The 72,089-nt window shown below is 37.8% G+C and overlaps 2 protein-coding genes across 2 annotated transcripts in view; both read left to right on the top strand.

The window, feature by feature from the left end:
• Positions 1-33,817: 33,817 nt before the first annotated feature.
• TYRP1 (tyrosinase related protein 1) lies at positions 33,818-44,812 on the top strand. The gene is made up of 8 exons (XM_059836541.1): positions 33,818-34,027; positions 34,485-34,956; positions 37,802-38,124; positions 39,400-39,604; positions 40,296-40,463; positions 42,242-42,421; positions 43,787-43,933; positions 44,503-44,812. The coding sequence occupies exons 2-8, from the start codon at positions 34,575-34,577 to the stop codon at positions 44,706-44,708; spliced, it is 1,611 nt and encodes a 536-aa protein (XP_059692524.1). The 5' UTR covers positions 33,818-34,027; positions 34,485-34,574; the 3' UTR covers positions 44,709-44,812.
• Positions 44,813-69,760: 24,948 nt separating this feature from the next.
• Positions 69,761-72,089, top strand: part of LURAP1L (leucine rich adaptor protein 1 like) — a 20,077-nt gene continuing 17,748 nt past the window's right edge. The window contains exon 1 of the mRNA XM_059874195.1: positions 69,761-69,958. Within this exon, the coding sequence (XP_059730178.1) occupies positions 69,761-69,958 (198 nt within the window). The remainder of the gene's footprint in view (positions 69,959-72,089) is intronic.

Here is a 72,089-nt window from a genome sequence, read left to right as displayed (position 1 = left end):
TTTTTCAAAAGCCCACAACACCTAAGAAAGCATGTGTTTCTCCTTCATTAGTTAGTGATGACAAAGCTGTTATTTTATTGGTCACATCCTCTGGGATATCATAATGTCTACCTTGGTATTTTATTCCTAAAAACTGAATCTCTTGCGCACGTCCTTTGACCTTACTTTGCTTTCTAGCAAAACCAGCTTTCATAAGAATCTAGATTACTTTTCTCTCCTTCTCACACACTTTTTCTGCTGTGCTGTCTCCCACACTGATGCCATCAATATACTGCAAGTGCTCAGGAACTTCACCTTGTTCCACGTAGCCTGTACCAATCCATGATAAAGAGCAGGACTGTCGTTCCACCTGAGAGCTGGTCAGTTTCAGGTGTACTCCAGGATACTCCTCCACGCGGGATCAAGCTGTCACCTGCACTCTGCTGCCAAAGGGATAGAGTTACCTACAACAATAGTTGTATAGCATTTGGCAGCCTTTGGCTCAGCTTCCCACTTGCGCTCTAGCATGTTGAGTTTTTCTGGTACAGCAGCACCCTGTGTGGTGTGACTATACTTCACTGTAAGTCTGCAACAGCTGGATTTTTTCAGTGGCCATATGGAATTAAAGAAAAGATAGCTCTCCAGTCACCAGAATAGATTTTGGATGATAGCCAAGAAATCTTAGCTGATGTGATATTGTTACCTGTGCAGTGTCAGGGTAGCAATTAGAAACTTGTTCTTTGGACTACATCAAGGCCACAACAGAAGGATATTCTGAGAGACCAAGCAACCTAGACAGCTGTTAATCCATTCTCAATGCAACTACACCATCCCAAAGCACACCTTGGTTCCCTTAAGTAACTCTCTCCTGAGTTAGTGTCTGCCAAGGATACATGGAGACCAGTCACAATAGGATGCTTTTACCACTCATTCCCAGTTAGGCATACCTCAGTCTCCAACGTACACAATTGCTGGGATCCTCCATCACTCTAGAAATACCGATAGGTTCTTCCCTAATGCCCATATTATCCTGTCACAGTACACTATACAGCAGTTTTCCCCAGAGCTTTATACTAGTATGGGGCCGCCATGTCAGGTCACTGTGACAGATCCAGGTCTGTGTAAAATAGATGGGCTTTGACAGAGGCTTTTCTGGATGCTGCAAATCATTTATGCTGCTTTGCCAGTCAGAGTGAGGGGGCACGGTGTTTTATGTAGTTCAGTGCTTAGCTTTTCAGAGTCACGATGGACTCCAGGTTTGCAGCTGTGACAGCTCTACAAGGAATGCCCTACAGGTCTTGCAGGGGTTTGCAGTTTAGTTGTGCTGGCTTACGTTACAAAGGAAGAGGTCTCTGACTGTAGAGTCTCCTGCCATCATGTCAGTTTGGGTGGCAAGTTAACTGTATAGTCAGACTTTTGTACACTGGGATGCCCTCTTTCCCCTGAGTGTTGCAGCCCCTCTCTGGTGATGTGTAAGGTCTCAGGCTGAGTAGCTTCAGGCCCAGCTGACACATCAGGGAAGAGACCTTTAACTTAAATGCCTATCACTGTGCTCCCTTGTGAATCCCCTAAATTTTGTAGATCGTGTTGTATGTCTTTTAAGTTGAAGTGAGAATTTTTTTCCTTGCCATGAAGTGTTTTCTGCTGGTCTGTGCAGCACTGTGAAAGGGCCTAATTTCTTAAGGGCTTTAGTTTTTCTGCTAGTTTTCTGGAGTTTGTTAAGGACTGGCCTATGGATAGTAGGTGTCCAGGGTCCTCTTCCTTTCCTCTTCCTTGCTGCTTCTAATCTTGCTGCTGAAGTTTTAACATCCTCTCACCACTTAAATTCCTTTGCTTGATAGCAAATAGATCAGGCACAGTCAAAGGGCAGTAACTGATGAAAATGAGTTGCTTGAGTAAATTGACAGATTGTTGCTGGCATTCTCTTTAGGAGGTGTGGTGTACTCTTTCATTTCAGATGCCCTGTTCCATTTCGGTGCTGATGTTACAACATCAATTTTTATTCTAGTCTGAGACTTTTTTTTTTTTTGAGGAGAAGAGGAGCATAGAATTAGAAATATTCATATACAAATAGTTTGAAAGATTTTCTGTATTTTGGAGAAGGATTTTAGATGTGATATTCAGTGGTGAAGTTTGCACAGAATTATTTTAAGAATACCTGTATAGTTTTCTTTTCATTAGGTAATTTTTTTGTTTAATCTTTATTTTTTCTAAGATGTCTTATCTTTCAAATGTCCCCCGAGCAGAAATTGGGATTTCAGAGCACACTGAAACTAAAGCGAAAAAACCCTGGTTAAAAGGAGGGAAAGCATATATATGCACGAAATTTTGGTAGGTGCTAGAAATTCATTGGATGGAATAGATAAGTATAAAAAAAATCATCAAAGTAAAATCATGCAAAGTTTAAATCTTTCATTTGAAACAAAATTTTGCTTACTCTTTATTTTATTTCTTTCTTCACTATCTGTTAGTGGTTGCTTTAGAAGTAGAGTTTCATTGAAAACAAAGGTTTTCTCTTTGGAATTATAATTCATTCTTTGTGATGAGGAAAATGTGGTTAGAATTTGTCACCTCTGAAATGCTAGCTCACTGTAAATGAAGCATATGCAATTTATTTAACCTCTGTAAGGTGTGAAACTCCAGAAAACTCCATTTGACAAGAAATGGACATTAACAGCTTTCTTTAGAGTTTTTTATTAAAAAGTTTAAAACAAATTTGAAGCTAAGTTAAGCATTTGTACATTTCATGTTCTGACCTTAAATGATCTCAGCAAACCTGTACTAAGTATTAAATTTGTTCTTTTTATACCCTTTATGTTGGAGCAATTTGTAAGTGCTTCTGCACAATTTTAATCTAAATATTGAAAATGAATATTTTAACTCTAGGAAACAGCTGAAGCTCTACAGTGATATATAACCAAAGGTGTATTATTTTCTTATTGGTGATCAGAACTTAAGTCCTGAGTATTATAAAGCAATATTATCTTAAACTGTCCAATAAAAAAATCTGCAGTAAAAGAACATCTTGTTTCTTTTTTTTTTATGCTAGAGCTCTCTTCATTGAAAGCCAAAAAATCAAAGAAAGTACTATATTATGAAATCAAATGTAATTCAGTGTAACACTGAATACAACATATATTTATTTAATTACTGTGATGTAGATGGGCTTGTTGATTGTAAAATACATGCTGGTTTCACAGCAATAAGAAATCATACAGATAATAAAAATTCTACAGAGTAAACTTCCATGGTACACAAAATTCTAACTCATTTTAAAATAGTACTTTTTTATTTCTATTGTATCTTCTTGCTACAAGTCTTTAATAAAATTTATAGGCAGTAAATAGTAAAACATTTCAACATCCCCATGAACATTTTATCTTACCAACCCACAGAGTGCTAAAATAATTCTATATAACTTATTCTGTGTTGCACAGCTTTCAAGATGGGTGATGTACCACAGCGTCAAGATCTGACTTTCTACTTTGTGTGTTTTTCATCTTTTATTACACATTTTTTTAAAGAGCAAATATGTTTCAATCTAAACTGCTATTCTAGGCCCTTCAGTTATCTGTCAGACATTTTGTTCTTAGTATCAATGACACTAATTTTCATACCCTATTTTGCTTACTTGCATGGCACATGAATATTTTTGACATTTAGGTTCCTAAGGAGAGTTATACTTGTCATCCTATATTTGGCGTATTGCAATTCATGTTCTTATTAAGACCTCTTCATTCCACTTATCTATCCATCTTATACTCTTATACTTGGCCTTATAGATTGTGGGTCTGGGACATAAATTCCATGTGTACATTTAAAATTTATTTCTTAATTAAGTGTAGTTGCCTATACCTGTGACTTCATTTCTCTCTTTTACACTTCCAGTTATTCCTCTTATCCTGCTGGGGAGGGGAGGAGTGGGTGAGCAGCTCTGTGGTACTTAGCTGTCGGCCAGGATTAAACTGCACTTATTTTGGTGCCCAGTATAGGTTTGTGATAATAACAGATTTTCCTAGAGTGAGCGAGAGGGGATTTATATCTGTAAATAGTTCTTTGCAATGATATTAATTCATCTGTTCTTGATATTAGCCCGCCTGGTTTGTTGTACTTTTTTTTTTTTTGGTCTGTAAAAAAGACCTGTCTTTTGCAGTTTCCTGGGCTCTATGGAGCTTAGTGATCTCCCAGACAGGGGGATTTATTACTAAAACTCTGGTTTTAGGTTTACTAGGTATTTTGACTCTATACTGTATTTCAATGATCATCTGATGGATACAATTAACAACTAGATAATTATCATTCTTTCTCTGAGAGGTGGTTTCTGTTGTTTTTTTTGAGGAAATTGAGAATGGCACCTTTGCCACATTTTGTGATGTTTCCTCCCTCACTGCAATAAATTCTCAGCATCCAGACAATCGTTGGATAGTCAAAATACTTTTTTTTTGCATTTCTTAGGAATAGTGGTTTGGATTTTTAAAGGTTAACATGCTACTTAGGAATATGACCCACACCCCTTGGCAGTGTGGGTATGGGTGGGAGGACATCTCAGAGAATATGGGCAGATATCTGGAAAGCTCTCCCGCACAGTTATTTGGATCTTCATTCCTGAACAAGTGCAGAATCCTGACATAATATGTTTGAAAAGAGATGCCCTAGCTGTTTCCAAGAAGCACATTTTACTGCACTGTGCTGAGGCCTGACCAGTGCCTACCAAACATTGATCAATACTATTCAGCACCTTAAAGAATCAAGGTCTCTGAATCTGAAAAATTTCAACAGACACTATGGCTAAAACAGAGACCCAGCCCTCCACTCTATCAGTTATACCTATAATTAAAAAGAAACAACACAAATGAGGTCAGCTTGTTTAATAAGGGATGAAGAGTCTTCTTTGAAGAGAGAGCAGATTTAACCAGAAGACACAGTTCTGCAGCAGAGAAGTCACAAGAGGAGGAAGTAACTGAAATATTGAGGAATCACCCAATCCCTGTTCTTAGGTGAGCTTTGAAACATGAGAATATATTTAAGCTGTGAACTAGGCAAGCAAATTCTGAGCTTACTATTCCAAAGCTGTGATATTGGGCTCAATAGTCAAGAATTAAAGGGTAAAAAACCCTGGGAGTTGTAATCCCTTGCTAGGGATAAAGCCATTGACAAAGAGATTGGGAAAAGAGAATGAGTTCTCAGCTATTTGTCAAGTGTGAAGGGCAGGTATCCCTTCAAGGAAGATCCTGCAAATTCCTAAAGTAAATGAACTAATATTGAGGAAGGTATCCAGTACTTGAGGGAATTACTCGAGGTGGAGGTGCTCCATAATACTCCTAAAGACCACCAGGTACCCAAAAGCCTGAACAAAGTCTGGGCCATGTGGCAAAAGTTTATAAGAACTTTAGTGGGGTCATATGCCAACAGACTGCTAAGAATGAGCTGGATAGACACAGAATGTGTGGACAGATTAGTCAAAAAACTCCAAGAATATGAGGAGAATCTCCCTTCCTTACAATGACCTTGCACCTTGACTGTAGAGAAACTGTTCCAAATACTGTCTGAGCAGTTCAAAGAGGGCTGTTCTTCATAACACTAGCCAAGGTCTCAACTATAGAGTCAGCTTTCTCTACTCAAGGGAGAGGCTACTGAGACACCCACTGTCTGTAATCCCCTGATTCTTCCTGTGTGACTGAGTGATGACATGAAGAAGTGGGTAGTCAACCTAGCTGGACACTGGAACCTTGGATACAGGAACTGCAATTTAGAAAAGCATCTAGGAGGCATGCTCCAGTATCAGTTGAGCAGGAGGAAAGGGAGAACTGGATTTACTGGAAAAAGCAAACACCATGTAAACTCTTAGCGAAGATGTGAAATGCCTCATGCAAAACCAATTGTAGAGCATGCTCTGCCTAGGCTAGACCATGTTGCAAGCTTTTCATCCTCACATTCTGCATGATAAAACCACACAAGCAGGGACTTGTAGAGCCTCATCAAGGGGCCAAATTATTTCCTACACATTTTAAAAGATGATGTGCCCCCACCAACAAAGCAAGCCATCCCCAGTCTCCCTCTGATGACAAGGTAGAGCCATCAAGACAATAAAAGACACAAACATAGGAGTAAGGCTGAGAACCTGGAATACAGGAAAACCATGATGGTCACGGAACAAAAAAGGAGGAAAAAAAGGCTGTATTGCATGAAGGACATGTACTAAAGTGATAGTCTTCCAAGTTTCTTATATTCCATTATTGACGGATCATCTTCCTTCTCCAGTATATCTCTCTAAATCAGAGAGATAAGTATTTGATGGGTGGACTGCTCAGTGGATGAGGGTTTTTTTGGGGTGGTTGCATACAGAGCTCAATGGCTCAATGTACAGATGTGGATCAGTGACAAGTGATGTCCCTTTCCCTATTGAAACCTGTATTATTTAATATCTTCATCAGTGATATATACAAAGGGATTGAATGCACCCACAGCAAGATTGCAGTGGACGCCAAGCTGAGTGGTGCAGTTGAGAAGCCTCAAGGATAGGATGCCATGCAAAAGGACCTTGACAAACTCCAGAAGCAGGCCCATGGGAGCTTTATGAGGCTCCAATCCAAGACAATTGCAAGCTGCTGACCTGCATCAGGGCAATCCCCAGTATCAACACAGGCTGCAAGATTAATGCATTAAGAGCAGTCCTGCCCAGAAGGGCTTTGGGGTGCTGGTGGATGAGAGGGTGGACATGACCCAGCCATGGGCATTCCCAGCCCAGAAAGCCAAAGGTGTCCTGGGCTGCATCCAGAGCAGCATGAGCAGCAGGGCCAGGGAGGAGATTCTGCCCCTCTGCTCTGCTCTGCTGAGACCCCACCTGCAGTGCTGCATCAGCTCTGGGGTCACAGCACAGGAAGTACCTGTACTGAAGCTCTGTGAAGATGATCAGAGGGCTGGAGCCCCTCTCCTATGAAGACAGGCTGATGGAGCTGGAGAGGTAGAGCCTAGCGAAGAGAAAGCTCCTAGAAGTTTGTGGATAACCCAGAAAGCAAGGGGGTATCCCTTTCCTGAATTATTATATTACACCTGGGAATTTTACAACTTTGGCAATTTTCAGTATTTTCAGTGTTAAATTCCTGCTCCTTGACCATGAAAGCCTTTATTTATTTTATTGTTTTTTGTCTACACTGAACCCATTCTTTTGCATTGTCTTAAATGCATTTTCCAAGATGATAATGTCCTTTGCAAAGGATTTATTTTCAGGAACACCTCTCCTGAATGATATGTTGATCTGTTTCTCCCCTAAATAAAACAGCTATTCAATATCCAGTATTTCTGTTTCCTGGGAAACTGCACTCAGTAATTAGATGCTATCAGGGTGGAGAAAGTTTGTCTGTTTTTCATTTAGATATGGTAAATTAGTTGAACACTTCAGTTTTTATCCTGTTAGGTATTTTACTATTACCAAAATAACTTTTATCTCTTGTAGAACTGAATTGGAGTACAGCTCAACACATAAACTTGTTTCCCTAACAGGACTGATGGAAATGAGTTTTGTATGTGTAGTACCACACAGAGCCTGGTGAAAGAATTCAAGCAGAAAAACATTAATTATGACACAAAATTATCGTGTGTGCATTTCAGTGTTAACATTAATTACATCTATTTTTTTCCTTTGTTTAAATATCATGACACAAAAATATGTGTTGTGTTTCTGTATTAGTGTAAACAAAGGGACATGCTAAATACAGTGACAAAATAAAGCAGATCCTTAAATATTTAGGCAATATGCAGTCTTGTTTTAGCTGTCTTTAGTCTGTCTTGTCAAGTAAAGTTGTCATGAGGATGGAAAAGCACTCTGTGGCACACACATAAGATGCTGGTTTGTTTCCAAAATTCTGCACACTCGACAGAAAAAATATGGCTATATCTAAAGATAAAGTAGCTAATTCTTTAATAAAAGGCAGTGATAAATGTGAAAAATTTTATGAGACACAGATAGAAGAAGGATTTCTTTGTGAAAGGGTTAACAGGACTCTCCTCCTTTGTGACTATGCAATCCTTAAGAATACCCCTTCTCTTCCTATTCTCTATCACTTGGCTCAGGAAGTTGTTATCAGTTCTCTCCAGAAGCCTCCCGGCTTGCTTTCAGTCTGCTTCACTGTCCATCCGACAGATACTCATCTGGTTCAATCCCCAGAGAGGATCAGGGCCTGTGAATGTGAAACTGCTTCCAGCTGTCTGAAGAAGGTCTCATCTATTTTAGTTCCTGACCAAGCAGTCTGTGGCAGACACCCCCATGTATAATGTACTCTTCAACTCGTTTGTCCTCACCCAAAAGCTCTCATTTACTCATCATCCATCCCCAGACAGTGCTCCTTGCTCTCCAGCTGCTCTCTCACATAAAGGAAAATTGCCTATCCTTGTGTTTCAAGAAAGTTCTTTCTAAAATCCCAGTATGCACACATTTTAGTACTCCAGTAATGGTTGTAATCCCATTCCATTTCTGTGACCCCAACAAAGTAACATAGCCCTGCAACTCCACACAGATCTCTAACACCTCATGTTTACTCTCAATATTTCAACCATGTACAGGACCTTCAGAAAGGCATCTCATGCTGATTTACAGAGAGGCTCTGTGGGTTTCCCTGGTAATGATGCCATGAGTCACTTGCTTCCATGTAAATATTTGAGATTACTCTGCTTAAGCCCTTCTTTGCTGACTGTGTGTTCCCTTTTTTTCACACAAGCCCAGGACCTTTGCTTGCTGACCTTGTTCATCACTCCCTCACATGGCAGCTGCTCCTTTCCGTCCTGGTGTTTTGAACTCCTTCCTATCTAGGCAGACAATTTGACTGCATTCAGGAGCAGAGCAGGAGGATTCTGCCAGAGGTGACTCCTCCAGCAGAGGTCACCCTCTTTCTGCACTGCCTGAAACTTGCTGTCACCAGCATCCTGTCCCTGCAGCTGCTGGAGACCAGATGACACACCCTCAATAGATGAGTTTCCAATAATGAAGAGAGCAAAGAGAGAGAAACAATCATAAGGCACCAGGTTTTAGCACATATTCAGAATCTTCATCTTCATCCTCCTCTTTCCACCAGGGGCAGGAGGAGGGGGGAATGTTTGCTTTGCTTTAATTTCCATGTTTGGTCATCTTATGATGGAAGAAAAGAGGCTCAGCATTCCGAATACCACACACAGGAGATTCTGTGCTTTAGCTCAGTGGAATCCAAATATTTTTATGTAATGAAAATGAAGAGCTTTAGAGATATGCATAGGGAAAGGAAGAAGATGGGAAGATGGATAAATAATTTATTATGTTTGCTGCATTATTATCTGCTTCTCTTTCAAGAAGGCTGTAGAAGCCATGGTAGTCACTGCTTCTGTGTCCAGGGACAATCCATAACTTCCTGAGACCATTTCCTACTGTACAACTTCAAAGCCACTGGAGTGAATAATCTATAAAAGGCTTTTGCATGCAGTAGCCATTTTCTGAATGCTATGGTTTACTATCAGGTAACCCACAGAGGGTCACAGCCTTGACCATGCAAGTTGCAGTCATATTGGTGCTGCACAAACTAAAAAAATCACCCATGTTCAGAGCTGAGTATAAGATCAGTGCCCAGTCCTTATTATTCTGTTAATAAAATGAAAAGAAGCTACCAACAGAGAAAACTTATTGGTCATATTTGAAGATTACTTCTTTTACATTCTTTCACTCTATAGATGCCATAAAACAAAGTACCAATTCAAACTGTAAATCTCTTGTAAACTTGCAAAGCCATAAGGAGCTTAGTCTCTCTTGTAGACTTCTTTGCATACAATGTGTTATTGCTTAGAATACAGGAACCTTGTAAGCAATTAAAAAAAAAGAAAAATGCAATACCCATACTAAAAATATTTTTTTAAAAGACAACATAAAATGACCACAAGAGTGACACTGAAAAAGAGCAAACCCATCATTACACTCCGTAGCACTAACCCATACACAAGAATCTCTTAACAGGAAGCAAAACTTCAAGAAAAAATTGGTGGAATAATATTTCACATGATTTCCCAATACGTACTGGCAAGTTTGCCTGTCCCCTTGCACTTAAGGATGCATAGGTATACATATAATCCAAGATTTTGCTTATTTTTAAATTTAGTTGTCAATAATTGACCTAAACAATCCAAATACTTCCAGACTGTATTTTATTTTTTACAACCTATTTTTACAAATTAACAACCTTCCATTTGTTTGGCTTTTTTCTTATAAATTTCTATTAAAATAACAATAATTTAAATAAATTATGTTTATATCAAGGTCAGAATTTATTAAACAATAGGGTAAATTATTTTCATTATTAAAAAATTCATATAAAAATTTATAAAATACTTTATGCATAAGCAAAATTCATAAAATTTTAAGCTTTGTTATGCTATAGTAGACCTAGTAAAGGCTATTTGGCTCTAATTTTTAATTTTCTCAAATAATTGCTTTTATTTTCTGTTACAGAATATCTTTATTGTATGAAGTTGTATCTTTTATTCACTTACGCTTGTAGAACTCTATTTTCTTAAACTGATGATCTCCTTATGATTTGAGATAAGAACAGTATGCTCTTTATTCACATACTAACTCATGATATAGTTTCACAGTGTGGTTCTGGATTACTTCGTGTCACTTGATCAGTCACTCAGCAAACTGCTCTGCTGATGTCATCATCAGAGACCTTTCACTGCTGTTTACCAGCTTCAGCTTACGTATCTCCTTTCATGGTTCTGTCTTTCCTTCTTCCATGGTTCTTTCTTTTCTTCTTTTTTCTCTCTTTTCTCTCTTTTCTTTCTTTCTTTCTTTCTTTCTTTCTTTCTTTCTTTCTTTCTTTCTTTCTTTCTTTCTTTCTTTCTTTTTCTTTCTCTTACTCTTCTTTCTCTTTATGTCTTTTTTCTCTTTTTTCTTTTTTCTCTTTTCCCTTTCCCCTTCCCTTTCCCTTTTTATTTTCCATTCCCTTCTTCCTAAAACCCAAAAATTGATTGAATTTCTCTAAGGTGGTGAGAATCATGTTTAAAGACAACAGATTTTCAGTACCATGGCCTTTTGCAAGACATTTTTAATTTGACATATGTCAGTTAAGATTAATCTCTCCTATTTGTCTTCAATCCCTGTTTCACCACAGGAGCCTTTGGTCCTGTTATCCAGAGATGGGTGTCTATGATTATATCTACTTTGGAATACTTTTATAGTAGACTTTTTAAATTGGAAAGTTCGTGTTATGTGGAGGTGGAAATCCTTCATACAAGACGCTTCAACTTTGATTGAGGTTTTTGACAGGATGCTTTCCTGACCAGTCAGAAAGAGACAAAGGGAGACCTGAATGGAGAAGTTGACTGCTTGATATGATAAGAAACTTTAAAATTTTTCAAATTCTCAAAAGCAGCAAATAACTCTTGTACCTCACAGAATCTTACCTGTAACAATCTCAGAATAAGTTGTGAATTTGAATGGGTGTCTTCTATCATCAGTTGCAGGCTGAGTTGGAGAATTTATTTTACTTGCTGGGAGCCAATGCAAACCTCCACTCACTGACTCGGTAACTGTGGAAAGTAAACCGTGATCAGAAACATTTATATGAACACTTTTCTCTTCCCCATTTTTAAAACTTTCTGCAATTTGCCTGCAAGTTATGCCTGCAGTTTAGGTGGCAGGCTGCACAGGCAGTGAGGCTGTGTGTCTAAAGGCTTCTTTTACCCTTGGCCAGGGTCTCATGTCCCTTTGGTCCCTCAGGGGTGTCCTTCCCCTAGCTTGCCCTCACATGGACGTGGTACCTCAGAGAGGATGTGTTGGAGGCTTGATATTGGTGTTGCCTAAACTTTTTTCCGAATAAAACCTTATCTTCAAATTTCAGCCATAGAACCATGATATGTATTCATGTTCTAAATTAAGGAGGCTTTGTACCTAATTTTACATGGAGACACCTTCCAATTAAACAGTCCTGTGAAAAAAATTGTTGTTTAATTTACAATTACAAGACATTCTTGCTTTGACAGTACGGTTTTACAGGTTTTCGTGCTTCTTTTCTTCACAAAATCTGGCAATACCAAGGAAAATCTGGTTAAAAAGGAAAATGGTTTGTGGTTTTTTAATATACTGCTTTCAGCTCATATTATACACTCCCTAAATTCCTTTTGTTTCTTCTGTGATTCACCAACAGGGTTTTTTAACACAAAGATGTACTCCCAGAACATTACATAGCTAAGATATCCTTAATGCCACCTTCATCCATGACATAATCTGGATGATAACAACTTCATTAAAATGCAATTTTTCCTAGCTTCATAATCAACCCTATATCACTGATCTGCTTCTATTGAAGATAATTTCCTTAAACTTTAGATCATCCCTGTTGTCATGGAGTAACTAATTTCTTCCAGATATGTAGGTTTATCATCTTGGAAGATGTACTCAAGTAACAGACTTGGAGGTGAAGATCAAAAGCTAGAATATGTAAAAATTTGGTCAATTTTTTAGGAAAGGTATTTCACCTTCCACTTTTATCCTCGGACCTTATATTTTTAAATAAGACTATGATACAAAGATTCTTTCCTTTGTGGTAATGCTTTATATAGTCTACATCATCACTGGGTGAAAATTGTCAAGCTAGTAGATTATTCGACATATTTTTTTTCAAACAAATACATTTTTAAATCCTGGTAGACAAGCTGGGTAGAGATTTTAGGAATGTTTGTGTCACTTTGCTGACCTTTGCTGTCTGCTTAAACTCCAGCTGTAAATGACTCTGCCAACATGTGAGGTGCAGCAGAACAGAAAGCTCACCTCCTTTTCATTCACAATTTAAACAGGTTTTCATTTCAGCTCATTTTAGTTTTGTGTTGAAAGGGGAATTTTCTATAGGAAAAAAAAAAGGAAAACCTTATCAGAAATACCATTTCAGGCAATTAAAAAATAATTGTAAGAATACCCTGCACTAGTAGACCTTATTCTCATCTACAAGTATGTTCAACCCATTTTGAGTTTCTGCTTCTTTTTAAGGAAAATACATATTAAAAATTAATGCCATTCCCTATAAAGCCAGCCTGGCAAATCATCCACAGAATCACAAATGTCCCAGATCCAAGTCCTCAGGAAGTGATATAACTCACTAGTGAATAATTCAGATCAGAAAACCAAGTACTTTTACCCCAGCTAAATGAAGGCTCTCAGTACCATCACACAGCCCCTCTTAAAGGTGCTACTGAAGGGTTTAGTCTTAGCTACATCTGATGTGCTTCCAGGTAAGCCTTCTGTCACTCAGATCCTACTAGGTTCAGTGTCCTGACAGCAGCTGAAGGAAAAGCATGATTCTTATCAGTGTATGATTGTAATGAACTGGTGTTGTCATCCAAGCTGTGTGCAAACATCAAGGTTTTGTCTTTTATGATCACATCACCTCTGGGAATCATGCATTGTCACAGAGAGATGTAATGGTTCTGGCAAAGTGGGGTAAAAGAACTTTTTCCAAAAGGCAGGCCAGCCTGGTTTGGAAGGGTTTTACACTAGGAAAATGGAGGAATGAGACTGTAAACCACAGCCAAGTAAAGAAGTAAACAGTAGAAAGGGGTGGAAAACAGGTGGTGAAGAGCAATGGTAACAAGAAAGACCCCAAGGAATGATGAAACAGGGTGGAAGGGAACCCATTGCAAATACATGCCCACAAATATGTGCAACCTGGGGAAAAAACAGACGTGACTAGAACTCCAGCCACAAAACCATGATATTTGAAAATCTGAGGTATGGTAAAACAGCTAACACAACTGCACTGAGTTAAGTACAGGTACAAGTTCTTCAAGAGTAACCAAATAAGGAAAGAAACTGCCTCAGTATTAAGGAGCATCTTGAATGCCTGGCTCTTCTCTCTGACCTCCACAAAAGAGAGTGAGAGCTCATATGGCCAGGTCAGTAAGGACGGCACCATGGTAGGATGGTGTCCACTCAACCAGGGTGTGGAGGTGGACAAGCTTCTTCAAACCATGGCAGGAATCATCTGTGCCACAAATCTGCATGCCCCTGACATCTGCAGGCGGTGTAGTGCAGTGAGCTTCAAGCACTCAAGATTTGCAGCAGCTGTTGAGGTTCTGGAATTCACATTCATCATGATGTGGAGTGACATGCAGTTGAATCTACTGCTCAGTAAACGAGGACAAAAACAGGGTGGTGGATGTTGATAATCAGTAGCTGGTTTCTCTGTAGTAAGTATGATATAGCAGAACAGTTATGAAACACAATCCAAACTAATTTAACGTTCCAGAAAACCATGACAATGCCAGAACAAATAGCGCAAAGGTATGTGTTAGGCAGCTGACTTTTTTACTGTGAAAAATTGCCAAATGATCACATAATTGGAATGATGTGCTCAGATCATGGTTTTCAAGATGTCCTAGAATTCACATAGGATTTTTAAAAGTGAAACAATTAAGAAAATATACAAATAAAATAAAATTTCATCTTGTAAGAAGGATTTCTTTCATGTACTAAATAAATCAGAATTCTGACATCCATAAGGTACTGAAATAGCAGGCCTCCTTTTTTGCTCTGCATGTGCACACAGTGTGTGTTGTATTTTTTAATAACTGTTATTTTAATAGCAAGGATTATTCCCTTGAGATCACATCAGAATCACATGATACGGATTTTCATTTTCTTTTAGTGCATTTAAACCTTTTTCTATGTGAAATGAACTGTGTTGACTACTTTGTGTGAGATGTAAACTTTCCATCTTGCTTTTTTGCAACAGAAATAGGATATTTCATTTTGAGCCAGAGACTGTGGAAGGGGAAGAGGTATAACATAGAGGATGAAATTTTAAAAAACCCTAAAAAAAAAAAAAAAAAAAAAAAAAAAAATATATATATATATATATATATATATATATATATATAAAACTCATACAATATTAATTCATTCATTATTGATCCCTCATTTGACACAGCAAGCTGCTTGCCAAAAGAGTACTATCTGCTGTTACTAAATAAGGAAGACTACATATAAGTACAGTGATTTTGAAGGAAATATTAAAATACCAATTCAAAAAACATACAAAAGAGTAAAAAAACTTGGAAATGAAATTATTTATGTTTACATATCAATACATTATACCCCTGTATTAAATGTTTAACTGTTTGTGGTAAATCCCAAAAGTGCTAAACATCTAAAGAACTGTAGAATGCTTTGGTTTGGAAGGGATCTTTAATGATCGTACAGTCCAAACCCTCTGACATAGCAACACATCTTTTTCTAAAACAAGTTGCCAAAATCCCTGTTTAATGTGACTTTGAACACCTCCAATGATGGGACATCCACTTTTGTGAGTAAGGTGTTCCAGTGTATCAACACCTTCATCATAAAAATTCTCTTCCTTTTATCCAAACTAAATCCATTCTCAGAATAAAACCATTACCCTTGTCTTTTCAGTACAAGTCCTAGTAATAATTCTCTCTCAATATGTCTTATAAACCTCTCTTTAAATGTTAGAATGGGGGCTCTTAGACCTTTTTCACTGCAGAGGAGTAATTAATAATTTTTGTGGTCCTCCTCTAGACCTTCTCTAAAAGGTCCATGCCATTCTTGCATTGAGCTGGATGGAGCACTCCAAGTGGGGTCTCACAAGAGCAAAGCAGAGACAGGGAATCACCTCCCTCAGTCTGCTGGCCACACTGCTTTTGATGAAGCCCCAAATACAGCTGGCCCTCTGAGCTGCAGGCATTGCCATCTCATGTCCAATTTTTCATCCATCTGTATCTCCTCTGCAGAGCTGCTTGGAAGCAATGCATCCCCCTGTCTGAAATGATAAAGGGAATTGACTCATTCAGGAGCAGGATCTTGCACTTTGCCTTGCTGGACCTTATAAAGTCCTTGTGGGCCCACTTCCCAAGACTGTCAAAGTCCCTCTGCACAGCATCTCCTCCCCTAAGCACATCAATGGCACCACTCAGCTTGGTGAGATCTGCATAATCGTTGAGGGTGCAATTCCACTATCTGTGTTGGGTCCCATGGACTCGTGTATATTCATGTTCCTCACATGGCCTGGAACCTGATCTTCTCTTCCAATCTTCTTTCCCCCAGTCCCTGGACTGAGATTTGTGGCCTTGAAAAACAGGTGATTGCCAATGAAAACAGAAGAAGAAAAGCTGTGGAATACCTCAGTTTTCTTAATGCCATTTTCACTTGTTCTCCTGGGAACAGGAAGAAAATTTTCATTAGTAAAGTCTAAATATTTACCCATGTTGACATCCAAATACAATTTTAGGATAAAATTTAAACTGTTGGACACAATGTTATTCTCCATATTGTCTCTGAGATTACATTTACTTTCATTGGGTTGACACAGCTTCAAGTGCAGGGAAAGTTTGAATAGGAAGCTGCTGCAACATAAGTACAAAATAGGGTTTGTACATTAATGACACAACAACAGCAATTTCAGCAAATTCCCTCCTCTAAAATGAATTCAACTAGATGAGACTCAAGAATGCAAAAATATGGGTTTGATTTTTTAAGCATCCCTGTTGAAAAAAGAATAATATCCACTCAGTATTTCACAATATGTATAAATTTTAGCTGCAATTATATTATAACTTGAAAAAAAATTTCCATCTGATATGGAATATATATTTCAGTTAAGTTTATTTCTGTTAAAAAAACCACTAAGAGTCTTTTTGTTCTGACCTACCATGATTACAGACTATATATAGTATTATATACATATTAATATACATAATACTGTATATATTAGGTAATATTTTTTGATACAAGAAATATATAGTCATTTATCATGCAGGAATTGTTGATTTGCATAAACATTTTAGTTTTGGTCTCCTCTGATGTCTTTTTTCAGGCCATTATCAAAACCCTTTTTTCTTTCTTTGTCATAGTAAGCCCCAAAAGAAATTAAATGCACTTTTTTGTTTTGGTATTCTTGACAAGAAATCCATTTGCTTGTGTTTATGAGAGATGATGTCCTTGAGTGGAATGAGCACAGTTCATCATTCTGCTCCCCACTGAACTCATGATCTTGAAGTATTCTTGGGCACAATGACAAATCCCGCGTGGTAAGGTTAGAAGATAATGTATTGATAGTAATTCATTGTACATATTCAGTCTTGGTGAAGACCAATCTAATTACACCTCCACTGAAAAACAACATGGTTTTTGGAATTTTTTTAGGTTTTTTTCCTTGTTGTGTTATTATTAGAATTATTATAATATTCCAGGTATTTTTCCAATATGATTACTACGCTTGAAACCTCAATGGAATTATTTTTGTCTTCATTTTTCCTACTTTTTTGAGCAGAGAGTTCTTGAAATCTCTTTATGCATTCATATATTTGATATCTTCTAAGGCTAACATATGCGATCTTGATACATTATAAAAAAAGCCCCAAGTACCTCCATTTCACAAGGAAGCAGAACCTGAGCATTTTTGCTTAATGCTTAGCTTAATATATTACTTTAATTCTTGTCTAAAACATACACAGCTCCTTTGTCTGTCTGTATATTTTATTATACATAATTTAAGACATTATACATAGCTTAAAATGCTGCTTTGGAATGACAATGAAAAATCAAGCTGCTAACTGAAAAAAATAGTTTGAGGTTTGAACACTCCATATCTCTAAAAATCAGACCTTCAGTGTTTTTCAGGGAAAAGAGTAGAACAATTTATGGAATGAAATTAAAGCAGACTTAGATAAAAAGCAATTGTGGTTTAGCCAGGCTCAGCTGTATCACTCAGGAAACAGTGCTCATCTTCCACCCTGGAGATGACCTCAGTGTAGATAATCATTACTGCAGAGACCTCTTTTTTGGAAAATAAGTCAGATATTATCACAGGCATAAAACAAGGATCTTAGTTACAAATGCCCTTTCAAAAAAAAAAAAAAAAATTACAATGGCTAACTTGCTTTTCAATGAAAAACTATTTCACATGTTTTCTTTCAGTATTCTGCAATAAACCTTTTCCATGAGATAAACTCATGACTGGTGTCAATGCCTGCCCATATCTGTCTTAATACCTGCAAGAATTCCAATCTCCTACTCCAGCCATCACATGACCCCAAAAAAACTCTTAATGTTTAATATCTGCAGTGAACGTGTATAATTTCTGCCAGTGTTCAGGAGTTTTAGACCTGATGTGACATTTACACAAAATGCTGCAATAAAAAAAGCAGCTGGGCAATCAGAAGTTTTAATTACCAGTTTTAATTTTAAGACTCTTTCAAATATTTTGTGATGGAAAATGAGACAGAGCTTAAACAAGCTCCAATATCTTTTCTCCAAATCAGATACAATCTAAAAGCTTTAAACCAAGATGATATGTATTTACCAGAAATTTTATCTGGCATTGGATTCTGACTCTCCTTAGCTTAGCATGAATCACTTATAAAAAAATCTCAAAATGTTAAAGAAATAAACCTCTTTTTTCCTTAGTTTGCATCAGGGAATATTTCTTCTTAGTTTCAAACTTTATTCTTCACAATTTGTTTTAATCTTTATATTCTTATCATTTGCAATTTAATAGTTGGGTATTTCAATGTTTATAAATTCTGCTCGTTTGCCTAAATTAGTTCCCTGTTTTTGAGGTCTCATCTCTGGGAGAGGGAAGTGTCTAAGAGAAGACATCACATGCAAAGTGGATGGGACAACTGAAGGCAGGGAAGACTGTGCTGATGACAGGCGCTAAACTGACATCCTTTTAATTAGTAACATCCCTGAGTTTTTGCTTACACTTGGATTTGAAAATAAATAGGGCTTCACTGTCTCCTTTTTTGGTTTCCTGATAATTTCTATTGTAAGCAGTTTGTGAAAGAGGGTTTGAACACATCAATTTGTTATTGAGATTTGGGCTCCGGCTACACAGGCCCTGAGCAACATGCCTTCCGGAGAAAAAAAACAGAACTTTATAGGGAAGACTGAACAGAAACAGCTATTTTTTTCTTCTTTCTCATGTTTGGATCTACAGAGGACCAATTTGGTCTCTCGCTCAAATTAGATTTGCCTAAAGTATCTCGGATCGCACCACTCCTAACCTCTCAGTGCTGACTTCATCATCATGCTTTGATAAAATACCTATTACCCCATGACATTCTTTCTGCTTGTTTTAATAGTCATGTTAGACTATGGTACCTTAACAGCACTTTTTTTTTCATTGGCACATGTAGCTTGACATCAATCATAATTTATATTTTTATAGGATATATATATTCAGACTACTTCTTGAGCTTATATTCTTCTTAATTTTAAGCTTTCTACTTCTACAACATAGTTTAGGTGAAAATGAGATAGTTGTCATAATTTCTTCACTGAATTTTAAAAAATAATAATAAGTTACATTTGGTAAAGAAAATCCTTTCTGGAACCATTTGTTAAATTACAAATAATCTGATCAGAAACATTAACCTAATCTTACTGGAATAAAACAGAAATAACTTTCTTATAATTTTACTGCTGTGTAAACTATGAATTTGTAATATCATTGCTGCCCAAAGGAACTCAGACATGCTGAAAGGAACAGTCTGAGAAATTCTTTTATGATTTAAGTCCAATGAATGACACTGCTTTTTTCCTAGTCATTACTTTTGCATTATGAATAGAATATAAATGTTGTTTATATCAAAAAAGTGTGGGAAAAAGACACAGTCTTTTTCCTTTTCCTTTTAACTCAAAAATTCCTAAACTTTCAATATGTTTCATGTGACTTAAAAAAAAAAGATAAATCAAAGGATTCAAAGGATTTCCTTAAGACTAGAAGTATGTATACGGTCTTAAGTAAAGCAAATTTACCTTTATTAAAATTTCTAAGTCAATACAGAAATTCATTATAAAAAATTGTGTCTCTTCCCCAGCAAGGAAGCCTCTTTCAGAGTGCCTGTTCCCAGATAAAAAGTTGTCCCATTGCTTGCTGAGAGACAGATACAGAAGAGAGCAGTCCTTGCTGGTCTAGCTGAGCAATTGGAACAATGAGGACTCCTACAAGCCTGACACTTGTCTGTTTTTCGAAAACTGTAGTACCACACACACAGCTTGGGCTGAGAAGTGTTTGAGAAAAATCCTGCAGAGAAGGACTGGGGTTTGAGGATTGAAAAAATGCTCAACATGAGTAGGCAACGACCACTCACAACAGCACAGAAAGCCAAATGTGTCCTTGGCTGCATCCAAAGCAGTGTGGGCAGCAGGGCCAACGGGGGAATTCGGCCCCTCTGCTCTGCTCTGCTGAGACCCCACCTGCAGTGCTGCATCCAGGTCTGAAGCTCCCATCATCAGAAGGACAGGGAACTATCAGAGCAGATTGAGAGGAGTCCACAAGGCTGAACCTCCCCTATGAAGACAGGCTTGAAAAATTTGGGGCTGTTCTGACTGGAGAAGAGAAGGTTGCACAGCAACCTTCCACTATCTGACAGGAGCCTACAGGGATGCTGGAGAGGGACTCTTCATCAGAAACTGTAGTGATTGGACAAGTTGGAATGGCTTTAAACTGAAAGGGATTAGGTTTAGATTAGCTATAATAAAGAAATTTTTTTCAGTGAAGGTGGTGAGTGACAGAACAGCTTGTCAAGAGAAGTCGTGGATGCCCCATCCCTGGCAGTATTCAAAGCCAGGCTAGATGGGGTCTTGAGTAACTTGGTTTAGTGAGAAGTGTCTCTGCCCATGGCAAGGAGGATTGAGTCTGGATGATCTTTAAGGTCACTTCCAATCCAAAAAATAAAGGGCAGTTATCCTCTAGCATCCCAGACAGAGAAACTTACTGTGACCTAAGACTCATAGTTTTTGCTATTCAGTAACAGTTGGGAAGGTTAGAAAAAAACTGTATAGTTATTAATCTAGTTTGGAATTCATTAATTGAAATAACAGTGTCTTTTCTAGCTGAAGACTGTTTCATGTGTCAAAAATAAGGCAGTGCAGACCTCAGGATCATTTCCTTCCATGTATTTGATGTTTCAAAGCTTGACTTTTTAATTTAAATTGTGGTACTTAATTTAAGTTGTGGTGTTACCAGGCATTATCATTGCAATTAATAAGCCAAAGTAATAAAATTAAATTGTTGTCATCTATTGATATTATTGTTTAAGAAATAGTATTTCAAGACCTTTTAAAATACATTTCACAGAATATCAGAAAGACTATTCTGAGAAGGGATTTTGCGGTTTTCTGATCCAACCCTCTGCTCAAGCAGAGTTACTTGGAGCCAATTCCCAAGACCATGTTCAGATGGCTTTTGAATATCCCCAAAGACTGAGAGTCACCAATGTGTCTGGGCAATCTAATCTAGGGCTCTGTCACCCTCACTGTGGCAAAATGATGCTTAGAGGAAACCTCCTGTGTTGATGCTTGTGCCCATTGCCACTTGCTCTGAGACTGACCACAATGCCTCAGGTTTTAGCTTATGTATTTTTCAGATTCTGTGCTGCTTTAATGTGTGGGTCTGGGCTTCATGTAAGACCATAGTAAGCTCTCTTCACAGAATAGGTAGACAAAACAATTCTTTCTCTACCCAGGGACCCAAGGACAGCTGATCCAGATGTCAGACTTAAGAGTATAAACAACAGTGGACTGAAGAGAGAAAAACAAGAAGGATGGCACTTCAGGGGCTAGAGCTGTAATTGGACAATTAGCTCCAAAATGCTAATGGACCAAAACTTATAAAAGTGTGAGACCTCGTGACCAGTTGTCTATTTTTTAAGACCATTTTGGGTTCATCTGGCATGTAACCCTGGTTGGGCTCTTGTGGTACCCAAGGTGGATCTATTGATGCCTCCTGACAAATACCTATTTTATTCTTTAACTCCATCCAGCCTCTGTTCTAGGTCAGCCTTCACAAGGCATCAACCACACTGAAAACAGCCTGACTTTCTCTTTAGTCACTCGCTCTTCTTCCTAGGCTATGCATATACACTGATAAGACACAACTGAGGCCTTCATTTCTTCAGGATGAATTATCCCAGAAGTCTTAGCCTTTTGCTTTAGAAGAGATGCTTCAGTCCCTTCAACATCTTCAGGCTTCCCATTGAACTCACTCCACTGTGTGTGGCCTGTCTCGTATTGAGGAGCCAAAAACTGGACACAGTACTCCATGTGTGGCCTCACCAGTGATGAATAAAAGGGTAGCATCACCTTTCTCAGTCGGTGTCAATACTGTGCTAATGTGTCCTGGAATACCATTTACCTTCCTTATGGTAAGGGGACATTGCTGGCTTACATTCAACTTGGGGTCCATTAGGACAAGCTGCTTTCCAGCTCGTTGTCACATTCGCCACATTTATGATAAAAAACATTTTAATAATTGACTTGCCAATGATGGCACACACTTTCACGCAGTGGTTATGAACCAAATCTTGGATGTACCACAATACTGATAGTTAATAAAGGAATAAATTTTCCAAAAATGCTGAGACTACATCTAGGTCTGCAGTCTGCCAAAGTACATTGTAGCTGTGGTATGGCTTAAATAAAAGTAAGAGACAAATTGATCTTCATTAATAATTCCTTTCACTGGAGAGAAATTTATTATACATAACATTATGGACAGAATTTGATAGAAGGAAAACATTTTAAATGTGTTAAAGAATCACTTTGTATTATGATTGTAGGGTTTAATTGAAATTTTAAAAAAACATACAAATGCAAATCATTGTCAAATGTGCAGTGTAAATATCAGTAAGGCTTTTGAGTAAACTTTTTAGTCAGAAACTCAGTATTCAGTTCATGTCAGCCAACTTTTATCTTCTACACCTGAATTAGCTGTGCACGGCTGTCATTACAGCAAATGGTGGAAAATAGCTGCTGTTAGAACACAGAATCATCCTGTGTGTTTAATACTTTATTTTGGAAAGAGACCCATTGCATTCTGTAAGTACTCGTTTCTTTCTATAGGCAGCAAAATGAACCTGCCATGACCAGTTCACATGCTTATTTCCCAGGAGTTTATTGACATTGTAAATCCTGGCCCTGGTGCCCGATCTAAATTGGCCATCATGTTGAGCCTTAACTGTTACTTATGTTCTCTTATGTATAGTGTATCATTTTTGCCAAATTCAACACTTAAAAGTAAAAAAGAGTCTGAAGAAATAGACAGCCTTGGAAAAACACACAAAACCAAAAGACTCGGATGCTTTCAAATGGAAAATTTCCTTTCTGACTTATCAGACAGTGACTCAAAATTCAGGCATGCTAGTAACTCTCAATTTTCAGAGCCTTGTAGCAAAAATTGCTGATCACTGATACACAGCTACAATTGCTGATCTTCCAGACTAATGCTGAAATACAGCTATGAGAGTTCATTGCAATTTGAAGCCATCAGGGCAATGAAGGAGAGTTTCTCTGAATGAGACTTGCACCACTTCAACAATCCTATTTCCAGTATATTTCACTGAAGAGGTCTTCATGTAGTGGAAGAGGATGCCCTTCATACATCTGACATATTTCACTGCCCTCAACCCCCCTCCCCAGAGGCTCTATGGCTTTGGACAGGTGGGTAATAGGCCCTAGTCTTTATCTTCTGAATAAATTATATATGACAACATTTCTAAAGGCCTGTTCTTTGAGGAAATACATTTTCCAAAAGATGATTAAAAGTATATTAATTCTTTTTGCTCTCTCTCTAGAAACAGTGAAAACAGTACATACATAACCTATATTTGCTTATTTTCACCTTTTTTAACCCTGTTTGCTTATAAAAGCAGATGTCAATGTAAAGTATTTGGTGAAATATCATGAAAAAGCCTCACTGAAATCCATCTGATCATCCAGTCCTTTTATTTGAAGAACTAACCACCTAGATTTGTTACATTATTCCTGCATGTGAGCAGTCTGTTGTGCAGGCTTTTGCTGCCAAAAAGCAATCACTTTAATCAGAGCATTCTGAGCCCACAAAAGTCCATGACAACTCCGTCTCTTGGAAATGTCCATTGAGCACAACAACAAAGCGCATCACTTTTTACTTCCAAAAAGCCCTACCTTATTTTTTCCTCCGTCATGTCTTGCCATAGCAAGAATTAATTGCAAATATATAGAAAATTGTGAGCTATATTTAGTCTTAAAACAGTTTTTGTCTTGTCCCTATATGTCTTTATACTGCTACTTTAGCAGCACATTTTTTCCGTTTGCACATACAATTTGATATCAATCACCATTTCTATTTTTAAAAAAAATATATAATCATACTACTCCTTGGGTTTATATTTTTTTTCATTTTTATTTTTTTACTATTACAACATAGTTTAGGTGAAAATCAGGTAATTGTACATATTTCACTCCCTTAAAATGCAGTCATAATTCCTACACTTCATTATTCAGAATTAAGTAGATTTTAAAAAACACTAATGAATTACATTCAGTATGACAATAAATTTGTATGACAGTACAATTTTTTTCTGTAGGAGAAAAAAAAATCTAGCCTTCCTCAAACTCAACAAACAATTAATTTTCCTTCTGCAAATCAATTATGTATTTAGTATATCTGTAGCAGATGATATGTGACAGGTTTTGAGTCTTGCTTAAAATCTAATACAGGTTTTATTAAAACTCTCATGTTTTACATGAACAATGTTTCAAATACTTGAGTATGAAGTCTGACATATATTCTCCAACATTCAGGTATTTTTAAGATGAATACTACTCTCTCTACATTTGGCATAAGGTTATTTCCAGTGGTACACTCCCTTACAAATATTGCATTTATCTATGACCAGGACATAATGAAATATATTAATTTAAATTAACTCAGTAGTGAATACTATGTATTCTGGGAACAACTGCTAATAATACAGCACGTTGAGAACCAAATCCCCTTGTACTGCATATAGAACAAACAAACATGTTTTATATTGTTTCTAACTCCTCTAACAATCTATTCCTTCTAACAATCAATTGTTTCATAGGGCGATGGTTATGGAGAAATTTCTTTTTAATACAAACACATGAAGACTTTAGATTGAAATGATATTCAAATGCTACGTTGATTTCAAATGCTTTTGTTGATTTCACATAAATAATTTTTCATACTTTGCATTTATTTCTCTTCTCTATCAAATTAAAGCTAATTTTGCTCACTTGGAAGAGACTTTCCTGCCTATTTCCCTGCCTATTGACCATATTTCATTCATTACTATAAATAGCCATGTCACCTATTTTTGTCTCCCACAGGATCAGACATAATTGTTCCTTTTTTGAATGCATTCTGCTTTTTCTTAGGCTGCCATTCAGACTTGGCACGATCACCTATACACATGTATAATACTTTTTCACCTATTTTCTACAAAATTGTCAGATCTGTAATGTCCACTAAAAGGAGTAGTGATAGCTATCTTGTTATTCTGCTGAAATATACCCTTTTTAACACAACAAGTATTTCCTGAGTGGGCTCTTTCTTGTTTCTGAACATCTGTAGTTTCTTGTCTTATGTCTGGTTTAATTTTGCTCTGTATTTTTATCATATTTGACACCAGTGATTCCTAGACAAGGCTTTTAAATGCAGTAACAATAAAAATTAATTTATCATTTTGTCAATGAGCCCAGCACCACCCACACTCTGCCTTAAAAATATAATTTGAATTGTGATTGATGCACTTGCAGTCTTATGGGAGGAAGAAGCATAGCTTAAACAAAAGAAGAACCAAAAGAGGAACACTTATCTGTACAATGAAGAAAACTGCCTCCACAGAGGTACAGTGCATTCAGAAGACATTGGAAATTGCAAAGAAACTGCAACATTTGAAAGAAATTTCATTCTTCCTTTTTTCAAGTAGAAATTATTTGTTTACTATATGAATTTATGCAAGAGCTGTCTTACATTTCTTAAATTTGACAGTATTTTTTTAGAGATTAGGTCCTTTCTTTCCCTGTATTCCAATCTATCCTTAGATGAAAAAGAAATATTATTTACATACCCTGAAAAGTGTGTAGAAGGCATGAAAGCTTCTCAGCTCTTTGAAACAAGTTATAGCTCTGGTGATAAGAATTTTGTAAGATTCAACAACAAATTGTTATTGCTACTAAAAACAAGACCAAAAATTTTTTGAGGAATCATTTCTGCTTGAGATGCTAGCAGACTGGAAGTGTGTTGATGGTAAAATACCATACAAAACTAAAAATGGTGACAACTAGGCTGGTCAACCTAACGTCAATCCCCCCTTTAAAAAATATGGACAATTTAATAGATTATCTATTCAAAAGACAATGTGATAGCATTAATAGAAGTCTGCACCAATAATCTTTAAAAGAGCACATTTTCTTCCAAAATCTATCACAAGAATATCAACAAGTTCATCCAAAAAGTGCAGAAAGATATAAGCAACCATGGCTAAATATTCTGTCACTTTTGTCTGACAAAAATCAATGCAAGAAATATTATTAACTAAAAAGATCCTCCTACCCTGAAAAAGCTGCATTTACAGTAATCACCTGTTTCATGAGCATTTCATTCACTAAATAGCTCATATATATACTTATATATGTCTGTCATCATTAGACACATTTCTCTCACACACTCATTTGATCCTCTTGAGTTCTTTGATCATTAATTTCCTTGGGAAGTCCTTCTAGTCAATAGAAAAAAATATGAAGTCTTAAAGGATATCTACGACATACCTGTAAATCTTTCTGCATATTGGAGCCATTAGTGCTCATGGCATTTAGAAGTAGCCTGTGATCCTTGCCTGAAATGCACACATGCAGTTTTCACTTCCGTTACATCCACAATATAGGAATCAGATTTCATAGCTGATCTTTTTAATTGTGATATGAGATCCCCAAGGGCTTTGCAAATGTGTATCTACTCTCATTTTAAAATATTCATTCAATTAAGGATTTCTGAGCAGGAGGTGGTAGTTTCATCATGTTGCTTTTTATTAACTGTTCACAGAAGGGAAGGTTAGACAGCATTTTTTTTTTTTTTGCTTGTTCAGGGAGATTTTCCTCTGAAATATACCCAAAGCAGAACCCCAGATCCATCTAGACAACACTAAGAAATTAAGTGTGTACAGGAGTTGTAATTGTATTCTTTGGTTGTTAGATTTTAATGTATATATTTCCTACTATGTTGCAAAGGTTAGTAGGGTTTGTGGGTTTTTTTGGAGAAATAAAGTTTTTTGTAGGCTAATGAGCTAGCTCATAATATACAGCAAGGGATATTTTAAATATCCTTTACACTTTATCAGGTACCTCAAGGATTTTTATTTGATCTGTGACATTGAAGATATCAAGTATTAATGAGATTTATCAGGCCTGATCAAAAATGAATTTCTCAAGGGTTATGTTTGACTTATGGGACTTAGTACTGAGCATCAATTCTTATATATTTATCAACTTCATTTAAAGCTGGAATAAACACTGTTCCATTTTCAGAATAAATGGCACAGTAACTGCGTGATAAAAAAGTCTGCATTATGACATCATTGCAGCCATCCCATTTGACTTAAAATACTTGACATACTAAATGGCTTTAATGCACTTATTCGGACTAATTCTGATAAAGGACTACATCATTTTTTTGCAAAAAGCAAGTGTCAATTGAACCTTCATATTAATAAATAATAAATACAAACTTCAGTTTCAAAATATATCTGCAGATATTCTTTCCAGTAAGTAAAAGGTTAGCACTGTGTTTTGTTAAATGATAGTGTTTAAAGGACAGAACTCCAAAGTTATGATATTAACATCATCACTTGCAGCAGCCTCCCTTGCTTATCCTCATGCCTTTTGACAGTTGTGAGACATCATCTATGGTAGTGGTAAAAATTTAAAACGGGGCTTTGTATCATTATATGTGGGTTATAAAAATAATAAAAATATCTTCTTTTTTCTCCCTAATCAGAAACATTTCATTTGTGTCCTTTAGTCTTGGAATCCAATGCACCAGCATCAACTTCTACTACTGCAAATTAAAACATTTTCCAAGCTATTGGCATGACAAAAATGTCACAGATTTTCCATAGGAACAAAAAATCTTCATCCATTTAACCCATAAATGTTACATAATTTTCATCAAGCTTTTAAACTAATTCAGAAAGTTTGTGAGGAACTTCAACATTCTATTTCTTAGAGCAAGTCATTTGTGATTGCTTATTAAAAATCTGTCATGATGGACATAGTCAACAGTGCAGTAAAGTCAAAAGAGAGTATATTGGTCATTTCAGTGGGCTCTGAGAAAAACACTGATACTGGAGACAGCAGCTATTAGATCATTTTCTCTTGTCAATAAATGGCTAAGAGGCATTCTTTCCACTGAACTCTTTTCTATTTGCTTTGCAAGTATGTCAGTGATTACTCTTTAAAGATAATTTTAAAACCATCATATATTAGCTTGATAGGATAACTCCCTACAAAAATACGAAGTATTTTCACCTACAAAGCATAAGATATTAATCTATATTATCCAGTGCATAATTTACTTGCTTCAGTCAAAAGGCTTTGTGTCTATCAATAAACATGAATTTAAGGAAAAAATTAATCTTGTGCCAGTATTGTTCTTTTCTTTTTCTAGGCCTGGAAGAAAATGCCATATGATACTATGTATAATCCAGCAGCTCTTTTCATTCATCACACTGGAAGATAATTTTTCATAGAAACCACTTCAGCAAGGGGAAAAATACAGATTCAGTTATTTGAAACATGGAGGACTTGATTCTTACTAAATATAAATTACTGTAACTTCTTGAACAACAGTGGGCATATCCTGAACAGTTTAATTTATTGGAGCTATGGCAGTTTACTCCAAACAATAATCTGACCTCTTATGTCTTCAATTTCATGGTGTTTTATGATGGATAAAATGTGTTAGACATAGACTATCCTTGCCCTTGAAGATGATTTGATCTGAAAGGGCAGGAGAGTTGACAGAATCATCTTCCTTGCTCTGGGCTTTGTTTTACTTTAGGTTTGTTTGGCTTTTATACTGCTAACTTTAAAATCAGTAGCAAAATTCCCATTTACTTTGGTAGCTTGCCCAAAGTGCATCTGCAATAAGAACAAAACATATATCACTTCTTGATTAGTATCTCCCTACAGTATGGTCAGAGGAGGATAAATTTCCCTAAGATGGCATTGGCAGGTGGATAGATGAGAGCATGGCATAGCATGACAGGTGCAGAGCACTGTTGGTGATGGACACCTTAATTTCTGTAAGCTCTACACTCTCCACCTCCAGGGCTCACTGACAGCCATTCTAACACCATGTTAGACAATTTCCTATTCTGTACTTCAGAGTTTTACATGGTCCAGCTGAAACTGCATTGTGGCAATCAAAGCGGTGCGCTCACTGTATTTGCTCACAACACAAAGCTATCTTTAATACCATGGTTGTCCCTAGGATTAGAGCACACCTTAGTTCCTTCACCTTAGGCTGCTGAGAAAGTCAGATTACATCCACAGTCACTCATAAGTAAAACTAATGATTCCAGGCTGAACAACATGCTTTCTGCTTTCTGGAAGCTCTGCCCAATTTTGTACCTTTGCCAGTCAACTGTTCTCTGAAATACTGCTTTCAAACCTCACATATATTTTCAAGAGGCAAAAGTGATGTGTGCTATTTTGCAGCTATTTCAAACTCTTAGACAAATGCTACTTATTTCCATTTTACGCCTATCTACAACACTCTTTAAGGTTTCACTCATTTCTCTGTAGGCAGTCATTTGTCACCTCTATTGCATCATTTTGAAGCTGCAGATCTCTCTAGGCACTGGACTGTGTTTGGTGAAAGCAATAAAGACTCCAATTGCCTATATGTTTCCCTGCTGAAGGTGAACTTTTGAACTACAAATATAGAGTGAATTTTCTGCACTTTACTTTGCAGAAGCAACTACAGGCCAATTTCATTTCTCAGCCATACTTCAGCTCGTTGCTATCATTCCAGAATAACAAAAACATGGAAGATATGTTCAGAAATTGTTAGCATTATAACACACATTCAAGTACATGGCTAAAACTTTAGATGAATAGAACATATTATGGAGTAGGTATGACTAAAATTATTTCTTTTGCTTAAACTGTTTATAGCATTTGTAAGATTTACTGTGAAAATCTGATACTTTAAAAAAAGCAGTATCAATTTGTCTAAAATATTATTTTATTTAATTTATTTTTTTCTTTAATCAGATTATCAAAACTTCTGATAAAAATCTTCTCCTTTGCTTTATTAATCTTTCCTATACATGGATTTATAGTTGGTCCAGCTTTCAAGAAAGGTATACATATTCTCTCAAAATGAAAGTAGAATTTACCTTATTTGCAAGAAAAAAAAAGTACTTGATAAAAATATGAGAGTCCTACTCTCAGAGAGTAAGTACTTAGTAAGAATCATTCAGTCTGCTGGATGAAGATGAGAAAGTTGTTGCCAATAAGAAAGGTGACTAACTACTATTGCTTTAATTAAACTTAATCCATAATTAAATCTTGCGGTAGAGTACAGTACAGCATATGCATGATTTCCTAGAAAAATGAATAATATCACTCCATGTCTGAGATATGTGTTAGATACAATGGGACTTCCCATATCTGATACAACATATGACAATAGGAAGAGAAGAAAAAATTTAATGAATGGGTGAAAACCTTATGCCCACTCCCAACAAATGTAAAAAATAAATCCTTTTATTTCTAGTCCTTGGAATGGTATTTTTGACTTCATAAGGTTGCACTTAGTGCAGTTTCATATTCACTACTCGTTCCTTTTCAATTGTCTAACAAAAAGGGAGATAATATAGACTAGGACAATACATAGTAGAATTAACTGGGAAGTACTGCTTGTAACAGTCAGCATTATTTTTGTAGTGTTCTTGTCAGCAAATAAGCCTGCTGAAGGTTAAGCTACACAAATGAGCCAAGCTCCCTCCAGCTAACTGTAATTCTATGTCTTATTAAAACCAATGGGACTGTGTTGATTTTCATTATCTGAGGCTGGTCCACTGTCTTCCTACTACAGCAAATTGGTTATTTTAACTGACCACTGAGGTTTAGATGTCCATAGCTGCACTCATTAATTCTAGCTCAAAGTATTTTGCTAAAACCTAAGTTTTGTGGGAAAAATGAAATTATGTGTTCCTTGTGGTTATACACTTCTACAGTTTGCATGATAAATATCAGTAAGAAAATCATGTCTCAATTTCACTGCAAGTGTTAATCTCAGTAAAAAGAGTTTCAGCAATAAGTTTCTCCTTGGTTGTTTTTCTGAATAGAAGTAGAAAATTAAAGGCTACAGCTCAATTAACATCACTGTTAACATCACTGTTTGTTGCCCATTCATTTACAATTTATTTGTAAACGACTATTTTTTTGCATTCACATGTTTGGTTTATGAAACTCCAGCACCATTTCCATTGTAAAGTCTGCAGCTGTCTACTGATGTCTTGAGATAGCAATTTTAACTGATTATTGCTTATAGTATGCTAGAAATACATTAAACTAGTAGGGTCTTATTTTCTTTTTTCCCCCCTACTCTTTAGGAAAAAAAGGAAACAACTAAGTTTTTCTCTTTTACATTAATCTTGCATAGTACTGTTAGAATGTACCAGCTAAAACAGACCAAGAAGAAGTAGACCAAAACTCAAAATGTAATTTACTTATTCAATTGTGTAGAACTGAATGAGCCTATGACAACTGAAGAACTACAAAGAGAGAGTCTACATAAATAGGCAATCATCTTCTGCTGTATATGCTCCATGAGTGCCATTGATAATGATCTGTTTCCTGGCACTGACCTTTAATGCTTCTTAAAGGTATTGTTTCACAGGGAGAAAAATTCATGTAGCAGTATCATTACAATCACATGTCTTTTCACATGTTAAAGAACGGAGCTTCTGAATGAATATTGTGTTCTTATACTTTAAACAAACAGATGCCTGTATTCCAACTCTTAGTAAAGACCACTGGGTAGCTTCCAGAGAAACGACTTTTGACTGTTGGGCTGATGGCATGGGATGAGACAGAATCGGTACCTCAGGTTTCATCAAGCACAAATAGAACTAGCTGGATTTTTATAACCTTCCCCAGTAGCTTAGGGTACAGACCACAGCTAAACCTTTTGTGTCTGCATAGAGATCTGTTCTCAGCATCAAGAACTAATGTTAAAAAAAAAAAAAAGAGAATGGTGCAAGGTATATGCAAATATATAGCATATTAAATAACTCTCTTTTCGGATCTTTTAGTCCACACAGGCAATTAGTGAGCTAGGTGTTCACACATTGACTTCTTCCTCATTAGCCTGCTTTTGTGGACAAGCCCTTTCTGAACTGAGCCACAGAAACACAGATGTGCATTTGGATAATCTCCAAGATCAAATCATTCCAGGCACAGTAGGGGAGCAGGAGCCTTTAAACGCAATATATCTCAAATGGCATGATCATCAAAATAAAGATTATAAAAAGGATTGCATTCCACCAAACAGTTCAGCAAGATTTCCAACAGGAAACCCAAGGGAACATCAGGGGGCAAAGAAGGTATATGATCCTCAGCAGTGCATCTCTGTCGTAAAACATTCATAGGTGTTTTCTGTGCAAGACGTTTACAAAAGATCTAAATCACATACACCGTTATAAGGGGAAGTTTTATGATGCCAGGAAACCCCAGTCAGTACATCTGTTTGCTCTGTTTTACTGGGGCTTTTTCTAAGGAGCAGCATTTACCCCTTTTAAGCTTATTATGAATTTGCTGTATTTGCTAAATATTCATAGCTAAAACCTGTATGCTTTTTCTTTGAACTTTAAGTTCTTTTCAGATAAAATCTCAAGAGGTTTTTTACCAGCTCTGGTTTACCTTCTGATGTGTAAACAGTGAATTTGTGTCACGTGTCCCAAGAGACATGCTCAAAGAGAAAAGGTTTAAGCTTGGAAAGAAGAAGGATAAGCTAGTAAAGAAGAGAATATTGGCTAAAATGGAGAATGAAGTGGAAGTCAGAATAGAAAAGAGATTCATTTGAGGACTTAGAAATATTACTGTCTGCAAATGGAGAATGAATTACACAGACAGCGAAGTGTACTAAAAATCTAGGTCCTACCCTGAAGCAAGCATGTTGAATTATACAAGGCACAGAGAGCAAGGTTCTGCTCTGTTGCATGGCTGGTTGGCAAGAATAAACACACAAAAACCTGTTTCTTTTTTCTGCCAGAATTGGGTGCACTCTTGCATTATGACTTGCATCTAGGGAAGGAGAAAGAGTAGGTAATCCATTTCCTTCTTGATGCCAGTTACAGTGTTATTGAACCTTTTCCCAGAAAACTTGTTAATGTTTTGTCTTGATGCCAGTTAAGATGTTTCTTGACATATCTGCACCCTACTTGATATATCTCCACCTTGCTGACATCCATCCTTATTGAAAGCTAAGAAAGAGAGTAATAACTTGAATAAGGTCATTTTTGCACAGCAGAAATCACCCTTGCAGTGACTAAATAAACTTTTTTTTTATTTAAGAGGTTTGTTAATTTCTTTGTTTCACCACCCTTCATAGTACCTGCTCAGAACTTAGTATTTCATGAAATTCCAATATGATCATTGTGTTTTTTATTTTAGTAATAAATAAATTGTTAAACTAAAGCTCTAAGTTTAAAAACTGGAGTATTAAATTTTATAAATAACATTGCTTAGTCATTTACTTCAGCCTAATCTTGAAAATGCCATCTTAAGAACTTTTTCTAAGTGTCTATTAAATGCGATTTTCCCCACTGTTCTTTGTGTGCTTTCAAATGAGCCTTTCTTTGCCAGTAATTAAAAAAAAAAAAAAAACAACAAACAAAAACCAACTTCACATTTGTTCTGTTTTGAATTCAAGTATTTGTCTCTGACCTTTGCTAAAACTTGTAAAATCACAAGGAGATAAGCATGAAAGAAATCATGTGCTGTTCAAGTACTTAAAGTCCAGAGAAATGCACTGAAGTAGAAAGGGGATTAAGAGAGGAAGGAGGGTGAAGCCAAGCCATACTGTGTTGGTACAAGAAGGATTAGCAGGCAGACTGAACCAGGAGAGAAATTAGCTGTGCTTATTTCAGGTTAGACAGTCATAGGACGCACAGAGATAGAACAAGATCTCAGCAGTGGAGGGGTACCAAGAAGAGAAAACAGGTACAATGCATGAAGTATAGATTCACTTTATGTTGGAGCTGGCACTGGAGAACAGCAAGAAAACAGAGGGGAAAACAAAATATGCTAGTTAAATGCAGAAAAGGCATGAACTGGGAGAGGGAAGGAGGAGCAAAAAAAAAAGTTTCAGAAAACTGGTGCCTTAGGTTTCAGAAATTTGTGGTAGTGAAGCAAATGTGTCTGGCAAGTGTAAAATATGAATAAACATTCTGGAAGAATTTAGAAGTTAATGAGCAAATATAGATCTAGTTATCTGCTATCTTTTGTGCAGATAACGAGAAGAACATTAGTGCCTGTGGTCAGAGTCGTTCGCCTTTTCAGATAGAGTATTGAGGTGTAGAGTTAGAAGGAATTTTCAGGGGTGAAAGGGGTAGCCCAGAGATTTGTATCACTTTTTTTTAATTCTGCTTTCTCTCTTGCTTTCTCTCTCTCTCCACAGAGGGAGCTGGGTGCTCCATCACAGGAGAGGAAATCAGCACGTGCGGACAGCCAGCTCTGGGAACAAGCCGGCTCTGCTTGACCCGCTGTCATGCGGATCCCCACGCTGCTCTACCTTTCCCTGCTACTGCTTCTTACCATGTTGGGCCAAGCTGGAGCTCAGTTCCCTCGACAGTGCGCAACTGTTGAGTCCCTGAGGAGCGGCATGTGCTGCCCAGACTATTTCCCTGTGTTTGGGCCCGGTACCGACCGGTGTGGCGTGTCCACAGGACGGGGCCGGTGCGTGCCGGTGACGGTTGACTCACGGCCCCACGGCCCCCAGTACATCCACGACGGGCGGGATGACCGTGAACAATGGCCCATCCGCTTCTTCAACCAAACCTGCCGCTGCAACGGGAACTTCTCCGGCTACAACTGCGGGTCCTGCCGGCCTGGCTGGACTGGACCTACCTGCAGCCAACAGATCAGCATAGGTAAGAGCATCAGAAATAGGACATGGAAATTGCTCTTTGTCAGTGCTTGCTTCTAAATGTACCTAGTGGATTTGTTCTCTTTAAGGTGCAAAATGTCCATTTTATTTATTTAGCATTTTAGTATGTTGCTAAAGGGGTTAAGGCAGGTGCTAGAGGAGCTGTTCATCATGTATATAAATTTCTTTACTTACTATCCATTAAAGGAAGAAAAGAAAGCTGTATTCAATGCATCCAAGTCCATTAAAGAATAGAGCATCTATAGTGAAAAAAAAAGTTACTATTCGGATTTAAGAGTAAAACAACGTATATAGGCATGTACATATGTTTGTGAGTGTGTTTGGGAATAATATGTACCTCAACAGGTTTAATACCTTGTGACTGTTTTAGCTGTTCTTTTCATTCAAAGTTCCTTAATACAATTCTAAACTATATACCTGGTCTGGTATATTTTTACTGTCCCTGCTGCTGTCAATATCTATAAAAACATTAGTCATGACTGTGGACAGCTCAAATGAATCAGTCCAGGACGCGGTAAGCCCTTCTTCAGTACTCCAGTTTCAGTTAAGTCTAGCATATCACTAAACAGTTCTTTAATTTTTAAAAAAAATTGTTATGAAATCCTTGCAGGACTGGAAAAATATTGAATATTGTAGGGAAATTTAAAAAGACAAACAGGCCTGGGAACAGAGCCTTGTTCTCATCTGAAAACCATCTGAATGGATAAGATTTCAATCTTTATTTTTAAATTTTTACACTTTTAACTTCAAAGATGTTACTTTGTTAATCCTGTAAAATCCACAATTCCCCCCAAAATGAGCAATGGGTTCTGTTGACATGTTAAACAAAATGTCTCTAGCACAAATATGCAGTGTTTCTTTCTGCAGAAACAGAAATCAGCACTGACATGTTCACCAGACAAGGGAACATTCCATGGATGTTAGAGCATGTCCCAGAAAGGGTTAACAAATGACTGCTTACCAAAATCAAATTTTAACAATAATTCCTTAATCATAACTTATTGATGGCTATGGGGAAAATCTTTGATTTTTTTTTTTTTTCATTCTTTGAGCTTCAAGAACTAAACTAGAAAGCAGAAATTATTACTTGTGAATTGGGCATGCTAAACCAGATTGCACTCTGTTATTCTGGCCTATTCTATTTTACCATGATACCAGCTGTGAGGAATAATCAAGAGAAAAATGTTGCACACAAAATTAATGTAAAACTAGAGACAGGCAAGTTTTAAGTGATTTTCTAGAATGTACAACAGCACTTTTTACTTTTCTCACATTAAATCCTTTACAATGCATTAATATGCCAAATAAATCAGATACATCATGCATGATAACATGCATGAGTTTAAAAAGTGTAATTTAGTTTCCTATTATGTTCTAAGTTTCCATATTGAGGTCACCTATTTTGCCCATTCACAGACCCATTGGCCCCATCTGCTCAGATTTTAGAAATAATTACTGGATTACTGTTGGTACATCCATACTAAATTGCTGTAAAATGCAGTTTGGTGTCTTCATATCTTCTCAGTTCATGACTAACTCTAATAATAGTCACAATTTTTTGTTGTGGTTCAGGCATATACTTTAAAAATTAAAATGTTAAGATGCCTATGTGAATCAAAATTAGAGGGACATTATTCAAGTTTTCTACTTGAAACACTACAAAAAACACCACAAATCAACCAACCAACCAACCAAACAAACAAACAAACAAACAAAAAACCAACAAAATTGAAACCCCATCACTTCAGTGATGAGGTCCAGTTCATGTCAGTTCAGTTCTGCAAAACAAAAAAATATGTTTCAGGATACCCACTTCTTGGATGAAATTCATGTTTCAGGAGGGACTTTATTTAAATTTCCTAGAATTCCCAGAAGCTAAAATCCCTCACTGAATCATTTTTTTTTATTGAAACATAATTCAGTTTTATTCTTCATATAGATTCTTGTTGAAGATCTGTTGCTTCTTGTATCAACATATTGATTACTAATTTGGACAATGAGTTATGGATTTTTACAGTATTTTTTTAAATGACAATAAGTAAATATTGAATAACAGTTGTGGGGAATTCTATCTTTATCTTAGTCTAAACTTAGTCAGAGATTTTCTCAGACCAGGTGAAAGAAGAACTGAGGTAATCTGAACTCAGTTCTTCATGCTGAAACACTGCTATTTCAACAAGTCAGTTTTCCTCCTGGTTTCACTCTCTATGTGTGGACAATGGCATTTTTTCTTTATTTTGAGATATACTGCTAAAAAGGACTAATATGTGGCATTTGTTAATAATGTCAGGTTAAAGAGATAAAATAAGAGAGAATCTCAGATTAAAGTGATACGGTACTGTGTGAAATTCACAATAATTCACTGGTGAATCTGCCATTTTTCCTACAATGGTTCGAGAATAAAAAAATTAATTCTTCATTAAATTGCCAAACAGAGAGTTTCTGATTATTATAAATTGGTTTATACTGTTTATTTCTTGTAGAGTACTACCACAGGAAATCTTAAATATATCAGATGAAGTTCTGAAAAGTTTATATGACAAACAGTCTTTCTCTTTTGTCTAGCAGGATGGAAAGATAATCTGTAGCAGTACTCTTAAAAGTACTAAAATTGCAAGGATTGGAGCTATCTTTTAATTTATTTCAGATTTTCCCAAAATAAAAAACATTATCTATTTATACTCAGTGAGTTTCCCCAATAAAAAAGGGTGAATACTTGAAGAAAAAGGGACTTACCCAGAGTTATTAGGAACACAATAAACAAGTTCTCTGAGATCAGACTTCAGTGTCAATTGCTTTGGTAACTTGCTTCTTCTGTATCGTCACAGTCAGGAGGAATCTTTTGGATCTAAGTGCAGAAGAAAGGAATCGCTTTGTGAATGCCTTACACCAAGCCAAGGTGACAGTCCACCCTGACATCGTTATTGCCACACGAAGACGTGAAGAAATTTTTGGACCAGATGGCAACACACCTCAGTTCGAGAATATCTCCATTTATAACTACTTTGTGTGGTCTCATTATTATTCCGTCAGGAAGACTTTCCTTGGTGCAGGGCAGCAGAGTTTTGGAGGAGTTGATTTCTCTCATGAGGGACCAGCATTTGTCACGTGGCACAGATACCATCTGCTGCAGCTTGAAAGAGACATGCAGGTGAACGTCCTATAAATGTTTACTGGTACTCATGCTATGTTTTGTACAGTTAAAGAACTTCATATTAAAATAGGCAAAAATGACAGCAGCTTTCCCTACGTGTTGAAGTGATTCTGCTTTGATTTCAGTAACTCATTTGGTATACAAAATTTATTAGAGTGCATTTAGGCTTCAGAACGTCACTTTTATGGAGATGTTTAAATATATTTTAATCAGAGCAATAGAAAACATAAAATTTCCATTAAAATCTTGTGGAAAAAAAGATGTATTCTAGATGTAGACATTTTATTGGACCAACAAAATTTTTACAGTGGTGTTTTTAATCTCATGGCCATTATTCTTGAATAACATTAACCAAAGCAGAAGAAATTCTGAAGAAAGTGGTAACAAAGATGGCTTAAGGATTCAGAATCACATTTAGTTTGTGTAACTGTTAAGAGAAATTATTGTTTTGTTATACCTTGTTCCATAAATCAATTATTCCCTTTTTTTCCTTCTCTTATGTGGACCTATTCACAAAATGGGTATAGTATTTTATGAACCACCATCCTTCCTAAAAAAGCAAGAATTAAGTTTTCAAGGTCAGAACTAAATAGTGTCGGAAATCACTTCAGTGTTTCCACTAGCTTTAATTGCTTTACATCAGGCTGAGGCACATATTCCCTTCCAAGACACACATTTGTCATCAGTGGCATTTTTCTAAGTGAAAGCCCTGAGAAGTTCTTTCTGTCTGTGATTTAATATATATTCCTATTTATGTCAGTAGACTTGATCATTAGTCAAAGTAATTTTGCCTCACTAACTCCAGAACTTTTCAACTCTAACCTATACTAGAACCAAACAATGCCAAATGGAAAAGCCAAACCCCCTATTCTTAATATTTCCTTCAGTTCCACAGTTGACCAAGTTATTATGCGCACTACAAAGACTGTTTTTGCTGACAGGCCATTAAAAATATTTGGAAAATGGGGTCAGTGTAAATTTATGTTTCTTGCTGCTCACAATATGGTTTTGTGGGAGAGGTACTGTCTTATTAGTGGGGGAGATCCATGATTCAGTTCAGCAGTACAGCTATCTGTTCTGCTGAACAAAAGTATCAATGTGAAAAACTACCAAAAGCTTCCACATGAATTTTACATAGAGTTCTTCCCTTCTCTAAGGCAGGACTCTGGCTTTTAATAAGATGTATTTAGCTGTTTTTTAACATTCTCTTAGCAGTAAATATTATAGCTGTCTGTGTCAAACACATAGTAACACCATATATATGTGGATTAGAACATGCTACAGGACCCCACTTTTGGACTGCCCTACTGGAACTTTGCAACAGGACAAAATACATGTGATATCTGCTCAGATGACTTGATGGGAGCTAGAAGCAATTTTGATGTCTCTCTTATAAGCCAGAATTCAATCTTCTCTCAGTGGCGAGTTCTATGTGAAAATGTAGAAGATTATGAAACCTTGGGAACCATATGTAACAGTAAGTATGAGTGATGAAAGATATCTGGAGAGAAAATTCTCTTAACAATAAATAAATATAATGCTTTACATTGCAGTGACTTTTTCCAGCCAAAAGATCTTAAAAGTGTTTTTTGAATATTCTCGATCCATGTTTCATCAGTCTGTTGAGATAATACATACTATCAGGTGCTTGTAGCTGAAGAAAGATTAAATGCCTTGCCTTCCCTTCTGATGCAGTACCAATTCATCTCATGCACCATAAATAATTACATCTGGCAGTGTTATTTCTTAACTGAAGCTTAACTTTTCTTCTGACTACTCCACTTATCACCTTCATGCCATTCTGCTCCTAAAATTAAACATCCAGCAAATCCCCATAATAACTATGCATACCATGTTTTGAATGTGAGTAATACCACATTCTAACATATCTAACAAAATTTTAAAAAAATTTTAAATACTAGTAAATTTCTTCATATAAGCATCGTCATGGAATTATGGGGCAAAAAATAAGAAATCCCCAAAACTGGCTTAGTAATTTACATAATCTTTTTCCCAGCTACTCTATCAGGACATCCTCAATAATCTTGGCCTAGGTCTCATCAGGAAATCACATGAAAGTTTGTAGAAAATTTTTCTAAATCACGAGAGCGATTCATTCTGTGGCCTAATGTTCTGGATCTTGTTTTCTCCCTTCTCTTCATTTCCAGGTACTGAGGGTGGTCCCATCCGAAGGAATCCTGCTGGAAATGTAGCACGACCTATGGTACAGCGTCTCCCAGAGCCTGAGGATGTTGCTCAGTGTTTGGAAGTTGGTCTATTTGACACCCCTCCTTTTTATTCCAATTCAACAGACAGTTTCCGTAACACAGTAGAAGGTAAACATGGCAAATAAAAAGACCTGGAACAACTCCAAATAAGTCAGGGAGCAGACTTGCCACTTACTCCTGTTGGAAGTATGAGTTTTGAGACAGGCTGTTAGACAAGAAGAACACATTCTTAGCATTAAGTATTAGCTCACTATTAAGTGGAAAAAGGCTCTATGTAAATTACTTTATAGCTATAGCTTATGTCTCTTAAAATGCGTAAAAGTCTCAAGAGTCTGCTGCTGGTATACTAAGTAAAAAATAACTTCATGTCCTTGGCACATACTTAGTATGTTGCCTTTGTTGAAAACACAGTCCTTGCCTGTGGATTGATGCTGCTGCATCCCTAAATGAAGCAAACAAGGGCTTCTAGCAGTTATTTTGGTATCTGAATTGAAACAAAGAAAAGAAATCAAAATAAATTGAAAGCTGTGCTAGTACTTAGTGCAATAGTATTGAAATAGTAATTGAGCTCTGGGTACAGGATTTACTGCTAGACATGCTAGCCATCCTCTCTGGGACATAAAACTCAGTTCTTCTATAAGCTCTGCACATTTAAAACTAAACCCTCCAACACCAGACTATTGTAAATCAATGACAACTCTGACGAAGGGGAGAGAGAATGATGCATCTGACTCCATCATCAGAAGGCTAAGGAATTACTTTATTATACTATACTATGTACATTTAATCTAAACTGAATCTGCCATGCACTCACTCCTGCCCACAGCTGCACAGAACTGCACTCATCTCTGATTCTCTCCTGACTGTCCCGTGACAGTCCCACACACACACACACTTCTTGGCCTTGATAGGCCAAGAGAACAAAACATCCTCACTTTGGGTAAACAATCTCCATATTGCATTCTACTTTAGCACAACACAGGCACAGCAAGCAAGATAAGAATTATGTTTTCCTTCTTCTCTGCTTGTCTCACAGCTTCTCTCTGTTCAGAGGGAATGTGAATACCACACCAGAACACACACATACACACACACACCCCCCCCAACAGAAAAGAGAGCCTAAAGATTTGATTTATACTGTTCAGACAGTATCCTAAGAACTTCTTCTATACCTTAATAATCCAGAGCTTTTAACAGGAAAAATTAAAAAGTGACAGTTCAAATTGCTGCCTATCAATACCCAGGTGTCCAAACATGGCTTTAAAAAATTAACTGTATGTATCCCTCCCTGGAACAATTGTCCAAAGCTTGAACACAGGAGTTTTCATGATGCTTCAGATCCTAACATCTGACTTGAGGGTTATGAGGTTTTGGGCACAAGCAAAGATACACTCTATCTTCACTGAAAAAATAAAAAATACCAGAGCATGTGAAGATTTCCAATATGTGTTCCCAGAATGCATGGAAGTGATGTATGGAAACCTAACTGCTAGCTCATTAGAATAAATGTCAAGAGACACCTGCTTTAGTAAGCAGTTAGAAAACTCATGCAACTATTTTAGTATGGTGAAAGATATTTAGGGCCTAAATATATACCTCTATTTTCATGCTATGATGTTATTTTGGCCATTTTTGTGGTAGAACCCAGCAGCTTTGCAGTCCACATTCCCAGCATTCTTTCATAAAGGTGATTTTAATCTGAAAATTATTCCAGAAACCTTTCCCAAATGTCAGTAGGTAGAGAATTAGCTACCCATTTGTTTTAAGCAAAGCAATACAACAACATGAAAGCATTTCAGAGAAAAAAAAAGTATTAATCTGAGACTGCAGCTTCCAAACAAAATCTTCACTGGAATTTTTGTTTTCTTCTTTGTCTGCATATTCAGGGTACAGTGATCCTTCAGGAAAATATGACCCAGCAGTCCGAAGTCTTCATAACTTAGCTCATCTATTTTTGAATGGGACAGGAGGGCAAACTCATTTATCACCAAATGACCCCATTTTTGTCCTCCTGCACACATTTACAGATGCTCTTTTTGATGAGTGGCTGAGACGGCATTCTGCAGGTAAGATGTTCTCATGGACAGAGGGAGGATGGCTGGTTGTCAGTCTTTGTACTCACAAAAACTCAACTCCTTCTTCTGGGACAGTAAGATGGCCCTAAATTTAGGAGAGAGGATTGGAATTTCAAGAGTCAGTATTGTTAACAAAGACAAAGTAGGAACAAGCAAGCTCTCTTCTTCACCCCATTGACATCCAATCACAGACCACTCTCTGTGAAGGGACCTGGTCAGACAGAGCAGCCACCATTAAAGAAAACAGTATGTGGGAATATACTGTCTCCATAGAGCAAAGGCATTGTAACCCTGGAAGGACATTCCACCATTGTGTGGAGTAAATAACTATTTTCTTCTTGTCGAAGGGAGAACAGATGCCATACACATTCATTTTCATCACCTTTGTTATATACTACCAGAATTCAATAGCCATCTCCTTATAATTCTAAAGGATAGTTACCATTTCTGCCCTTGCTTTTTTAATTCCAAAAGGAACAGAAAAAGTTATACAGGAGAAAGTGAAAAAGAGGGAGAAAGGAACAACAGAAGGAAGGATTTGAAAGGAATGAAGGAAAAAAAAATGAAGAAGGAAGGAGACTTACATCAGTGGACTAGAGGAGAACTCAATCTAACCCTTATGTCTATGCATCATGCAGCAACTGTATTCCTCTGCACAATGCAGCAACTTTATTCTTTTAGGATAATCTCTACTCCTCTTCCTTCTTCTACAGAAGACAGCTGTTGCTGCACAACTGAGCCTTCTTTGTGCAGCTTCCACAACCTGCCTCATTTAATTTTCTCATATCAGCTCTCAGAGAGCAATTGTATCCCCTTGTGGTTCCTATATGATCTATCACAACGGTTGACTTCACCTTACCACAAAGTATTTTCTTTCTGTTATGTTTTGAGTTTTGTTGTTGCTCCTGGTTTGATTTGATTTGGTTTGGGGATTTTCTGTTTTGTTTTGGTTTTTATTTCACTTCCTTCTGATTTAGCATAATGTTGCAAAAACAAAATCCACTGGAATTTACATCAACTGCCATTCTGTTCATCACTGCTACAATCAGGCAAAGCAAGAAAAAAGAAAAAAGACTTTGAAATATTCCTCATTTTCCATGTGAGAAGAAACAAAAAGCCCAACACAGGCAAAATTCTTAAAAATTTATTGGTGATTTCTGTTCAAAACCAGAGATAACATTAGTGACCTTGGTTCTGGACAGCATAGAGACTCTTACTTTATATCTGCCACATCAGGAAACAAATCCTTCTGGAAAAACTGAAAAAGAATTCTGGGCTACTGGAAAAAAAAAAAATTAAGTAGTAGAATTTATTTTGAATTTATTTACAGAAATGTGATTTGACTTTCAAATATAGATATCTCAACATACCCACTGGAGAATGCCCCTATTGGACATAACCGACAGTACAACATGGTGCCTTTCTGGCCTCCAGTAACCAATAATGAAATGTTTGTTACTGCACCAGAAAACCTGGGATACAGCTATGAAGTCGAGTGGCCAGGTAAACTGTGCAGCCTGGATGCTTCCTCTCCTTTTTTTTCCCTTCATATCTCTGTCTCTTGAAGTTTATCCAAATTTCACCAACAATATTTTCTGTCTTTGTAAAAGCCTTTGTCTGCTTTCATGCCTTACTTTCCAGATGTTTGTTTGGGATTTGGTATAGCTACTGGTCAGAGACTGTTCCACCATGAAGTTCCCAGTAACCACCCTGATTTTAGGAGAAGTTCTCATTTGGATCTTAACCTTGCAGAATGTCCTCATTCCTATGTCAAACAGATTCATTAACTCAGTATAGAGAATGCAAATCCTCACAAACAAGGTGGCAGAAAAAAAGTCCAGAACAGATTTTAGAGTGAGGGAAGATAGATTAAATCTTCTCTGGATTAAATCTTCTCTAGATTAAATCTTAAAAATTTTGAACAAGAATTATCAAACAAAGTTTGAATTACTTCTACTCCCCAACTCAGTGAAAAAATGACAAATGCTGAGTTCCAGTCTGAACTTTAGGTATTTCTCCATATTACTTGACTTTGCTTTTAATATCTTTGCCTTTTGTTTTCCTTCTTTTAGGTCGGGCTCTCCGTGTCACAGAGATGATAACTATTGCAATAGTGACTGCACTGGTTCTTGTTGCAATTATCTTTGCTGCTGCTGCATGTATCGTACGTGTCAAGAAAAATAAAGATGACTTGCATCAGCCTCTTCTTACTGACCAGTATCAGCACTACTCAGATGATTATGATGGCATACCAACACCAAGCCAGTCTGTTGTTTGAAGAGATGGCACTTTTTTGCATCTGACTCAAACTGGGGATCTTTTTGCTTTATTTCATAAATGGTGGTCAACCACCTGCTTTAAAATAAAGAGCATAAACTGTCAGCTGTCTCAGTATGTTTCCTTCAGGTTTCACTTCCACTTTCATCACACCTAGGCATCAATAAGACCTCTTTGCAATGCTAATTCTATGTTGATTATAATAGAACCTTTCAAGGGTCACTTGCAAGCCTTTCCCATGCATATTTCTGTAAAATCTGGCAAACACTAGATAACTTGCCAATAGCCAAGTCATCTGACTTCATCTAACCTTTATACCCAGAATTCTTTTATGAGGTACTTTTGTGAAAAGATCAAGTCTAGAGCAGGACAGAAGGAGAATATGAAATACAAAAAACACCTTGGCTAGATGAATAGAATGTGTTTCAAAACAGTCATCATGCCAGACAGAAGGTGACCATGGAACTCTGAGGAGAAGGGTAGATTGGAAATCCAACTTTATTCACAAAATATAGTTGTGAACCAATTGCTGCTTTTAAGTGGATCTGTGAAAAGAGATTCATCGTCAAAGCCACTCCAGTATTTGGAAACTTCAAACAGGAGCTCAAACACACTGTCTGCAAGAGCATCCAGTTGAAAGGACAGATGGCAGAAGCTTTTGCTTAATTTTTATTTCTATTTTTGACACTCTCGCTCCTGTCCTCTCTCCCACTATCCCCACTGCAGAGCATTCTCCCCAGCAACGAAAGACTTTGCTTCAGTTGTCTCATGCTGGAATTTAAATCGACTCTTGTACTTTGAAAGAAGGCCCTAGGCATTAAGCTGTAAAGAGACTTTGGAAAATAGCCTTAAGCAGCGGTTGTTGAATTAATTCAACATAAGCCAAAAGGAGAGCAACAAACTGACACTTGGCTATACAGCCTGAGGTAGGGCTTGAGGAATCTGGCTTCAAGCCTCACCACCTCTCTCTCATCCTGACTAGGTACCAATTAACCATAAGATTGTCCTCCTTTGATGTGTTATTGAATCTAATTTAGCAGTCATTAACTGAAAACAGGGATGTTCCTAGTTTCAGGCTACTGAATGTTCTCAACTTTAACTGAATGTTACATCAAGACGTCCTTTGTCTCTCTTCTGTCTGAACCAAGCTTCACAGTGACTCGGATGGAGCTCCTTCAGTCTGAAGCAGCCCTCCTGGACACTAAGTTACTAGGTACAAGTAAGGGTCACATGCCATGCTAACCTCAGGGGTTTCAGAGGGTACCAGGTGTGCTCAAGGCACACATTCTCAGTTGCAAGGAGAGACATTGAGAATGATGCAAACAGGAAGACAAGTCCTCTTGGCTAGGCAAGTGGAAGAGGGTTATCAGCTCAACCCACTTTACCAAGCATGAGTTATGGAGAGCAACAAAAATTTACACACATAACTGATACTAAGAAAGAAAAATTTCACCTTTAGTACCTATGGCACAGTTAATTAGAAACGGGAAATTTTTGTTGTGCTCTTGTGCTCTAAGTTACAGTCTAGCCACTAAGTATTTCACATATGGAAGCAGCACCTTATGTTCTACTGTAAATGTCTTTTCCATTCTTTCTCGTACTGACTCGCAACTTAAGAAGTCATCCACTTTACTGATTTCAGTGGATTAAAGTAGGGTGATCCAACATAGTTTGGACGGGGGTCAAGAGACCTGGATTTTATTCTTAGCTGTTACTGACCTGATGAATGTTCTTAGCTTGCACATTTTTACCTCTGTGACTCGTTTGACTCATTTATAATCTGAGAAAAAATAGAATTTCATTTCTGAAGTGCTTTTACTACAATGGATGAAAAAGCCATACAGAAGCTTGACAAGAGAAGGAAAATGTCAAGGCAAAATCAGATTTTGAGAAGAGGATGTTAGCCATTAAAGCTGTTCAGTCCTTAAAGTAAAAGCATACACTCATGCTTTGAGGAGAGCACACCTCTTGAGGGTCAGAGATTAAGACAACTGCCTGCTAGTTACAGCTGCCACATCTAAGTGAAAGAAGCCAAGTCAATTTTCATGGCAGAGATAAAACAAATGGGACAGTACACCCAGGAATTAGAGAAGGAAGAAAAAGGGAGAACTGTGTGCTTGAAACATTATTGATAATAGTCTTAGAAGTTCTTCCTTTGGTCACTTTTTGCAGTACTTGAACTATGTCTGGGTGTGGAGAAGTTCCTGCCATTCATTGAAGCTGCCTGGGTCTTGTTCCTGAATAAATATGATGGGGGAAAATTAGCTTGGATTTGAAATCTGAGATGGCCAGCATATGAAAAAAATTAAGAAAAATAAATAAAAACCAGAAAAATAAATTGTGTCATAATTGTAGACTTTACCTTTTCAAGTGGAGACAAAAACAAGTAGGAAAGGTTACAAGAAGAGAGGAACAGAAATGTGGGAAAAAAATAGTAACTGAGAAGTCCAAGGTACAGCAATTATGAAGCACTTTATGACGCCACTTTCCCCCACGACTTTTCCTCCTTGTTCTTCTTCTGAAGGTTTATACATAAAAGAGTTTTATAAAGCAAGTGTAAAGTATACTTGGAAATGGTATACCTGGAAATGATGAGAACATAGAGCTAAGTTCATGATGACCATGATGACCATGCCAAAAGGAACTGTGACATAAATAGCAAAAAGTTGGCACCATTAAGGGAAAAGTGAAAGGAGACTCAGATTTGGATACAAGTGTAGTTCTTCAATGATTTGTCAGGCAGGAATTCACACAAATTAGAACTGTGAAATTTATATAAAATTTGGAGATTACTGTATAAGAACTGATAATGACACTAAGGGGGAAAAAAATACCCAGAGATGTAATTGCTGATAGAGTCTCTTTGCATAAATAATTATTTGCCTTATTATATACAATATTATTATTATTTTGATTTATACTGCAGTGACTATATCACAAAACAAAGGCACAAAAAGCAGTCAAACACACAAAAAATTTAGGCCTCTTAGACACCCCCTACAATAGGGGACATTAATGAATTTCATGTTAATTTGCCTTCTTAGCTCCCTAAGTTTGGTTTTCAAAATTTATTTCTCTTATAGAAAACCAAATTAGTAGATTACTAGTGAATTCAAATAATCTAACAGGAATTCAGTTTCTCTCTGGACAACATTAAACTAATAGACGTTTTGAGTATACTCGAGAGAGAAAATGAACTAACGTCATGAATTTTGTAGACAAAAAGAAGGCTTCCAAAGCTGCATTTGACCTTGGAAAGGAAATATTGAAAACGTACTTTAACCATGTAATTGAAAATGCAATAAATGCAGAGTCAAGATTAACATGATAAAGATACATTTTCCTATGTCAATGATATTCTATCTCTGGTTTTTTTTGTAAGATAAACCATGCTTCTTTAACATAATGAGTTAAAAGATAACAGAATGACAGATAGAAACTGCCTAACAAGACAGGAACTAAACAGTACATCCGCATCAAGACAGAAGGAAATTTTCATCTAAGAGCCTAAAACTTATTTATGAATAAGTTATCTGTAAGGTGTCTGAGTAATTTTATCAGGTTACCTGGCATATTGTGCAATTGGGAGTAGAAGTATTTTGTGAGGGATGGAAAGTAAAAATGGTCCGTGCAGTTGCAAACTTATTTAATTAAACTCAATAGCAGACAGTCTTCAAAACAAACGATGGAAATATAATTTGGATTTAACATGACAGATTTATCAATGTTAGACCATACTAGCCAGCTTTATACCTTTTTTGGTAAGATAAACCAAAGATTTTATTTAGGAATTATATTGACTTTGAGAGCTTCATAAAATGCCATGTGCTAAAGCCTGAAAAATTATTAATTGAAAGAGGAAGTGTGTGGACTGGGAAGAGAATTAGTGAGAGGAGAGGTAGCGATATATAACTGAAAGATGTACCAGGGCTACAGGGCTAGTTCCTGTAGCAGAATTATGAAGATTGAATCAGCCTCATGTAGGTCTTTCAAGAGAAATTTGATGCACAAAAATGCACTAACTGGATGGTCATCCGCCTTAGGACAGTACTGGAAGAGAACACAGAGGCACAATGATAATCTGCACAATACTTTGTGAACTTTAAATTTGAAAAAAGATGAGAGGGAGCAAAACAGCACAGCACTGACATCTCCTCTCTTTCTCTAGATTCCTGCAAGAAGAATTTCTATTCCCACATCCAAAGTTTTCCAGGAAGGAATGCAAGTATTGCAAACAAGCTTGCAACAGCAAACCCAATGCCACCAAAGTGATACTCGAGTGAAAACAGCAAAGGCAGTTGGCCCTAAGATAGAGCATTGTTCATTCAATAAATACACTATATATCCCGGAAGTTTAAAAGGTTCTGTGAGTTGGCTTCCCATAATAAAGGCAGTGTCTGGGGGAAAAATTTTCCTTACACATTGGTATTTCCACATGAACGAAAGGACTTTCAAAGGCAGATTAAAGAATTTAGTGGAAGTTGCTAGGTGATTAGGCTGTCCAGTTAATGATGGGTAGTAAAATCGTAACTTTTGCAAAAATCTGCTTTGGGCACAAAGCTGAACTACTTTTGTAACTTAGAGAAACATTTCCAGAACTCTCAGCTCATCTATGAGTGGGAGGGTTAAGCTAGTGCAATACAACACAACCCTTATTAATAATAGCTTTATTTACAGAGAATTAGAGTGACTCCCAAAACAAGATTTATTGACAAAGTTTATTCTGACTGCCACTTAAATATTTTTAGTGTTCAAAACATGCCTATCAGCTAAATATTTGACTATCAAAAGAATAATCTGGCAAGGGAGCCTGAGTAAAACTGAGATGTTTAGATTCAAAATGTTAATTTGAAACAAAATGTATGGACCTCCTCTATAGAAACTAAATTTTAACTCAATATCTCATTTAACCTCCAGTTCAGAATTAAAATGCTGGCTTTAGCAAATACTTTGTCCAGGTAAAGTGAAAGAGAAATCACATTCATAATATTTGCTTCTTGGTGCTCACTGGAGAGAATTAAATGAGCACAATTTCAAAACAAAAAAAACCTTGGATTGAATTCTGTGTAGATTATTAAACATAGAACATACTGTGCATTGCTTTGTGTCATCCTTCCAAACCCACCCTTAGTACCCAGAGTATGCTTAGGTAAGGCATTTCCAATTCCAACTGTGTGTGTCTCTGTTCCCTCTTCACCCCTCAACTGCTAGGGGCAAAGGACAGGATCTAAACAGTAATTTTACAGTATGTTAAATTTTCATGCACATAGAAAATGACTCCAAGACCTTCGGCAATCAGCCAAGAATGGATTTAGATTTTATAATTCATAACAGCTCTTTGAGAAATAAGACTGGTATCTTGCTAAGTCCATGCCCCTGGTTCAGCACAAGAGGGACCCATGGTTTTTGCTTGAAGCTAAAAAATCCTTAAAGGAAGACATAAGCAATGCTGTAGAATGTACCAACCTTAATTTGAGGCTGACCTGGGGATAGGATGACTGCCTAAGAGAATTTTTAAGTTGACCATTCAACCTTTCTGTTTACCACTGATGTTAAGTTTTATTTTGCTTCAGTTAAGAAAGTTTCAGAGAAAACTACTGATACAGATAAAAGGCCTTATGTTGAAGAGAATTTCTCCAAATAAAAAAGCCTCGAGGGAGAAGAGAGAAGATTGATAAAGTGTTTGTATCGAAACTGAAAGTTGTGTTATAGCTGAAATGGACTCTGGGCATTAAGCCTGTAGTTTGCAGAAAGACAAATATTTCTCTCTAGAACAGATAATATACTACAAAAAAACCCCCAAAAACTCTAAACCAGAAAACCCTCCAAACCATAGCATGGCATCCAAGGCCTCCATGTAGAATTTTATATTATTGTAACACCTTTTGTACAAATCAATATATAGAACTACTTCTCAGTATGAGCAGCATAGTAAATAATGAAGTAAAATTAAATAGCTTTAACCGATTGAACAATTATGTCTATAATCAAAATTATTTTTTAATTTAAATGGGGGAAAACATCACCCTTCATAACATCCACTAAGAAATTGCATTTAATATGACCACAACACATATGTGTTGTCTAAAATAAATACCTTTTCTAGGAGTGGAGATTTGGGGTCAGAGAAAAGAGTACTTCATACTTCAGCTACCCACACACACAAAATGTGTATTCTGTTCAAAATTACCCCAAAACTACTTCTGACTCAGAGGAAAATAGTCATAAATGTTAATTATGGCTCTTATCCTTCAGGTGTTAGTGAAATGACAGTGAAGTGAAAAATAAGACTATTCTCTTAGCTATGGAAGATAAGGCAAAATGACAGACAATGAAGGATAATGACATGGAAAGCAGAGTTCAAACATTGTTCTTGGTAATCAACCAATAGTGGAATTTCATCTGGAATGAATTCTGTGAATCTTAACATCTCAAGGTCAAGTCCTGTGAGTCCAACATCTCAAATACATCCTCAGGGGTTGTATTTTCTACAATTCTATAATTTTAAATCCCAGGGAGAAGGAGCCTTAGCCTTGATGTTTGCTTGAGCCATGTAAAGCTACAGGGGCTTCCTAGGCCTGACTGTTGGTGACCAGTGGCTCACCTGCTTTTACTGTTTTTTGTTTTTTGTTTTTTTGGGTTTTGTTTAAGCTTTACTGCTTTTACTAAAAAGATCCCTCTTGTTCTGCCTCATCTCTCAGCCTTTATCCAGGTGCAGCTCAGCAGCACTGAGGCTAATGCATCAGGCAACAGGAACAGCAAGTGTTTGCTTTTCAAACCTATCCCCAGCCTGCACATTGAAAATCTTCAGAAAGTCATGTCAGTAATGGAGAGATGGACAGAGAACTCCCTGAACAAGGGAGAGAGGAAGACACTAATTACTTCTGGGGGAAATTTCCTTCAGGCAGAAACTTATCTTTGTGCACGATGTCTGTTCACAATCTGTATCTTCAAAGGACTTGGGATAGCTGGCATCCCACTTACTGAAAGCAGGCCTTCTGAATGTGGATGAACTTCTCCTGTTTGAGAGGAAACTTTGTCTTCTTAAAAAAACATTTTCATCCAAAGTTTTGACTTGAAAATTTCCATCTAAAGTACATTAAATGTTTTGCCAACCAATGAAAAAATATGGGAAAAAAACCCCCAAAAAATAAACCCCAAACAAAAAGAACAAAAAACAAAAAGAAAAAAAAGGAAAAAAAAAAAAAAAAGACTATTAAAAAAGTTTGAGGGATGGGAAGCCACAAAGAGAAATGAGAACTAAAACCTAAATGAGTATTGCTTGTTTTAATCAAGATTTTGGATTACGTTTAAAACAGGATGAATGAGTACTCCATTGGGGAAATACTTGCCTGTATTTAAACAGCTATAGTTTTTTTCCCTCTTGCATGGACCTTTCTGCTGAAGTAGCTCTTGCTGTATTATTCTAGCACAGCCTTCTTTTCAGGATAGCAAATAATGCTGTTTAGTGTTTCAAATCCATGTGTTTTATGAAAAAATAATGTGCTTTGCCTTCCATTAAATTTTGCAAAAGACACAAATCCAAAGTGAAAAACTGCCTCTTCTTATCACCCCTTTTTGCAGGCATTAGCCTCTCCTACAACCCCAGGAGAAGGCAGAGAGGCAGCACAGCACTGGATGTTCAGGGGTCCTCCCTAGGAGCTGCATGCAGCAGCCTGCGCAGCTATTTTGTCCAAGGCTGTTTCCAGACACCCAGCCTGGGACTCTCCAGACCCTCTGAATCCTTTTGTGCAGCCGTTAACCAGCAGATCAACTTCAGCCCCTGTGCTCAGGCACTTCTGGGCACAGTTTCTGTTTTCTCAATCACTGTGTGTTGCTTTTCCAGACAGAGAAGAAAATGGAGCCCAGTAATTCTCAAATTACATTGAGCTGATGTATGCAGAGTCTGAAGAGAAGAAAGAAATTTTTATCATCTACAACCAGATGTTGGAATTTCACTTGGAGGCACCTGTGGGATGCCCTGGAGAGAGAGTCCCCGAGAGAAGAGCATGTGATAGATGGTATGTGTACACATGGCTCCTCCAGCATCTGGGGGAGTAAGACCGAGATACCACTGTGAGATCCTGACTGCAGCTTAGCTTCCTCCATAGGAACCAGGGTGTGGTAAGACATCTGTGACACCACAAAACTCGTCAATGAGGTACCACATTTGGTTATGGATTTGCACTTAATTCAGTGAGAAAAGTCTATAGATCAAAGACTGTATTTTAAAAATGAAAACAGAATTTCAGAGTAACATTTTGGGGCTTCAAAAGCCAAATGCTTTCTTGACTATTTGCTTGACATCACCAAGTATTAAATGGATAGATACTTCCCTAAAGATATAGTTTTTAAAAATTGCTTTATCATTGTATAAGGAATATGTTATTAATGTCTAAGATAAAGGACTTTCCTTATGTCTAAACCGCACATTGCCTGTATAACCTTCACATTTCTCTGCCCCAGGCCATTTATTGGCATCAACCATGTGCCTGGACTTCTTTTCAGGAAGTGCAGAGGGTAACTTCCATACAAAGCACAAAAATAATTTAAATTCCTAAGTAAAACTTGGGCTGAAATATTTTTCACCTATGGCTAAGCATGGTGTCCTTCCATGTAAAATTAGTGCTCTCAGACACTACCCTCCTAGATATAGGTTATCAGAGAAACAAATGTAAGACAGAGAAGATCAGCTACATGAAAGACTGGTGTTAGGAGATCCTTAAATAACTGTGTTTAGGGCTATCTTGAAGACAGCAAAAGTAGGCTTGAATATCTCATTTTATTTAAGACCCTTAGCCACCTGGAAAAATTTTTGTCATCAGTTGCAATCTGTTGTGGTATCATCTGGCTGCAATTAACCTGAGAAAACCTGATCTTTAGGCTTAGTCACCTCCTGAGGCTGCAATTCACCTCTTCTCCTGAGGCAGGTAAAGTTTAGTTAGGATTAGGAAATATCAGGTTAGGTGATTCAGGCTACAGTCTCTGCTGTCATCAGAGGTTGTTAATATTTTTACTTGCTTGACTAAAGCAAGCTATGGATATACCATTTCTATTCAGTAGAAAGGTGTCGACTGGAGTTGGAAAGTTGGGCTTTGTGGGGGCTGCCCTGGAATTTAATGCTCACAGTGTCTTTTGTTAATGACATAATTTTAGGTCTAGGCCATGTAAGCAGCATCAGTTAAGGCAAAGCAGTGGGGCTGATATCACAGCGCTTGTGTGTGGAAGGATAGAATGTAAGAAATTAAAGATAATGCAGATGGCTGTCTCACAACTGCAGAGTTGCAGCTGTACCAAACACCAAAAATTAGGAACAGGCCTGCCCTTAACAGGCCGCAGCTGTGTCCAATAAGAAGCAGAGTGCTACAAAAGAGTGGGTTAGCTAGATGAGGACAGAGTTGGAGTTTCCTGGTTGTGCTGTGAAGAGAGTTGGAATTCTTGTCTGTGCTGAGAAGAAGGAGTCAGTGCTGTGAGGAGCTGCCCATGAGAAATCAACAAGAAAGTATAGAACTCTTGCAATAAGATGACAACACCTGTGCATGTAATTTCAGATTACTGCTGATGGTCTAAATCCAGCTGGATTTAAATCTAGCTATATCTGCTCAGAGGTATGGGGGAGGACACTGGTAGGGGTCTCCAGGAAATGAGGATTACTGGCTTGAGCTGTACTTGAGACTTAATGCAGATTTCAGTAATCGTGCACAGTATCATAACTGGTTTGGAAGTCTTCATCCATGCTTTACCTCATTTTATAGAAAATCAAAGGGTTAACTTCATTGGAATAGCATTGGAATTAACACTTGTTCCAGTAGGGAAGACACGCAGCAAGATTACTTTTCTGAAAAGTTTTCAAGACTATGTGTGTGCTTTGTAGAGAGGTATGTGCTAGGGTATAGAATGTGTGAGGAACTGATTTGCTAATATGGATTAAGATTGAATGTCCAAAGAGAAAGTATTAAATCAAATTAATATGAAGTAATAAATCAAATTATAAAATTCTATGGCTATGCTAATGGAATGGTTTACTGATTAGGTTTAAAACCATCAAGACCTGATCTGCTGTTCTGGCAGACATAATCATATTTCCCAGCTGAAAATATTCCATATCCTAAATTTGTTTCTTCGGCTTCAGAGCAAATAACACTGCTAGACCCATACACTAAATGGCAGATAGAATGGCTGAGATTTGTTTAGAGCTGACCACTGGGACTAGGGATCTGTCAAGGACACCAAGTTTCAGATGAACCTTGCAAAATTGGTTGCTGGAAGTTACTGGGGGTTACTGGAACAGATGCACAGACTGTCTTGCTTGAACTTGCTGGCTGGGTGGAGCAGAGCCACTGGGAGGGATGGAGCTGATGAGGTTGGAGATGTGCTGCACACATACTTATATTTGGAATAGATCCCCACTTCCAGCAAAACCAAAGAGCACCACTGACAGGGAATGATATTTGGCTTCACCTTAATGGGTACTGGTGATTGCCATTAGTTTGTGTCTACTTAATAAGGGAAAACTGAGAGTATTCAGAAGAAAACTGTATGTAACCAAGTTGGGAATAGTCTAGAGTTTTGGTGTGGTTTACCAATCTAGGCAAGAAATAAATCAGCCTAGGAATTTTAGGGTTTTGTACCTCTTGCTACCTACCCATAAATGTTAGTGAAGTTATTGTTAGAAGCTCACAACAGAGAGACAATTGATGTCACTGTATTTATTCCATGTAAAATATTTTCCTGGTAGAACTGGGAGGGATGGAAAGCAATTCAAGACACTTAAAATAATGAGCTATTTCCTCTCCTTACACCACTTAAAATAATTGTCCTGGGGGAGGGTGAAGAGTCATTCTTGGCAATAATTTATTGTGTTCTCTTCATATTATTCCTTCACCAATATCAAGGTTGTCTGTAATAAATAACTCTTCTACAGTTGACAGCTTTGATAACACTGTTCACTTCCCATAATAAATAAGATCAGCCTTCAGTGCCACTTTCATTGACATTTATCTTGTGACACTACAGATTTTTTAATCAGTGCAAGGCCAAACACAGACCTTACTGTGTTTGTGACACGTCCTGAGCCTGACTGTACAGCTGCTATTGTAGTGAATAAACATCTGCCCCCTTTACCTGAAAAGCAAAGACTAACTGACATCAAGTGGTGTGCAAACAAAAAAAGAGGGGAGAGGTTGCATGAGAAACGCCTTTAAGATGTCAAAAGTGAATCTTTCAACAGCAAGATAAAAACTAGGACAGCAATCATGACCTGCTTTGCATGCACTTCCTGACCTCCCATGTTTTTCCACTGTCTGCCTGGGGACAATGAGAAGCTCTGTGCTTCGAATAATGAGTGTGGAATCTTTCTCGGAGAGCCCAGAAGATTCATGTCAGGTCTGCGTCTGAGTTACTGTCATTTCCCTTGGAGACACTACTTGCAAAACTCCTAAATGGCTGAAGAGCTATTAATAAGCTACAAACAAATGGACTGCTGTTCAGAAGACAGAACCCTTTTGCTATTGTCTAGAAGAAATAAGGTTTGCCTTAGCAGCAAGCCATACACCATTAATAATAGTTAATACACAGTATGAAATCTGTAAATCCAAGCAATTATTTAGCCTACATACTGAAAGAAATCTACTTCAAGGCCAGACTGGATGGGGCATTGAGCAACCTGTTCTAGAGTTCTAGGGGGATTGGAACTAGAGGTTCTTCCAGGTCACTTTCAATCCTAACCATTCTAGGAGTCTATGAATTCAAGAAGTGAATTTATAAAAGACTATAATTCAGAGGAATTACCAAATAAAAGAATACAATATCTGGTCTCAAATACTAAAGAGCTTCATTCACTTACAATTTTAACGTAAAAATTAAAAGGTCCATTACACCTGAATTAAAAATAACTTACATTCAACAGAAATTTTTTGAGACTGGAAAGTAAGTGCACCATTAGAAAATGTACAAATTGACTGGTGATGCCAAAGATTTTGATCCTTTTGAGCCTTCCTTCCACCACCTATCCCTCAACCCTCCCATAGTGGATGGACACAGGAACCCTTGTGGTGGAAACTGGATCTATTAATCTGTTTCTTCCTGATTTCAAGAAAATAGGAATTCTTCCTAGTAAAGTTAAACATGGAACAGAGCACTCTCTTAAAGTTTTCAGCTACTTTCTGGGAGCCATGGCCTCACAAGAGCAAGCAATTGTTGTAAGGATGGAAGATCCACAATAGGTTCAGAGATCTGCTGAGCTGCACTGCATGGAGGCTACCCTCCAGAGGAAGGGTTCAGTGGCAGAAGGCAGTAGTGTGCAAATGATCAGCAGCTTCCTGGGGTAGTGGGGAGAACTGACAATAAGCTAGGCAACAATACCTAATTTATGGAGTGCACAAGTTTTTAAGTTTTTACATGGAACGTTGTGTCATGGGAAACAACTCTAAAAGAATTTAATCAGGCTTAATGGGTGTTTGTGTCAAGCCACACAGTGTCTTCACTGTGCTAGGAGCTTTAGTGCATGGGCCTAAACAGTTCATTCATATACAAAGAACTGGAAAGCACCCTCTCTAGAGACTGAGTTAATGGATCCTGAGAATAATACATCTTAGCTCCTGTTGAAACTGTGTTGAGTTCTGGTGACATAGTTTTGCCCTTTATGGATCTGACGCTTTTTCTTTGAGTTATTTTTGCCTTGAATATGTGATCAGCTTCTGCTGTTAGGAATATATCTATCCTGATTTTTTTTTTTTAAATTGAAGCCTAGAAATATGCAGAATGCTGATGATAAATATATAATTAACAACAATCCTATCTTCCATGCCTTTGCATGGCAGATGTGTAGAACACCTTACATCTATGCTGCTGGAACAACAAAAGGAATGAGCAGTTTGTCCTGATATTTTGAAAATGAAAATAGGTACCTTCACATCAGTTTTATAAGACAGAAAAATTTCAGAATTCTGAATGTCTTCATGGCTCCAGATATTAGTAATGCTTTATAATTGGCTTACAAAGCCAGAAAGTTTAAACTGGCCAACCAGGCTGAAGAAAAAGAAAATTGATTGGCTTCACAAGTCATGTGTTTCTTACGAATCAATCTAATAAAGAGAATCTTACACTACTCCTTGTTTAATGGTTAGATTGGTGCAATTGTATGAGTTATTAGTGTAGCTCTCCTTCACATTAATGCTGTCACTTCACAAGCTTTCCTCTTTATTTCTATTATTTAATTTTATTTAATTGCTGCTGTTATACAAACCAACAGACCTAATTTCATTTCAATATAATATGAAAAGATGCTTCCATTGTAAGTGCTCAAGGGGAAGGTAGGGTGTGGTATCTATAGCTTACTGAATAAACTGGACCTAACTGGCCTCTGCGACAGCCTAATGCTATATAGATGTTTTGACATTTCTCACACTTTTAGAATGGCTGTGTTCCCAGGAATAGTTACTGACCATAAGATCTCCTTTTAGCAACTCTTCAAGCCCTGAATAGAGTCACATTTTCTGCAGTCCAATTCTATGCCTAGCAGCAGTGATAGCCCTTTCTTAAAATACAGCCTTCCTTTCACCTCAGTATATCTTGGACAAATATCGAAAATTAATATGCAAACTTACAAGGGTTAAAAAGGCTAGTTCTAAGGAAAATTAGTTGTTTAAACTTCTCAGCAACCTACTACATCCCAGAGGTACAATTTCAGCCATTTAATCTTAGTTCTCTCCAGGGTTAAATCACAAATCCTGAAGCCACAAAATGTTTTTTATTTCTACAAATATATTAGAAACTCTAAACTGTGAAACAATGAGAGCATCAGTAGTCTGTCCATTGCCATTAGCAAGACTGAAACCTGGAACAATATTGTCATCACTCAAGGAGGAAGGTTGATACAAGGGGATATCTGAGGTGGCACAGGGGAATGAGTCATGGCACTGACATTTGGCCTGTTGAGCACAGTTCCCCTGCAGCAACCTAGGGCAACTGTATGTAGCCTGACATGCAGTAAAATAGTAGATTTTCATGGCAGCTACTTTAAAAAGGGAAGTTTTAAGGATTTGGGTGTTTTTATCTCTTTTTTTAACAGAGATGGAGGAGGGATGTGGAAACTCAGAGAAACACTTTTTTTTTTTTACCATGGGATGAAATTGGGGTAGATGCTAGCAAAAAATTTAACTAACAAACTACAAATGCATTTTTGTTTTGTTTGGATATATACAATAATTATTCTTATAAGGTGTTGCTTCTCTTCTAGCAACCTTTGGCTTTCCAGTAAAATATGTGTAATACACCCAAAAAACTTATGACTGTTGTTGAAAATATTACCTTACTACGGTCAGTTATCTTTCTCCACCCTGTGCTTCTAAAGCACTCCCTCAATGACTTCTATACCCCCATGTAACATGCTCCTCCAATGATCAGAGGGTCTTTGCTGTATCCCCTTACAACCAAGTGCAATGAGAAGGCAGATGCACCCATTAATTCTGTCACTAACTGGTAGAACAGATCCTGGTGCTTGATTTGACAAGTCCAACTGTGTAATCAGATGCAAGAACTCAAAGCAGAAAACTACTCTCTTGTTTATTTTTACTGAGCCCTCTAACCAAAATGAAACAAAACAACAACAGACAATAACAGAGTACTCCTCCAGTCATCCCTGCCTCCCCTCAAAAACCCACACCAAATAAAACAAAAAGCAAAACCCTAGAAGCCAGGTGTAGATTAAAGAGACTAGAAGAGAAAAAGTGGAAGGGAAACAGGCAGACAGAAGAGGAGTGGAAAAGGTGTTGTGCAATAAAAAGTGAAGGAGAGTCTGAAGAATTCAGCAGTTAGAAAGTGAACTAGAAAGGATCTAGGTTCAAGCAAAGAGACATGGAAAAGAAATGGTTTCTTGGTCTTACATGATGGTTCTTAATGGCTTGGAGTTATAATGGGAAATTTAACAGCTGACTGAACTGAAAATGAAAGAGGAGAAAGAGAAGAAATTATTTTTTAAAATTTTTCTGGCAACCTATTCAGTGGAACTTATTCAGTGGAAGCTGTCCCTCCCCAAGATAGGAGGAGTGAACTAGGTATTCTTTAAGGTCTTTTCCAAACCAAATCATTTTATGAGTCTGACATCACTGAACTTCAACTGGCACTTCAGTGACAGAATGGAAATTAGACAGTCATTCATAAGCTCCAGACTAGCAGAGAAAGAAAAGTAAGACTGAAAGAGCAAAGCTTAAGAAAAGGGAGGAACTGAAAGACATGGGTGAGAGAAATTATGTTGAGTCAGGAAGTAATTGAATGTGAGAAAGAAAGCAACTGAATGTGTAAAAGTAAGATGTGGTTGAAACCTGTGACCACATAATTAAATGCAATATTGAAAATACAGAGTAAGACAGTTTGAGCTGTACTTCAAAGAGCTGAACTTCTACTTGCAACACTACCAAACTTCTGAGTACTTAATTTCTGGGTCTACTACTGGATTGGGTACATGCAGTTTGCAGGAAAAGATAATTTTGCCAACAAGGAAAGAGGTAGCAGGCTTAAATCTTAACTGAATAGTCCTGCTGCCTTGTGTCTGCCCTTTAAATGCAGTTGTTATAGCAGAAAATACACATTTTCTCCAAAGACTTGAACCAGGGTTTAAAGCCACTGAGTACCAGTGTTATATACAACATGGTTAAGAAAGTTTTCATCATATGCTATAAGGGTTTAGCATTTTGTCATGTGTGTTAGTCTTGGAAATGGTGAGAAAAAATTTCAGGATTTATTCACAAAAATATATGTTTATCCCATTACTTACCTTCCCAAGTCTTTTTACAGAGAAATACTGCTTATATGCATAATAGGAAGAAATTAAGTTGCACTAACAACCATGATAATTTAGATACCTAGTAATTTAAAAAGCAAAGTTCAATCAAAGGAACTGTTTTTCACAGTACAAAATTGTAGAATCATGGAATTGTTTAGGTTGGAAAAGACCTTCAGGATCATCAAGTCAAACAACTCACAGCAGAGACAGAAAGATGCTCAATGGTTGAGCCAGGTGCAAGGAATCTGTTAAACCAAAATTATAAAACCATTGTAGAATAGCTGCTATCCATGAGGGGTGCACCCATGTTGGCAGAGACCCTACTGAGAAAGCAAGGTAGGGCTGTACCACTGATCAGTATCCTCAGGCTCTACCAGGTAAAGCTGAAGATTCAACAAGCACAGGTGTACTTTGGCAAACAACCAGGAAGTTTAAAGCCCATAACAGAACACATTAAAAATATAGACTGTCTAGAAATCTCTGTCCTTGGCCCCCACAAAGCTCCATTGCATTCCTGAGCCAATAAGAATCCCTAGCATTTTTCACCCAACCATGATGCATTCACTCAACTGAGTCAGGACATAGCATAGGCCTGCTCATGGCCAACTCAATGGAGTAAGGTTGCATTTGACTATGTAGTGCTGCTGACACACTCTGAAAAGAGGAATTGAAAAAGACGTACAAGGTGTAAATTTAGCATGTTTCTGTGTGCTTAGGACACGTTCTCCAAAATAATTTCTGTTTTGTGAACAGAACAGCGTGTGGTTTCTGAGACCACCCTCTTCTACTGTTAGCCAATTCAACTGTTCCCTTTCTTTACAAGTTGCTAATGAAATTTCAGAGAAACAAGATATTTTACTATTTATTTTGCTAGAAGGACTAAAAGTTGTACTCATAAAAACTAAATACAAACTGTTGCTGCATGGAAGAATATTTTTGGTACTTAGGTGGCATACTTTTGATGTTTTCATGAGGATAAATGAGCATTGTGAAGAAATACCGTTTGTCTTTTGGGTCACAAAGGTGTTTGTGCTTTCAGTCACAAAGAAAATCTTTCCCTGTGGACGGAGGTAAACATACTATATTTTGGAAGCAAAGTACCAGAAACTGAAGTAGTGAGGACTTCTGATAATAACAAAATACTTCATAATTCTACATCCAGATAAGCAAAAATAAGGTTTGAAAGATTTTAACTGAGAGATCAAGTTAAATTTACTCTATGGATAGCAACATGACACATAAAGATTTGAAGTTAATTTTCTGAGAGCCTCAGAAAACCTGGAAAGAGAACTACGGTCTTCCGAACATTAATTCATTATTGACTGTGTTATGTTGATTCATCTTTTTTCCCCCCAAGATTTCTTACTCTCTTTAGGACAAGAAATTATCCCTACGTAACATTTCTATATCAGTAAGTAACAGACTAAAAATCATCTCTACAAACTTTAATTAATATGTAAAATATCTTTCACGTGATCTTTCCACTATGGATGCTATTGTCTCACTCAGGCTGAGACTTTTAACAGAATAAAACTACCAGTGCTTGTGTGTAGGTCCAATTCTGCCAGCAGTAAACATGAAAATGGCTCCAGAAAAGTGGTGACATTTGGAAGTGATGTCACAACAAATAACATTAAATTTCATAGCAAAACCCATCCCCATATTCAAGCTTTATGTTATCTGGGATATTAGAAGGGCAGACAGTCAAAGGATTTATAAATATGACTAGGCAGCTCTCAAATTTCTTCCTGTAATGTGTCAGAATTGCAAAGGATGAGCATGATTCACAGTAGTTTGTTATTCTTCTCCTCCTTAATGTGTCTGATCTGACTGATTCTAAAAGTTTAATTTGAGGGTTTTTTATGTAAATGTGATGTAGCCCAATGCCTGGTGGGAGGGTTTTGGCACAAAAACATCAGATGGTTGAAAAGTTTTTGACCCAAGAGGAAAAACTTTTAACTTTTGACTGTTGCATTGAGTAACATTCTCTTGTTCACTTTATCTACAAAATGACACACATTATTAATTTCACAACAGCTAAAGGATCCTGTTCTGTTGGTGCATTGGGATTACAGATCAATGAAACAGTTTTTCAGTACGTGGCTTGAAATACTTGGCTTGTTTCTTAGGCTTCCTATACCAACTGGTCTGTATAAACTACTGTCAGTAGATTTCAAGCTATTGTGCAGCAAGGATCTTTCAGCAGGAAAATATTATGAAGTTCACAATTGGGAAAAAATATTAAACCACTGAACTTGAAAGTTGTTGAGGTGGCTGCATGCTTCTGGCTGTTGAAGAGAATTCTACACACAGTCTCCAGTGTTGCTTACAGCTTTATAAAAATCAATACCACTGTAAGTCTGAGATGAATGTGTACCACAACCTTTAAGGTTCTTGCACTAAACTTGACCTGTAGGTGCAGTACATTGTTTCATGTATTTTTAAAGTCTGGATTGTATAAGTGGTATCTATAGTCTCTTCCCAGGGCAGTAATGGCTAAAAAAATCATGTATGTGCATAGGTAAAGCAATAGAGAAAGAATAATAATGCTTTAGATACATTTCTGTGTTCTCTGTGTGCAATGATTAATGCCTCTTGAGTCAGTGCATAAGCAGTTGCTCTGAACACATTGAAAAACTGAACATGTCTTTGATTCTGATTAATCTGTGTTCTAGTAGAAGCCTGTGAAACAGTAAATGCAGCAGTCTCAACTCCCTTTAAGCAAAACCAAGAAAATAATAATCAGTGTTTCTGAATGTTTTTCCTGCATTCTTTTTTCTGCTCTTGTGTCCCATATCATGGCAAGGAATTCCAGAATGGCATAAATAGCTTTCAGATGTCACTGAGAGAGTGTGTCAAAACTGACAAGTAAAATGCCCTGCTGCTTTCTCACCACCATGTTCATGTTCCACTGTTCACTGTTCAGATTTTGGCCACAGAACAATGCCTAGCAGTGGTATTCCTCCTGAGGCTGCTGGGGTGGTAACAGTCTATCAGTGCAAGGTATTTTTGACAGCTATTTCAGACTTTCACAGTTCTTTTGCTTACAGCCGTATGCAGTCTTAAATTTGGGGAAAGCCTGCTTTGGGGTGAATTCCCTGAAGAGTGCCCCAGAGGAAAGTTCTGACTTTGGTTGCTATGACCCAAACTTCTCCAATTCTGTAAACATGCACCAGGCTTCATTTCGTTAGTGGATTTGAGAAATAGTTACCTTGATGATGATTATCAACACCTCCTGTTAGTCTTCCTGACCATACTCCCTTGCTTTATTTCTAGAGTATCTTCATTCCTCCTAAGGGAACTAATTAGGAAGCTCAGCTTCACTCTCCCCAAGTAGGAGTCACGCAATGTTACACTGAAGCATGACCAAAGAACACCCCTCTCAAAACACCTCACCCTCCTCTGGGTGTTGGTTTGAATAAACAAATAATGACTGCTTCCTAGAAGCATCTGACAAAGACTATTGGCAGTGTGAGGTAACTGGCTGAAAGCAGGAAAGGCAGGACTCCTGTCTACCACACCCTATGCTGTCATGTACTTGGAACTCTCTTAATGCTCCTGCAGCCTTTGAAGACAACTCAAAGGTCCCATTTCTGTTGCCCAAACTCCACAGGTAGGTTATTATGAGAAGTACATTACCACAATATGACAAATAACTCCCACAAAACTGGCTGTCCTCCAGGATTTTTTTTTTAAATCCTTAAATATTCACAGCGTGATATGACATAACTCCAGGTTAAATATCAACCAAATTCTTGCTGTATTATTGGAATCTGGCAGATTAAGGAAATAGAAAACTTCTATAGGCCTAAGGCACCTGCTGTCTGCCTTCTGACACATTCTTCCAGCATTATATTTATAAAGGGGAGCCAGAAAAAACAGTAAAATTGAGATATGTCTGATTCAACTGAAAACCCTGAGTAGTCTCTGGACTGGGCTAGTATTTCCCATATCACTGAGTCAAATTCATCTTGGATGAATTCTAGCTGAGAGAGGGCCTGCTATAGGTGCCTAGCTTTGCACCTGGTTTTGGGAAAATTCCAAAATTTCAGAATCCTATTATAACACTTTTGGTCCTTTAAGACATCCTAAGGACTGTATTAAATATAATGGAAAAGAAATGTAGTATAAAGAGATACATTATTATTAAAATGAATTATATAAATAATTTTGAGCTGCTCTGCCTCATCCCTTAAATATAACATCACTGTAAATAGATTTGCAATTGTTTTGTTGGTTTTTTTCAATTATGAAGTCCAGCACTCTTCAATAAGCATCATCTTTTATGGAAAGCAAAAAAAAAAGGAATAAACTGAAAACAAGCCTCTAAGCCCCTTCCTTCTCAAGCTGCCCAATGTTGTCTTGCTTAATGACTTTTGTCCTCTGATTTCCCATGCGATTAGCTTAAGCAATCATTAAAGAACTAAATCTTAAGAAGAACTACCATTAAAATAAAGCGCTCACCTTACAGGCTCAAAAGTAGTTGCCTGATTAGACTACATGTCTGAAGCTCATAAAATCAAGTTGACAAGGGGCTTTTTGGAAATGCAGGTGTGTTGCATGATGGCACTACAGGGTTTTTTAACAGATTTTCACTTTTCTGGATAAAGACAGTACTGTGTTCGAGACCTCATATGTTGAAGGCATCCAAAAAAATTCCCAAAAAACAGTGAAATCATTTCAGTTTACTTTCACATGTTTTAACATAACATCCACTCTCCAATTTCATATCATGGTTTACCTGAGGCAAGTCTAGGGCTGTGCTCAGTAGAGTAACATGAGGTAGCTTTTATTCCTTTGGTCTTAAAACCTGTGGGAGATGCAGATTACATCATATGACAATAGAAAGCATATCTAACAAGAGACTGAGCAGTACGGTCTCTTATACACACAAGCATTCACATTTTGTTTGATTGAAATATCAAGACTTTTGGCCACAGAAGGAATTGAATGATTGATGAAAGTATTTAACAAGGCATTAAAATTAGTGAATATCTCTATTCAAAGAGAGAAAGAAAGAAAAAACAGGCTAGCAAACACTGATATAAATGATCTTACTGAGACATTCAAAGTAAGATTTCAAAAAGCTCGAAATCTCACCTAAAGAGTGGACAGCACAGGGCTGAAGAACACAGAGAAATGGAAGAGGACTACAGAGATACTATTTAACACTATAGGGAGTAAATTCACGTGACCAAAGTTCAGCTAAAGTCCAAACTGAGCGGCACTTTGAAGGACAACAAAAGGCCTTCATTTTAAAATACATTAACTTGAAAAGAAGAACCAGAGATAATATTGGTCCATTACTTGGTTAGATCAGTCACCTCAAAACCTGGCTGCAGACAAAGCAGAGTGTTTATTGCCTTTTCTGCCTGCATCTTTAACATCAGTGAGTCCTAAACTCTCTTTTGGAAGGCTGTGATTAGGGAAATTATAAACTCCCAGCTAACTCTGGGCTTGAGACTTGCTGCGCCAGCTGGATGCATATAAATTTATGTGGTCCAATGGGACTTACCCCAGTGTACTGAAAAATGTGGCTAAAATCATTGCAGAAATGCTCCCCATTATTTTTTCAACAGTGTTTGGAGTCTGGAGAGGTCCCAATCAACTGGAAGCATAGCAGATGTTCTTCCTGTTTTCAAGAAGTGTAGGAAGGAAGATTCTGGTAATTACAGGCTTATAAGTCTCACTTCACTGACTGGAAAAATTATGAATAAATTTATTCTGAGAGTTAGTGAAAAATATACCTGAGACACAATACAGTCATTAGTCATAGGGGAAAGTCCTGCTTCACTAAATTAATTTCCTTTTATGACAAAGTCACCCATCCAGTTGTCCAAGGAAAGGCAATAATGTGGGTTCTTTGATTTTAACAAAGCTTTTGATACTGTCTCTCATGGCATCCTTCTAGATAAAATGTCCAGCACACAGCTACTCAAGTTCATTATACGCTGGGTGAGCAATCGCCTGACTCAAAGAATTACAGTAAATGGGGTTCTATCAGGCTGGCAGCCAATCACCAGGGGGGTTCCCCAGGGCTCCATTTTAGGCCAGTGCTCTTTGGTGTTTTTATAAGTTATCTGGACGTGGGAATTAAATATATATTAAGGAAGTTTGCCAGTTATACTAAAGCAGAGGAACTGTTAACTCCCTCAAGGGTAAAGAACAGAAAAATGAGGATAAATTAGAGAGAGGGCAATCACCAACTGCATGAAATTTAACAACTACAAGTGTCATATTCTCAACCTGGGGCAAAGTGATCCTGGTTATATAAAACTGGTGGATGAGAGACTAAAGAGAAGCGCCAAAGAAAGACATCTATCCGATGGCAAGTTGGATATGAATCAACAACATGCCCTGGCAGTCAAAAAAAAAGAGACAGATGTGTCCTGTGGTGCATTAAGCACAGCATAATGTCAAGGAAGGTGATTGTTCTCCTCTACAGTGCACTGGCGTAGCCCATCTCAAGACCTGTGTGCACCTGTGGGTGCATGCCTAGATATAAGGCTATCAAACTATTAGAGTGTGTCCAGAGGAGGGTGACCAAGGTGCTGAAAAACCTCAAGGATTAGGCATTTAAGAGCAGCTGAGATCACTTTGTTCTCCTTGGAAAAGGGAAGGTTGAGGGTTGTCCTTTTCAGAGACTGCAGCTTCCTCACAGTGGCCAGTGGAGGAGGTTACTTTGGTGACCAGTAACAGGACATGAGGAAATGGAATGAAGATTCATCATGAGAAATTCATACTGGACATTAGGAAAGTGTTCTTTATCAAGAGAGTGGATGGTCACTGGAAAAGTTTTCCCAAGGAACAAGTCAGAGCACCAAGCCTGTCAGAGTCCCAGGAGTGTCTGCTTGATGCTCACAATCATATGGTTTAGGTTTAGGTAGTTCTGCAAGGAGCAGGGCATTGGATTAGATGTTCTTTATAAATCACAACGCTTTAGTATTCTAAAATTAAGACAGAGGATCTGTCCCATGAGACGAAAATGGAATTTACATAATGTTTACTGGTCTTGTTTACTTAAAGAGGAACCTGTTTCTTTGAACACTTATTAGCTTAGCAAAACTGGTAACCTTGAAGATTTAACAAGGCGACTGCAGCACAGGCATATCTTTTAATCTTTGTAATTCAAAAGTATACCCAATGACTTGATAGCTGCTATACTTATGCAAGGCCAGTGGGAGGCAAGAATCAGGCCATCAGGTGGTAAAGCACAGATTCATGAATGCATAGGGTACATTATGTAGTTTACTTTCTGAATGTTGTTTGCAAGTCCTTATTAGAAAGGCCTTATTTTCACTATTTTTAGATTATTTAGAGTAGTATTTGGGGAATTTTTTTATCAATGAAAAACCTTTCCTCAAACTAGCATAAATTCTTTGTATTTTTTCTCTTCCATTTTTATTTTTAAAAGCTTGACAATTCAGTTCATCTGAAATATTTAAAGAAAAAATAATATTTCATAATTTTTCTTAGGTTTCCTCAAACAGAAAAAATAAATACAGTTGAACCATGACCTTTTTAAAGGATGCTGCTTGTAGAACAAAGAAGTTCTACAGTTTAATATTGTAACAAAAACTTATTTACTTAACAAGGTGTTCATAGTTCAGAGAGAAAGAATTTCAGTGTGATCCCTACTAATTTACAGAATGGCATAAATGGCATGAGACTATACAGAAGCTAGTCTGTAAATATCAATATATCAAAAGAGGAATTCAGGAAATGTTTGGGGGTGGTGGCAGGTAAGAAGGAAGATTTTTATTTGTAAACAGCTGGTTTTGGCTTTCTTTTCTGACAAGAGTATTAATGGTGTTTTGTCATATAAACTAAACATATATGACAAACATGAGAGAAATAAATGTCTTTTCATATGTGTCTCACACCATATTTCCAGATTATTAGTGGCATAATAGGGTTATAGTGATATAATAGGTTATAGTGATAAAATAAGGGCCCTGGTCTAAATCAATATACTTTTAAGATATCAGATACATCTGCAGATTTTTTACTTGACTGTACCAAACCCTTGCAAAGGTCCCTGATAATAAATCTTGGATTTTAAAGTACAGATGAAATTATTTCACCAAAAGCATCCAGTTTGCTGTAAAAACATTTTTTTCCCCAAGTCCACCACACCACATTCTGTGATTCTAGTTGTTATAGAGGACCTGACACCTAGAGTGGCTGGCCTCGCTTTCTCAACCCCCCCCGACATGTGTCAGCTGTAGCTCCACAGATGCAGCTATTCACACTTTAGTGGCTAAAATGTTTTTCAGTGCCACGGGACAAGGAGCATCGTGGGACAAGCACATCCAGCACTGCTATCTGTACAGCCACCAGGTGCCTTGCTATCAGTTGGAGCAACTGACTAGGTTGCAAGCTTTGCTTCTTAAAGAGGAGGGGAACAAAAAAGAAAAAAAAAGAAAAAAAAAAAAACAAAAAACAAAACAAAAAAAAAAAAAAAAAAAAAACCCCCCCAAAAAAAAACCCCCCAAAAAAACCAACCAAAAAAAAAAAAAAAACCAAACAACAGAAATATAAAGAGGAATGCACTTGCCTGCAATAAAATCTGTTAAATGAGTGGGAATACCATTCACACTGTACTTGTACTCCTATCCCTTATGGGAAGGGGTGACTCTTTTTCTCTTTTTTTTTAACTTCTTTTTCTTTTCCTATTCCTTCCTTTTCCCTTCCCTTCCCTTCCCTGAACTTCCCTTCCCTCCCTTCCCTCGTCTTTTTCTCGCTTTCTTTAGTTTTCTTCTCTTTTTTCTTTTTTTGCTTGTTCCCTGTCTTCTTTCCTCTCCTCTCCCTCCCCCGGGCTGTCCCGGAGGGACACGGCGTTCCCGCGGCCCTTGCGGGCGAGCGGGCGGTCCCCGCCGTGCGGGGGCGCCCCGCGGCCGCGGGCGTGCCGCGCCTCAGCGCACAGGCACCGCGGTGGGAGGGCCGCGCCGCGCCTCTTCCACCTGCCCGCGGCTTTAAAGTTGCAGCCGGGCGGGACGCGGGATGACTCGGGTCGCGCTGTGCCACCGCAGCTACTGGGGCGCGTCGCGGTCTCGTACACGAAGCGGGGCCGTTTTACCCCCGCGGCCGGGAGCGGGCGGGAAGGACCGGTGCGCCCGGGAGATGCCCATGCCCGCCGCCGGTCCCTCGCGCGGCGCATCCGCCGTCGCCGGCGCTGCCGCGGTTCTGCGCGCCTCCGCGCCCCGGCAGCGGCCGGGCGGGCGCGGGTAGTGCCGCCGCTGCCGCCTCGGGCCCCTGCAGCGCGAGCCATGGAGCCCGGCGCCGCGCCTGACCTCCGCGACGTCGAGCAGAAGCTGGGGCGCAAAGTGCCCGAGAGCCTGGCGCGGCCCCTGCGCGGGGAGGAGCTCCCGGCCCGCCCCGCGGCCGCGGCCTCTGGGCCCCGCCGCCGCCGCGCTGCCGCCCTGGCCCGTCTGGAGACGAAACTTCAGCTCCTGAGGCAGGAGATGGTGAGTAGCCGGGCGCTGGCCGCAGCCCTTCGGCACCGCCGCCTCACGCTCGGCAGCACCGGCGGCGGCCCGGGACGGGGACTGCGCTGCCTGCGCCCTGCCGGCCGGCCCACCGCGGGGAGGAGGTGCTGCCTGCCCCCGGAGCAGCAGCCGCCGCGCATCCATCGCCGGTGGGCCGGGCGGCAGCGAGGGCTCTGCTGCCGGCTGGGAGAGCAAGAGGCCGCTCGTCGGCGCGGCGTAGAGCGAGGCACTTGTCGGCTCTTTTCCTCGCAGCGGGGCAGTTCGTCAGGGACTCGTAGTTGGCTTCTGTTCTTGTCAGCTCGTTAGAAGTACTGAAAGCTGGAGTACCAATAAAAGAAAATATGCGCTATCCCGTTGTTGTAACTGCATTTTCTGCATTGCACCTGTTTCCTGCTCATGGCTAGCACCTAAAGAGACACAGGATATTTTCAGGCTGGAAATTTGGCCTGGAATTCAGGGACTTGATTGCTGGACTTCAGTGTAAAGAGACTTAATTAGTTCCAAACAGGCTGATGAAGAGTAATTCTTGAAAAAAACAACTATTTCTACTTTGTTTGAATAGTATATATTCTTCTGCCAGTGATCTGTGATAGGGCTGTCCTGTATCCTGTAGTTCAGATCGTCTAACTTGTTTACTAACTTAGTGCAGGTGCTTGTCCTACTTTTTATGTCACCATCTCAATAAATTTTTTTTTGCCCTAAAATGATGCCATAAAACTGGTTATTTTTCTCAAAAACAAACCAAAAGGAAACTCTTTGCAAGCAAGTGATGAAGTGATTAGTGAACACTCAGCAGATACAATCTTGACAATGCAGGTCACCTCAGATACATAAATAGCTTCCATTTTTAGTAGTGAGTGCTATGTAAAGTCCCCAAAACACACTTTATAGTAGCTCCTATCACTAAGCTTATTTGAAAATGGGATGAAATTTGTTCGGGTTGGGATGCAGATTTTTCTGGCAACATGTTGAGATAACTTTATGCAACAGTCTTGGAACTCAGCCATTTACTGCCAATAAATCAATATCATTCTGTGTGAACAAGTTCAATGCTACACCACAAGTCCCTCTACAGTGCTACATATAGGTACATAGTTGTGTGGGTTTGTAAGGGTTTTTAAATAATAAGTGTGCTGGGCAAGAAGGGGAAGAGAATGAATATTCTGAGAGTTAGTAGCCAAGATGGTAATGTTAATCTTGAGGTGTAACTTAAAAATTACACCTGCTGTTGTATGGCTTCATATTAAAGAAATCTCCACAAATCAAACTATCAGTGTTTTCTGTAAACTTCTTTTAGCCACCTTTCAGTACCTAGACTGGGCCAAACAAGAAAGCTGGGGAGAGGGACTTTTGACAATAGCATGGAGTGAACAAGATGAGGGGGAACAGCTTTGAACTGGAAGAGGGTAGATGCAGAGATGTTGGGAAGGAGTTATTTACTCAGAGGGTAGTGGGGCACTGGGATGGGGCAGTGCCCCAGAGACATTGTGGGTGCCTTTCTTCTTGTCATTTGGAAGGTGTCCCTGCCTGTGGCTGGGAGCTTGGGACTAGATGATCTTTAATGTCACTTCCAACCGAAGCTATTCTATGATTTTAAGTAACAATTACTGGGAGTTTCAGTTTTAATATTGAGTAAGACACTGTCTGCTTATGTCATGCTTTTTTTATTAATTTTAAGCTTGCATGACGGTGATACAATGACCTGCAGGTAGCTTATCATGTATGGGGTGTCAGACTGCAAAGGAAGCAAATAAGGTAGCCAGAGTTTTTGACAGAACACGACTGTTCATGTCAAGACAGCTAGGCCTGTTAAGGGAGGGGGACCTGAGTGAATTGACCATATCACCTTTTTCTTTCAAGCTGGTTTCTTCACTTAGTTTGCACTTGCAGATTTCATGTCACACTCTTCCCTTTGCCTCTTCTTCCTCCCTGCCTCCAGTTTCTCTCTTTTCTCTCCCTGCCGTAAGCAGAAACATGTTTTAGTCCCTCTCCTGCTTTTTTGTCACATCAATGATTGACTGACTTTTCTTATCTGAATTAATTTCTCATGCTGAGTAAAAGGAGTTAAGTTATAATGCTCTTACCACTTCAGGTCTGAATATGCCCATTA

This window comes from Haemorhous mexicanus, chromosome Z, assembly GCF_027477595.1.
Source record: "Haemorhous mexicanus isolate bHaeMex1 chromosome Z, bHaeMex1.pri, whole genome shotgun sequence".
Taxonomy (NCBI): domain Eukaryota; kingdom Metazoa; phylum Chordata; class Aves; order Passeriformes; family Fringillidae; genus Haemorhous; species Haemorhous mexicanus.
This window is presented reverse-complemented; position numbering and strand designations above follow the sequence as displayed.

What these genes read in the sequence shown, in the direction of transcription:
- TYRP1 (XM_059836541.1), top strand. Translation starts at nt 34,575, where the DNA reads ATGCGGATCCCCACGCTGCTCTACCTTTCCCTGCTACTGCTTCTTACC. An exon ending in CTTGGGAACCATATGTAACA is followed by an intron (nt 39,605 to 40,295) that starts GTAAGTATGAGT and finishes CTTCATTTCCAG; the next exon opens with GTACTGAGGGTGGTCCCATC. An exon ending in TTTCCGTAACACAGTAGAAG is followed by an intron (nt 40,464 to 42,241) that starts GTAAACATGGCA and finishes CTGCATATTCAG; the next exon opens with GGTACAGTGATCCTTCAGGA.